The 72,089-nt window shown below is 36.6% G+C and overlaps 5 protein-coding genes across 5 annotated transcripts; 4 read left to right on the top strand and 1 right to left on the bottom strand.

Annotated features, from left to right (window-relative positions):
* Window positions 1–14,666: 14,666 nt before the first annotated feature.
* LOC104237244 (putative 1-phosphatidylinositol-3-phosphate 5-kinase FAB1C) lies at window positions 14,667–24,252 on the top strand. Its single transcript, XM_009791347.2, has 11 exons — window positions 14,667–16,602; window positions 17,478–18,272; window positions 18,396–18,549; window positions 18,632–18,976; window positions 19,713–20,423; window positions 20,521–20,855; window positions 20,986–21,112; window positions 21,236–21,400; window positions 21,554–23,086; window positions 23,217–23,483; window positions 23,720–24,252. The coding sequence occupies exons 1-11, from the start codon at window positions 16,085–16,087 to the stop codon at window positions 23,972–23,974; spliced, it is 5,205 nt and encodes a 1,734-aa protein (XP_009789649.1). The 5' UTR covers window positions 14,667–16,084; the 3' UTR covers window positions 23,975–24,252.
* Window positions 24,253–26,700: 2,448 nt separating this feature from the next.
* On the bottom strand, window positions 26,701–30,182 carry LOC104237245 (uncharacterized protein At1g66480-like). Its single transcript, XM_009791348.2, has 2 exons — window positions 29,344–30,182; window positions 26,701–26,941 (listed from the first exon to the last, which is right to left on the bottom strand). The coding sequence occupies exons 1-2, from the start codon at window positions 30,010–30,012 to the stop codon at window positions 26,882–26,884; spliced, it is 729 nt and encodes a 242-aa protein (XP_009789650.1). The 5' UTR covers window positions 30,013–30,182; the 3' UTR covers window positions 26,701–26,881.
* A 6,685-nt stretch (window positions 30,183–36,867) lies between these two features.
* On the top strand, window positions 36,868–37,344 carry LOC138880260 (uncharacterized mitochondrial protein AtMg00810-like). Its single transcript, XM_070159939.1, has one exon. The coding sequence runs from the start codon at window positions 36,868–36,870 to the stop codon at window positions 37,342–37,344; it is 477 nt and encodes a 158-aa protein (XP_070016040.1).
* Window positions 37,345–53,229: 15,885 nt separating this feature from the next.
* Window positions 53,230–55,772, top strand: LOC104237246 (uncharacterized protein At1g66480-like). The gene is made up of 2 exons (XM_009791349.2): window positions 53,230–54,027; window positions 55,396–55,772. Exons 1-2 carry the CDS (start codon window positions 53,392–53,394, stop codon window positions 55,456–55,458), a joined length of 699 nt encoding a protein of 232 aa, XP_009789651.1. The 5' UTR covers window positions 53,230–53,391; the 3' UTR covers window positions 55,459–55,772.
* Window positions 55,773–62,205: 6,433 nt separating this feature from the next.
* On the top strand, window positions 62,206–62,574 carry LOC138880259 (serine/threonine-protein phosphatase 7 long form homolog). The gene has a single exon (XM_070159938.1). The coding sequence runs from the start codon at window positions 62,206–62,208 to the stop codon at window positions 62,572–62,574; it is 369 nt and encodes a 122-aa protein (XP_070016039.1).
* The last annotated feature ends 9,515 nt before the right edge of the window (window positions 62,575–72,089 follow it).

The raw sequence follows: 72,089 nt of genomic DNA, 5'->3' as shown, positions 1-72,089 counted from the left end.
TTAACTCCTTACTAATTTCTTCGAAGGCTTCATCCTCATCATCATATTCTGATTCGTAATCACAACCTACTTCTTAAACTATCATTTCAGAATTAGATTGATTTTTAAGACTGGGCTGAGGATTCCTTATGCACGCCATGTCATTAAGACTAGTATAAAGAGAACTGTACAGAAAAAGAAAAGAAGAAAACAAAATTAAAATAAAATAAGGAGTGAAGAAGAAACTTTTTTATTTTATTGAATTACGGGATAACAAAGTTTCACACTTGATGAACACAACAAAAATAAAAGAAATCCGGACTACAACCCTGGAATAATCCAGAAAACAGGAAGGTAAATCAGAGCCAACTACCAAGACTCCTCCGAATGGGAAAAGGAGTAGCCATCCAATTGTTGATTTTTGCCTTTGGCCCCACAAACTGCACATCTGCCTTGCTGGACCCCTCCCCAACTTCTACCATGTTGATTTCGGTGAATATTCTTTCAAAGCCTTCATTTAAGTCTCCATCCACACCAATCAATAGCCCTGTAACCTTGGACAACAATTGTTTTTTGACGCTCGGCCTGACAAAAGATCTGGACAGGCGCGGGATTGGCTTGGGAAGGACCCACACTCTTTTCTTCAACTTGCGGGCCCATCTCACATCCGCCACTATGGGCTTGAACCCCAGCCCAAAGGTATCCAGATTTTTGGGCAAAGAAACCGATTGAACAATACCCTGAAGATCAGCCCCTAAACCTTTGCCTGGCACAAACCCGTTTTTCAACATTTCCGAGGCTACCATGACAGTTGCAGCTGCTATTTTGGGAAGTGGGATGCTTTTGCCCTCGGGAACTTTGTCCACTGAAACCGTATCGAAGACCTGGTAAACCTAGGGCCCCTTGTCATCGTCAACCTCTATGAAGGGTACGATGGCATCACTTACGGCGCTTGCATTGTCTTCCCCATGTACTACGATCTCTTGCCTATCCCACTCGAATTTGACCATCTGATGTAATGTAGAAGGCACTGCTTTGGCGGCGTGGATCCAGGGTCGCCCCAACAGAAGATTATATGACACTGGCACGTCCAACACTTGAAACTCCATGGTGAACTCGACCGGACCAATTGTTAATTCAAGTACGATGTCACCCACTGTATCTGTACCACCTCCATCAAACCCTCGAACATAGATGTTGTTCTTGTGAATTCTGTCACCATCGACCTTCAGTTTGTTCAACGTGGTCAAAGGACAGATATTGGCACTGGACCCATTATCAATCAGTACTCGAGTGACTACCAAGTCTTCACACTTCACGGTCAAATAGAGGGCTCTATTATGTTTTGTACCCTCCCCGGGCAACTCATCGTCCGAAAAAGTGACCCTGTTGCCCTCGAAAATCTTGTTTGCTATTTTCTCCAGGTGGTTCACAGAGATCTTATCCGGAATATGGGCTTCGTTCAGAATCTTCATCAATACCCGGCGGTGCTCATCCGAATAGATCAACAGGGATAACAATGAGATTTGTGTCGGGGTCTTCCTTAACTACTCCACAATGGAGTAATCTTGTGCCTTCATTTTTTTTAAAAATTCTTCCGCCTCTTCCTCGGTAACTGGATTCTTTGTTGCTACTGGATTGGCCCTTCTTAACTCTGCGGGAGCAAAATACCTTCCCGAACGAGTTAGACCTTGGGCTTCACACACTTCTCCTTTGACTTCTTTCCCTTTGTAAATCACCGTCACCGGTTCATAATTCCAAGGAATAGCCTTGCTGTTGATCACTGGAAACTGAGTTACCGGTTTTATAATAATAGGCTCTATGCGAGCACCCTTCACGACCACAACAGATTTACTTGCAACCCCTGGCACTACCACTTTAGCTTGTTCGGGTTTCACTGCAACAAGGCTCGACGACCCTCCCCCGGCTACCACAGATGGATTATCATCTACCCCTCTCAACTAGACCACTAATTTCCCACTGGTTACTTTTTCCTTTGAGCTGATTTTGCTGGAGCGGATCATCATTACCGTCTGTGAGGGATTCCTGGGCTCCCCCTCTTTGTGTATCAACTCAATCATGTGTGTCTCATGGTGAGATGGCAGTGGATTCTGATTAATATTTGGTGCTTATAGGTCTTGAACCTCGATCCGATGAGTATCGATAAGCTCTTGCACAGCTGTTTTCAGCTTCCAACATTTCTCTGTATCATGCCCTGGGGCCCCTGATTAGTACTCACAACTCACCGAGTGGTCAAGATTTCTAGGGGAGGGGTTTGGCATTTTAGGCTCAATTGGATTCAACATGCCCAACTACCTCAATCTGTGGAAAAGACTGGTATATGATTCCCCTAGTGGGGTGAAAGTCTTTTGCTTCTGTGACCTCTCGTTCTTAAGGGCTGGGTTTGGTCGGAAACCCATCCCGGGGGGATTTCTGTAGGCCCTTGGGTGTGGATATGTGTTTTGTGGAGCTGGGTATGGATTTTGTGGAGTCGGCGCACGCCATGGGGCGTGTGTCGGAGTTTGGGTATAGGTTTGTGCATGATGGATGGAAAAATGGGGATCTGACGGTAGATAGTAATGTTGTGGAGGGCTATATGGAGTATGGGGTAATTTTGGTGGTAGGGTCGTGGTCGGCCATAGTAGGGTGACGAGCCTCTAGATCCGAACCAGGCTCCAGATTCAACAGTCGTGACATCTTCTTTCTTCTTCTTCTTCCCAAGTACACCCCCAATGTCACTTTGGATGGCCTGAGTGGTCGCCTTGATCGCTAAATAGCTCATGATTTTGTTGGACTTAAGCCCCTCCTCGACCATGCCTCCCATTTTTACAACCTCGTTAAAAGACTTGCCAATTGCGGACACCAAATGACCAAAGTAAGTTGGCTCCAGAGTCTGCAAAAAGTAATCAACCATCTCGCTCTCTTTCATTGGGGGATCTACCCTTGCTGCTTGCTCCCTCCACCGGAAACCATATTCTCTAAAGCTTTCACTGTGCTTCTTTTCCAGTTTGGTCAAGGACAGTCGGTCCGGAATGATCTCAAGATTATATTGAAAGTGACAAGCGAATGCTTGGGCCAAATCGACCCATGAATACCATCTTCCATGATCTTGGTGGGTGTACCACTCCAACGCTGCTCCGCTCAAACTCTGACTGAAGTAAGCCATTAGCAATTCGTCCTTTCCTCAGGCTCCCCTCATCTTACTGCAAAAACCTCTCAAATAAGCCACCGGATCACCGTGTCCGTTGTACAAGTCGAATTTGGGCATTTTGAACCCTGCCGGTAGTTGTACATTTGGGAATAAACACAGATCTTTGTAAGCTACACTCACCTGACCTCCTAACCCTCTCATATCCCTAAAGGATTGTTCTATGCTTTTCTTTTTTCTGAACATCTCCTCCTGTTCAACACTTCTGGCCGATTTTTCTGCTTTCCCTGGTAGGTCAGAATGTGGATCATGTAGATAGGTTTCGGGCGTTTTGAAGGTGAGCTCCGGGGGATAATACTGGTTGTCCTGAGCTTGGAGCACAGGTTCACTCGGGGATTTATGGAGTGCAGTTGGTGGGGATTCCACAAAGAAAGGGGTGATTGGTGGTGGAGCTTGTGGCGTATGAGAAGTAGTGCCATGGTAGTGTTGATAAATGGGAAAACCTGGATCGGTGGCGGGATGATCCTGAGACTGAGCTAATGGTGGGGTAAAAGCCGGGTTGGCTGGGTAAGCTGGCGGTGATTACCCTTTGGACCAGGCCTGGTACATTTCGGTCATCTGTTGCTTAAGCTTGAGCATCTCCTCTTTCATTTTATAGACGTCCAACTCCTCTACCTCAACACTAGTGTCGACATCTGGGCTAGACATGATTTCCGGTATTGGTCCCTTTGATCTGGTTTGGTAATGGTAATGTGCAAGTATCCTCTAAATAAACTGACTGCTTGAATTCTCTAGAAATCAACAAACTTGTTAGTTTTTAGAGTTTAACACATATGCAATTGCACGTTGGGATGCAATGCACCTAGGCAAATAACCATGTCTATCATGCATTTGCTTCGGTTGCGTGCGTCATTCCGACCTCTCATAATTGTGCCCCTTTTTAAGCTTCCTTTATTCTATCCTTCTTTATTTATTTTTCATTTTCCCTTTTTTTCCTTTTTAGTGGTGGTCGAATCCTATAGAGATTGCCTACGTATCATGTCCCCGCATGAATCAGACCGTGCGTAGTTCTGGCCTATAAGTGCGAAAAGCAAAGAGATAATTTTTTGGAAATTTTCGATTTTTCATTAATAAACATTCTATTACAAACCAGACGCTTTTGGAAAGGAAAATAACAGACTCGAAACCAAACCAAGTAAGAACTCAATAACTACTGACAGACTCTGATGCGAAAGAAAGATAGACTCTAACAGACAACAGACTCCAAGAAAAAGAAAAATGCAGATTCGAACTACGAACACATTAAAATTTTAAATTTGGGTGCCCGTGGGGCGTCATTCGGCCTCGCCGTGGGTTTAGGGGCAAGGTCATTTTCCAGCTATTCCAATTCATACATGATTTGCTTCACAAATATCATCACCGCCGAGAAGAAAGTAGTGCGGGTCATGTTTTCACACACCCGACATTTCCCGGTAATAGCATGAGCAATAGTCAGAATCTTGTTCCTGGTTCGGTCTTTCTCTATGAGTAGGCATTCTATCTGATCCCCTCTAGCCTTCAAAATCCGAGAATCATGCAGATGTTGTTTCCGTAACTGCTGTATTTCATCTTCCATCGAGGCCATTAGATTATAGCAGTGTTTACTTTCAGTTTCAAAAGCCTTGGCTTGTTTAGCCGTCTTTCTCTCTAGGGTGGTCACCTTCCTGTTTAGACTGACAATGGTTTTTTCATAATCTTTCCTTGCTTGTTGTAAGTACTGTGTGCGCTCCTTTGTTCTTTTTGCCCATTGTGCCTGAAGTGATGCTATGGTACCCTCAAATTGCTTCAAATCATTCCGGCACTCACTAATTTCTTTTTTCAACCCTTTTATTAACCGCTCATCCGATCGACTCCTTTGTTGGTTGTCAGCATCTATCCTCATTTGTCGGATTTGGGCTTTCAGCGCCTCATTTTCTTGAGCCAATTTGTTCTTTTCTCCTTGATCGGCGTCAACTTGCAGACTATTTTCAAATCCCAGGTTTTTAATCTGTTGCTTCAGCTTGCCTATTTCTGCCCTGTAACTCTCTTCTTTAACCAACCAATCCCACTGTTCTTGCGACGCCTTGACGAACTCCTGGAGATGGGGTCTTTTGGCCGGTCTCCCAAACTCGATTTCTTTCCTAAACCAAGCAAGGTATCCCGACAAAACTTCACCCTTGGACCGATCACGCACACATGTATTTGCTGTTAAGTATTGACACTCGATCCAAATTTGTCGGACTGCTGCTTCAGGAAACTGTCTGTTGGGCCCGATCTCGACTACTTGGCCACTAAGATCTTCATCTTTCGGAACTATTTGGCATCTCCCCAACTGTCTCAATACTCGATACGGGGCATAGGGCTGAATACTCCTGAGTCCCATCAAAAGGAAATGGGGTCCAGTGGCTGGCATATATATGATTTCATCCATAGGCAACCATCCAAATGTCCATTCTATTTGGCTTGCAGTGACAGAATGGAAGTGCGTTGTCCACCCTGTGGCCCCTTCTGGTAAGCTGATTCCGTCGACCCTCGTAGGAAATTCTTCTATGCACGTTTTCTTCGTCGACCCATAACTCATAAATTGAGGACGATTACATAGGTGCTCGATCATCCACATCTACAGCAACGCGTTGCACCCCTCAAAAAAGTTTCCCCCGGTTTTGCAGGCTGTGAGAGTGTGATAGATTTCAACTACTATCATGGGTGCGAGGGTGTTGTTAGCCTGAGTAAGTAAAGTGCTGACAACCCCAGATACTCGTATGTCAACGTTCCCGTCTTTTCTAGGAAACACCAGGAGTCCCAAAAAGGCTACCATGAATGCAAAACACCTATGTTATTCCCACTTAAGGCGGTTTCCCTTGCTACAGATTTTGTTTTCCGGTTTGTTGAACCCCCCTATGTGGCCATATCTGTTGTATATAAATCGCAAAGTACAAAAACCAGCTGCCAAGTCTGGATTGTGGACCCCTCTGCTTATTTTCAAAGAGTCTAGGAACCTGTGTATGGCTACGGCCCTCGGAGCAATCAGGTACTAGTGTCTCAGAGGAACTTTGGGACCCTCGATGTATCCAGCTATTTCTTCCAATGTTGGGGTAAGTTCAAAATCCGAGAAGTGAAATACGTTGTGAGCCGGGTCCCAGAATGCGACCAAGGCCTTTATGACATCCCCCTAGGATTGATCTTCAGCAACCCAGTGAGGCCTCCCAGGTATAGATTGACTATGTCGCGCCCTGATTTGCCCAAGTCATCCCACCACATGTGCAACTCCAAAAAGATCTTGTTCACAATTGTTACGTGTAAATTCTGACTTGTGCTAATTCTGCACATTTATTAAGGTGGTTAAGCAAAAATCACGATTCAATTGACTCAAAGATAACCTGGACACTTTCCTTTTTTTCTTTTTTTCTTTTGAAAATAAAACCCGATTTTGCCAATACGGCCTTTCAGCACCTCGGGGTCGAAGATTTTAAGGTTGTGTCGTGTAGCTGGTGAAAGCCTAAAAAACTGACCACAGGCGGCTGTTCTTGCAAAAATAACCTTCTGGCGCCCTTTTAGGGACATTCAGCTACTTCTAGCAAAAATGGCATCACCCTAATTATTTTTAAATAAAATTTTGTTCTCTTGGCTAATTTCGCAAAAGTGAAGTTGGACCCGATGGGGGTTGCCTACGTATCTCACACCCTGTGAGAATCAAAATGGCGTAGTTTGGGCCGATAAAACAAACTTCTTTTGAAAACAAGACTCTTTTCATTGGCAAATAAAACTATTTTCTCAAAAATTCGGCACAGTTTCGACACTATTTGGACATTGTTTTCTTTTTCTTTTTCAAAACAGGCGATTAACTCTCTTTAACCCTCGTACCTCTATCTCTCTTTTCTCAAAATATTTAAAAACCGGTCAGCATGCAAGTCCGAAGCAAACAAATGCACAAATAGCAAGTAAGATGCATCAGGATGGTCTTTTGCCATTTTCGGTACACCTATCCTAGACAGACCCAACCCCTGTGTTGAGCCTCCAAAGTCAAATGCACGTGATGCAAACAAATGTTCCTACTAGGGATCTGGCATGAAGCTGAGTTATTCTAGGTTTATAACCTAGGTATTTGTTCTAAATTGTGTACCCGAGCGGACAACTCGAGTCGAGGAGGGGGCTACGTACCGGGAACCAAAAGGCCATCCGGCTTAGTAACTTGTCCGAACCTCTTTCTTATTTCAAGGTATGACACTAACAGAATAGGGAGTCTCGACCAGTGAGCACATCCCCGAAGGTGAGAAGAGAAGAGTTTCGTAGCAGTTTATATACAGTTCAGATAATATCAAAGCGGTAAAAGCAACATTTAGCACATTAGGCCCAAACATGTAAAATCAGATAATAGACAAAGTCAATTTTAACAATTATTCCAAGCTCGAATTCTCGAACCCTGAACCAGAAGTTCTGGGTTTGTCAATTCCCCAGCGGAGTCGCCAGAGCTGTCACACCTCCTTTTTCACATGCTCCCGCAGGGGCGTAGGGGGAGTTTTTCCAATTAAAGGACAATTAAAATGGGATTTATTATTTAATTCAGAGTCGCCACTTGGGAGATTTATGGTGTCCCAAGTCACCGGTTAAATCCAGAATCGAGGAAAAGATCGACTCTGTATTACAGTCCGCGAACCAGAAATCCGAGTAAGGAATTTTGTTAACCTGGGAGAAGGTGTTGGGCATTTACGAGTTCCGTGGTTCTAGCACGGTCACTCAACTGTCATATTCGGCTCATTTATCTGATTTTAATACATGTTGAACCTATGTGCAAATTTTAACTTTTTACCGCTTTATTATTATTTTAAAAGAGAATTGCAACGTCGTAAAAGTGCGTCTCGAACCACGTCACATCAATGTACCCGTGGTTGTTGACACATCTCGACTCCATTGAGAATTGGAATTGGGTCACATAAATGTGCACCCGAGTTTAGGGAGGTAGTGCTATTAAAATACGTGCCTAAAGAAACTAACACATTATTATTTTGGGGAAGGCCGTAATATTCACTAAACGGCCCGTACCGAATTCTAAATGTTTTATTTTACCCATTTATTGAGGGCCCCGCAAAGTTGCATTTTTATTTGGCGAGGCTCATCTCATTTTTATTCAAGGATATCCTAAAGTGACTATGATTTTCTATTTATTTGTCTCCAAAAATAAAGAAAAATCCTAATCAATTAGCATTAAAAGTTCGGGCTTCAAGTTCAAGTCCGGGTCCAAACAAAAGGAAACACCTTCTAGTTTGAACCCGCTACCTAACTTAATATCCACCGCCTGCCGTTGTAAATATTAACAAACCATCTACCATTTCGATCTAGTTCAACTTTATCTTTATTAGATGAATTGGACTATTGGAATTAACTATGTGTAATACAAAGCCATTTTTTGAACTCTTTTTACGATTTGTTAAAAAATGCATCAATGCTTAAAAACTGACATCAGGCTAACATTAATCACTAACATTTGAGAACTAACATTAGTTACTAACATTATTTACATTGCTATTTAAAATGATGTTATTTACTCAAATGAACTCGCAATTTCAGAATTAGACCTATTGAACCAACATGTTGATTTCCATAAACTATTTGAACCTGTTTTGTGACATAAACTATTTGAAACTATTTCACGACTACTGAAAAAGAATTAAACACAATATATTTCATAACTAGTAATCACCAACTAAGATTAATTACAATTGATATTTACATGTTTGTAGAAATAGATTCCATCAATCCAGTTTATGCATTCCAAAGTCATTCTAATACATACTATGAAATATCAAGTGAACTAATGCTTATACATTAAATTAAACACAAAGAAACAGGGGAAATTCAGAAATTCATTCCAACAACTCTTTACTTCCTTTCCATTAAATTTGAGAGCTTTAGAACGTGTACCTGGATAATGGAAATACAAGAAGATGAAGGAGCAGTCAGCAACAGTAATAACACAGCAACCCAACAACAACGATTCAAACCAAACTTGAAGCCTAGAAAGATTTGAAGAAAACCAAAAGGCTCGATAAAACAGCCCCAAAATAATACCAAACTCAAGTTTAAACACAAGGACTGAAATGCAAGCAACCAACTCTTCTTTTTAAGGTAACATTGACCTTTCCTCACTCTCCAAAATTAAAATGCTTGACGGCTTTTGAACTCTCTCTGAACTGATAAAAAATGCTCTTAAGAATTCTCAAAATGTTGTCTAAGAACTCTTCAGACTCTCTTTCAATGCTTTTAGAAATATTCCCCAAACTCTCAACACTCTGTTTTTGTATTCAAGCTTTTAATTCTTTTTTCTCTTCTGCCCGTTCCCCCTCCTTTTATGTCTCTACTCATCTCTATATTTAAACCCAAACTCTTCAACCCTTTTCAGCCCTCCTCCTTTCTTTATTACCCCTAAGTTTCTTTTGCTTTCCAGCATTTTAATATTCCTCCCCATGTGAACCCTTTTAGCTTTTTCATTATTATTCCCCTCTTTTTACTTTCCAGCCCCTTTTTCCTTTATTTACATCACTATGTTTTGTTCCCCACTACTCTTAGACAAATACAATAGTTTAATGATCCATTAGTACCTTACTGACAGCCATTCAAACTAAAGCATTTTTCAAGTTTTGACACCCCAAATTACCCCTGTGATGCCCTGAACAACTATTCTACCTTAAACTCCCGCGACCACATCAGCTATAACCAATTCTTAAATAAGAAACCTAATCACTGATTAACCTAAACTAATCCTTAATTAATGACTGAAAACAAATGAATTGACTCTAAACCAATAAACACATCAGCTATAACCACTTCAAACTTATCAGAATTAGTTAACGAATCAAGCTAGAAACTTAGTTTAGATCAAATATCATCAGAATGAAACCAATGATTCCGGGCAACATATATTGAACTATTAAGTTCAGATTGATTCACACAGATACAGTGAATAAGCTAACCAATTCTAACCTAAACAAGAACAAATGAACACTAAACGAAACAAACTGAACTCATATGAAAAAACATGGTGAATAACAATGAGAAAGGGAAATTGGAACAATTTGAAACAAATGATACCAACATGCTTATTTCAACACAAAATTGGAACAGAAAAGAAACAGGAGGATAAACCTACTGGAATGAACCAAAAATTAAACTATTATCATGCTAATCTAACATTCAAGCATTACAGACTAATCGACGACACTTATTCAATCGATTACACAAATTATAACATATAACAATCGACAACAAACAAAAACAATGATAAAATTGGACCAAATAAAAGGTCTGATGGAGAAAGAAAAGAGTAATTGATAAAAAAAAACGAATTTGAACTCATCTTAAACAAACAAACAACAAAACTTGAAAAACAAACAGAGAAACAGAAGAAATACCTTTGAACTCAGACCTATCTCTCACTCGCTCTGCTCGTAACTCCGACTTGAGCCTTTTGGGGTAAAAACGGACTTTAATAGAGTGAGAACACTCGACTAAAGTCGATTAGAACCCCCAATTTTTCCTCGGACTGCCTCTAGGTTTGGTGTTAGGGTTTGTTTGTTCGATTTGGGATTTGAATAGTTCTGATGAGATTCGAACGAAACTGGGGTGTGATTTGGGACCGGGGAGGTCTGGTGGTCAACGGGTGTAAGTTTGGGGGCGATTGGGTAAACTAGGTTTTTTGGTCGGATTTTTCGATCTAAGATTCGAAGAGCTCTGTCATGATTCGAGGTTAAAGGGGTATGGATTCGGAAAGAGGAAGGCATGGAGGTTCAACGGTGTTATTTGGGTGGCCGGCGGCATCGTTGCCGCCGGATTTCAGGCGATGGTGTGGGGTGGCGGTTCTAGGGTTTCGAGGGGTCGTTTGGTCTGTGGTTTGGGAGACGAATAAGAGAGGTCGGGAAATGAGGGGGGGTAAGGGATTTAGGAGTTTGGTATATTGAGATGGTGAGATTAATGTGGTCAGTTGGATCAATGAAGATTGACGGTCCAGATTAGATCGGGGGGGGGGAACTGGGCGGTGATTGAACCGGGTAAAGGGGTGAAATTTGGGCCTGGTTTTGGTCAAAATAAAACGGCCCAGTTCCGATTTCTTTGGATTTTTCATTTCTTCCTTTTCTTTTAACTTCTTTTTATTTCCTAATTACCAAAAATTAAATTCCAAAAAATCTTAAATTAAATTATAGAACTTAAATTAACTTGTTAAAAACACAAATTAACTTCTATTACAACTATTAGCACAATTAAACATCAATTACAAACAAAATCACACAATTGGACTAAAATACATATTTTTGTGATTTTCGTTCTTTTAAAAACCAAATATGGTTCAATTAATTTCTAATTGCAAAATTAAATCCTAAATGTGCATGCAACATATATTTTGTATTTTTCCTTTAATAAAATGAAAACAAACATGCACAGACAAATACAGATAATTAACAACATGCCACAAAAAAAAAACTCTCAAAATTTCGTATAAAGGAAAAATTATTTTATCTTGATTTCTTTTGGAGTAGTTCTTTGTGAAGCAAAAATCACGTACTCACAGTCGTTTTTTGCTGTCATCTCATCAATTTCATTGATATTTCATACTCAGTCACATTCATGCATTCATAACATATCTCTCTCAATTATTACTTATTGATACATCATATCATTATTCCGGGTCAGTTTTCATGACATTGTGAGCCCGTGGGAGAGACTGGAGAGATTGATGACTGAGTGAGGCCGAGAGTCTGATTATGAGCGACAATTATGGGATGGGGCTGCACGCCATAGATGTTATATTAATGATTATGATAGCGCTTGGGCTGTAGGAGCCCCTCCGAAGTCTGTAACACACCCCTAGTGAGCGCGGATGATATTATTGAGGGATGAATTTCCCTGGATATGGATTTGTAAGAAGCATTTGATATCTGGAGATGGATTTCTCCACAGGGCTGGATTGCCCTTTTTCCTCGGTACTGGGTGACTTATAGTCAGTGTTGTATATATTCTGGGATGGATTTCCCCGGACTGCATGGGACATATACAGTACCGAGTGATTGAGCATTTATATATTATCGAGGGATGGATTTCCCTGGATATGAATTTGTCCAAAGTACTTGATACATAGAGATGGATTTTTTCACAGGGTTGGATTGCCCTTTTTCCTCGGTACTAGGTGACTTATAGTCAGTGTTGTATATGTTCCGGAATGGATTTTTCTGGGTCATATGGGCTATATACAGTACCGAGTGGTTGAGTGTGATGAGTAAAAAGTGTGAGACAGTGAGATTGAGTACTCTAACAGTGTGAGTACATAATTCATCTCTGAGATGCATGGCATTGGCATGCATATATGACATACATGCATATAGAAACATTTTCCTCATGCTGTACGGTATCACGATGTTCATGATTTTTTTATACTCTTTGATATGTGGGCGTAGAGAGGTATTTCACACTTGCCATTTGAAAAAATGAAATAACTTATTTGTTTTGGAAAGGATTTTAGGGAAAATTTCAATTTTCAAACTATCTCGTATTTTTCGAAGATTTTGGTAAAGGATTGGGTTTTCACTGATATTCTTGAAAAGCAGAACTATTTTTCGGAAAAATTAGGAAAAGCTGGGCATTTTATCTCTAAGTTACTTCCTTATTTATATGCTCTATGTGGTTATGAATTGTTGTTGGCTTCTAGTACTGGACTCGACCATGTTCCAGCTTGTCACTTCTTTCAACCTAAGTTTAGGTTTGTTACTTATTGAGTACATGAGGTCGGTTGTACTCATACTACACTTCCTGCACATTGCGTGCAAATTTCGAATGCCGATGTTGCTGTGTTCAATGGGAGTTAAATTGGAAGATGTACTATGCATTCTGGTTGTGGCTGCCTCTTGTTCATGGTAGCCGTAGATTTATAAAACTCTGTTTATGTACTTTTCAAACATAAGATGTATTTACTTCATATCAACTTTGTAAACTTTATTCTTAGAAGCTCATGATTTGTACTACAAGTCCTTGGGAAATGTAAAATATTCAGAAAATTCCTTTGTTTAATTGTTTAATTATTATTATTGAAATTGAATAGTTAGTAGTTGTCTTACCTAGTAGGTTGGATTAGGTGCCATCACAGCTAGTAGATTTTGGATCGTGACAAATTCTCAGCAAGTTTGAAAAAGAAAAACAGTCATAAAGAAGTCATATTGAAAAGTATTTATAATATAACGAGCGAAGAAAATCCATGAAAATTAATGTAGGAGATTTATGGGTCTTTTCATGTAGAAGCGAGTTTTTGCACCTACAATTTGAAGAAAAAAATATGTTGGGATTAATTATGCTGAAATTAGTTATACTATGATTAGCTACGTTGAGATTAGTTATCATTGTATTATTTCTTATTGACTATTTGGTATGTTGTATTAATCCCGTAATTATCAATTTCACTGCTTTATCTAAGGATTACTATTCTACCATCTGATAGGTATAAGTTATCCCGATACTATTTTTATTTTTGAGATAACTTATCTCAGAATTAATACCCAAACAAAAAATAAGGCGGTACTGAGTTTTTATATCACAATTATTTTTACTTATCCATCGTACCAAATGACGCTTAGTTTCTGCGGTCTAAATATTCCCCGTAGATAATTCTCTTTATAAACCTTAGTTGTCATCGTGTAATTTTCAATACCATAATGGTATATTTATATCTTAATATTACTACTGTGAATGAAATTACCATATAATAGGTATTCTAGTATTGTGAGAGTGGTTGCAGCTTGTGAATTACTTACCATAAAAAAAGTTTATTAAAAAAACTTACCATAAGATAATCGAAAAAAAAAGAACAAAACAAAAGAATGAATAAAATAAAAGTCTTTCACCATCTTAATACTGTCGCTGACTAAGCTGCCAAAATACTTCATTCCATACGCTGTTGCTGACCAATAGTAGCTCAAGAACTTGAATACCCTTTAAAGAAAAGTTTCCAAATAAAAATAAAAATATCAGACAAACTAAATGATAAATAATAAATAATAAACAAACCCCTCCAATAATATTACTAAATCTTGTTCTGTAACAATCAAGTGATATTATTGTGGGTCTAGACACTCACATGTTTAAAACGCGTCACTAAAATTAAGTATTCTATCTAAAGTATGAGGTGTTACACATTCTAACTAACATCTATACACCTTTCACTCCATGTTTGGTGTTTTTTTTTTTGGAATCTTAATTAATTCAATTTTATATCACATAAACCCACTTAAAAAACCACCCGAACTATAAAAACTTTTTTTTATTTTTAGGTTGCGACTCCGAGATTTTAAGGACGAAGGAGTTCAATCCATCTTACCAAAATTATATGATAACGACTAGAGACTCTAACTACATACCAAACAAATCCAAATCAGAGTAACAATTAAATATACAAAAGCAATGTCAAAATCAAAAGCCCTCATGTTAATGACATGTAAGATAAAGTGCACAGTGATAAGAAAAAAGTAAAGTTGGAGAGAGAAATGAAAAAGAAATATGGATAAATACATGAACTAATCTTGTATAGTATTATATATTGGAGTATTAAGAAGAAGAAAAGGTTCTGTGTATTTGAAATCTTCAGCATAAATATGCAAATTATGGGTTATGTATTTTAATGGGAAGATGATTGTTTTAATGTTATTAAGTTAAGAGAAGTGAGAAATTAAAAGCAGCAAAAGCAATGCCGGGAAAAATGGGAAGGAGAGAGAAAATAATGTTTTTGCTGAAGAAACAGATGATGAATGTCATGTTCATGGAGATGAGAGCCACCACTTCCTCTGTACTCTTCCTTTTTCTCCTTTTCATTCTTATTCTCTTTGTTCTTTAATTCATCACCTCAACGAATCTCTGTCTTTTTTTTCTTTCAAGATTCAATTTTTCATAAACCTATTATTGTTATACTTGTGTTTTTCATCTGGGGTTCTCTTATTTCACACTGAAGTTCAAAAAGTTTCTTCCTTTTTAGGTGGGGTTGTTTATTTATCTCTAAATATTGCTCTCTGGGGTTTTGACAGGTTAATCAGCTCACAAATCTGTACTGAAAAAAGTTTCAATTTTTATACCCAAGAAATCTCTATACTTGTGTTTTCTTCATCTGGGGTTCTCTTATTTCACACTGAAGTTCCAAAAGTTTCTTCCTTTTTTAGGTGGGGTTGTTTATTTATCTCTAAATATTGCTCTCTGGGGTTTTGACAGGCTAAATTAATCAGCTCACAAATCTGTATTGTTAAAAAAGTTTCAATTTTTATACCCAAACAATCTTTATACTTGTGTTTCTTGATCTGGGGTTCTCTTAATTTCTCACTAAGTTCCAAAAGTTTCTTCCTTTTTTGGTGGGGTTTTTTATTTATCTCTAAATATTGTTATCTGGGGTTTAGAGGATTTAATTGCAGAATCTTATATGAGTCTTGTTCAGTAGTTATTTGGGTGCTGAGCTCTGGATCTGATCTTGATTTTAATGAAAAATTTGATCTTGGGATCAAATCTTGATGATTCTGGGATTGGTTGAGTTGGGTTTTTAGGGTTTGAGTCAACAGATTGGTCAAAGGTTCAGTCTTTTTGTTGTCATAAGTTTCAAGCTATTTTGGTTGTATATATCAAAATTCAGTGTGAAATAGATTGTTGTAATCTGTTCTCCCCTCAAGTATATTTAGTGATTTCTGGGGGAAAAGCTTACTGCTTTTTGTGTCATTTTTAAAGAAAAAAAACATTAAATATAACCCTGAATCCACCATTTTTATTGTGGATTATAGATTCCATTATATTTTGATAGAGTTTCTTCTTTTAACATCAAGAAATCAGATTACAAAATTTCTTAGATTAGGAGAAGAAGAGTTGTAGACAGGCTTATCTGACTGAGGCGAATTATCGGTATATTTGGTGGGTGATTTCTGGTCTATGGGAGTACCTGATAGTTCACTGCTGGATTTGATAGAGAAGGTTAGGACTTGGATATCGTGGGGTATGAGTGATCCAACTTTATTGGCTGGCGGACGCGATATGGATGTTAACAGTTGCAAAACCTGTTATGAATGCAAGATGAAGTTTACTGATTCTTGCCTCAAGTTCCATTGCTTAAGATGCAGTCGAGTATTCTGCAATGATTGTGTGCGCATTTTTGGCTCTTCGGATGTTGTTGCTTCTGGATCAGGAGAATCAGAAACCTTGGTGAGGGCTGTGGTTGATATCAAGACTTGCAAATTTTGTTCTGACTTGAGCAATTGTCATAAAAGCATGAGGAAGTTTAGTGACAAAGTTTATCCTTCTGAATCTCCGAGAGAAAGCCCAGAACCGCCGTCACCAGATTTTAGTAGTGACAGATTTGATGGTGATTCTCCACATGATGCAAGTAAGAGTAGTTTTACAGCCTTTTCAAGTCATCCATCTTCAGTGTCTTTGCGTCACTCGCCTAGCAGGTAACAAACTGGTTTAATATTTGTTAGATTTGTTTATTTCCTTGTAATTATTCCAGGGTGAAATCTTGTGTTTTCCATGTATGTTAATATACTAAAGGAAACATCAAATATGGCAGGATCAACCTGTTATCTAATTATTGATTTAGTTGTTTTAGTTTCCGTAATTGTGGGTATAAGAGCTTGGTTTTACTTTGTTTTCTCAAAAAGAGATTTGGATCTATCCCAAGATTTGGCTTGGCTAAAAGTAGCTGATGTTGCAAAAATCTTATGTGTAAAGGCTAGAGTCTTGTTCCAAGATATTCGGCACGTGATATTAACTTATATCTGTTTTTTCAGTTTTCTATTATCTTATTTGCAAGTAAAAAGATCATTTCGTTGCACCAAAATGGTGCCAAAAACTTCACATTCGTGTTGTATCACTAAATTTCCGACAAATCTATATAGCTTTCTGAACAAAAGGGATTGTTTTTTTTTGGACACAAAAAATTACAAGCACTAAAGAGCTTCTAATTCTCCATATGGGCTTCTTTACTCCTTGAAAAATCTCTATGTACTTTTTTTCCACATCATGTAGAACGTAACAATGGTGCGACCTTCCAAATATCGTTTCCCCATCCCAAATCTTTTCATCCTGCAAGTTGACTGGGCACCTGCCACCGTACTCGCTAGCACTCAAGCTACATTGAACAAAGAGTAGACGAACTTCATATATGTTAATTTGACTAGCGAGTAAAACTTACTGGTTTTATGGAAAAAAATAACCCATCAAACAGAAGCTACTTAGATTTTATGAGATTGCAAACATATGTTCAACTTGTGTTTTCAAAGCTGCTTCCTTGAACTAAGAAATCTTCCCTTTTTGCTTATAATTGTAGGAGTGATGAAGATGAAGGAGGGGACTTCATGGATCATTCTTTTAGCGCATCAAGTGACTATTGTCATGATACTTCTGATATAGAATCAAGTAGTGTTAGTACTAGACATGAATTTTACCGTTTCAGATCAGTTGGATCTAGTCCTTCAAAAAGCCCCTCTAGGATTCGTTTTATTTCCAATAGAGTTGGGCATTCTGTACAGCACCAACAAGAGACCCCAATGTCTCGGAATGATGGTCCCCTTGATCATGAAGCGTCAACTGTTTTAGGAAGGCTTGAGAAAGGAAATGAGGATCCAGAGACTGCTGACGACTGTGTTGACAATTTGTCCATTTACCAAGACCAGTTTGAGAAGCAGCAAAAACCATTGGATTTTGAAAACAATGGTCGTCTATGGTTTCCTCCTCCACCTGATGATGAAGATGACGAGGCACAAAATAATTTCTTTACATATGATGACGAGGATGATGAAATTGGAGAGAGTTCTGCAGCATTTTCTTCCAGTGGGAGCCTTGCCAGCATTTTCCCTGCAAAGGAGAAACAGCAAGCGGATCACAAGGAACCATTACGAGCTGTTGTACACGGTCATTTCAGGGCTCTTGTCTTGCAGCTATTGCAAGGTGAAGGTATAAATTCAGGGAAGGAAGGCAGCACTGATGACTGGATTGACATAGTTACATCAATAGCATGGCAAGCTGCAAATTATGTGAAGCCAGATACTAGTAAAGGAGGCAGCATGGATCCAGGTGATTATGTAAAGGTCAAGTGCATAGCTTCAGGAAGCCAAAGTGAAAGGTAAATTTTTCTCTTCTTACCACATGAACATTAAAATTTTCCATTTTTTTCTGATCATGTGAAACCTGGTGAGTTCAGGTTTGTTTTTTGTTAGATTCATGATTGAGTTTTGGTTCAATGCAGCACCCTCGTTAAAGGAGTAGTTTGTACTAAGAATATCAAACACAAGCGCATGACTTCACAGTACAAAAATGCCCGATTACTTATTTTACGAGGAGCACTTGAGTACCAAAGAGCTGCCAATCAGTTGGCATCTTTTGACACCTTATTGCAACAGGTTTTTAGTTGATCTTTTATCTGTTAATGGATGAGATAAGAGCAAATAGAGACAAGATTAAAATGTTCTGTTCTCCTTACAGGAAAAGGAGCACCTGAAGATGATCGTTTCAAGAATAGAGGCTCACCATCCTAATGTGCTGCTTGTGGAGAAAAGCGTCTCTTCATATGCTCAGGAGCTTCTACTGGCAAAAGAGATCTCTTTGGTGTTAAATGTTAAGGGGCCACTGCTAGAGAGGATAGCCAGGTGCACTGGTGCTCTTGTAACCCCATCCATTGATAACATAGCCACAACAAGATTGGGACATTGCGAACTCTTCCACTTAGAAAAAGTTTCTGAAGAGCATGAACATGCCAACCAGTTAAACAAGAAGCCATCAAAAACTTTGATGTTTTTTGATGGTTGTCCTAGGCGTTTAGGTTGCACGGTATTTTCCCCTACCTTGAATCTATTATTGGTTTACTGAAATTCGAATTATTTGAAGTTCTAAATATGATTTAAGTAATGCATACCTGTTGGTATACTCGTCTTTTTTACTTCCTTGAGCATGCAAAGTTCCTCTAAACTACTACTTATATCATGCATCTATTTAACTTTGACCACCTTGCTCTGAGTATATGTTTATACAAGTGGTTTCCCTTATGGTTATGCTCATGTTATGGTATTTATGATGATTTCTTCTGTGCCATTTGTACTTCTCCCTTCTAGTCACCAATTTCAAGTAGAAACCAAAAATTTCATCTTTACATCTGATTAAGAAATTTAAATTTTTATTTGAACTTAATTAAGATGTTTCACTTCATATATTTAACTTAATAGCCCTTTTTTTTTCAATTCTAACTCCACGCAGATTTTGTTTACACGGGGCTTTAGTTGTGCTTTGAGCTTGAAGCCCATGAAGCATATGATGCTTTTATAAGCATTCCGCTTTTAATAGCATTGTGAACATTAGTTTAAATTTGATGTGAAACTTCAATGTGGTTTCCTCGTCGCTAAATGTGTAGCTCTCGTGTTTTTTTTTCTTCTGCCAGTATGGGGTTTGCGAGTTTCAACTCAAGCTTATGTGCAAAGTTGACAAGTTATTGTCTTGTACCTTTATTTGTATATTAAATGTTGAAGTAAGATACAGAGGGTTACTTATCCATTCATTTGACAATATGTAGGTCTTGCTAAGGGGCTCATGTCGTGAAGAGCTGAAGAAGCTGAAGAAGGTCATTCAGTATGCTGTATTTGCTGCATATCATCTGTCTCTTGAGACATCGTTCCTTGCTGATGAGGGTGCTAGTCTACCTAAAGCGTCTGCAGCACTCGAGAGTACATCTGCTGATAATGCTATCTCAGCGATTTCTCATTCTGCTGTGGCTGCAAGAGCGCAGACAGTTGCAAATGACCCACATGTTCAACTAGGATCTGCCAATTGCAGTGTGAAGGTAGTTTTACCAGAGTCATTGTTGGAGCATCATTACCCTCAATGCGGCGATCAATCTAACCTAGATGACTGTGGAGCAAGAGATGTTCTCTCTACTGCAGGTCTTGAAAATCTAGCACCGTTTCTTGCGCATGATACAAGAACTGTTGATTTTGTTGAAATCAAAGATCAAACTGATGAAGGATCGCTAGAAACTTTAGGTCAAGAAGAGAGTCAGCCCGGAGAACTTGGGGAGCTGGCAAAGCTTGAAAAGTCAGATGAAAACAAAGCCCCCAATGAATTCTATTCAGCTGCTGACAGTCGTCAAAGCATATTAGTTTCCTTCTCTAGTCGATGTGTTTTAAATGGAAGTGTGTGTGAACGTTCTCGGCTCCTTCGCATCAAGTTCTATAGCTCTTTTGATAAACCACTTGGGCGATATCTTCAGGATGATCTTTTTGGTCAGGTAGAAATCATCGTTTTGTCTCTAAGTTCTATAATACATGATATTCCCTTACCCATATAATTTCATGCTATTTTTGTATTTCACTTCATGATGTCAGATGTCTTCCTGTCAATCATGCAAGGAGCCAGCTGAGGCTCATGTCATCTGCTATACACACCAACAGGGGAATCTTACCATAAATGTTAGACGCCTTCCCTCGGTGAGTTCGCTTCCTGGTGAACGGGACAAAAAGATTTGGATGTGGCATCGATGTCTTAAGTGTGCACAAATAGAGGGAGTTCCACCAGCGACTCGCAGAGTAATAATGTCAGATGCTGCTTGGGGACTCTCGTTTGGGAAGTTCTTGGAACTTAGTTTTTCAAATCATGCAACTGCTAACCGTGTTGCTAGCTGTGGTCATTCTCTGCAAAGAGACTGCCTCCGATATTATGGGTCCGTACTGTGTAGTACTTTCCTTAAGAATAGGGTTGGCTTCTCCAACAGTTTGAAAATCACTGTGATTATTCAGTCATTGCTTCACCATCTTGCTGTGTAGAGAATAAAATAGACTTTGCTTTTGCAGGTGTGGAAGTATGGTTGCGTTCTTCCGCTATTCTCCTATTGACATTCTGTCAGTTCGTCTGCCCCCATTAACTCTTGAATTTAGTGGCTACACAGAACAAGAATGGCTAAGGAAAGAAGCAGCTGAGGTGCCAGAATTTATAAATACTTTTCCTGGCTATCTTGAAATGATTCTGAGTTTTTGTAATATCTTTGGTTGTTTTGTTTTTGCTTAGAATAGCTCTATGTGACATGTCTTGTCTTTCCTGCAGTTACTATGTAAAGCCAAAGCTTTGTACGCGGAAATATCAAGTGCCTTTCGCAGGATTGAAGAGAAAAGTTCCTCTTTAGAATGTGAGCTATCAGATACAACTCAGTTGAATGACTGCATCATGGAGTTAAAGGAGCTGCTTATGAAAGAAAAGAATGATTACTATGTAAGACAACACCACAACGGGTCATTAATCTTTAATACTTGTACAGTTTCCTTTTATGAGTTTAATTATGCATTTTTGCTGCTGATTATGAGCATGCATGACAAGTGCTGTCTTTCTCCTTACTGCTTTGCCTTCTGTTTGCCTGTACTATAGGACTTTCTTCAACCGGATGATGAAGAAACTTTTGACCCAAGGCAGGCTGCAATAGACATTCTTGAGCTGAATCGCTTGAGGCACTCCCTCGTGATTGCTTCGCATGTTTGGGATCGTCGGCTTTTGTCCGTGAAGTCTTTTCTTGAAAAGAGTTCTAGTTCAGTGGGTTCAGAGGATTCTGGATCTTGTAATGAGCTGATAGATTGGAGGAGGGACATGTTTCTGAAGAATGACACTCTTGAACATGTTTATGAAGAATCTGTGCCCGAGTTCTCAGACTTAGAAGAATATACCGAGAAAGCTTTGCAGTCCGAACAGGAGGAAACTCGCGTATCACCTTATGGTTCTGTTAAGATCGAAAGCTCCATGTTAACCTCATCTGAGAGTGAGAGAACGCAGGAAATGCAGATGGAAGGAGAGAATGTGGTTACTGAAACATCCTTGGCACGAGCTCCTTCAGCTGCATCAGCCCTTTCTGATCAGATAGATTCTGCTTGGACTGGCACAGATCGATCTCCCAAAAAAGGTCAGTTGTTTCTGATGCTACAAGGAGAAGGATCTGAAGCTGCTTCTTTCAGACCACCAAGTCAACTTGATTTCCCTCCTTTTAGAAAGCTACGGTCACCCGCAAGAGTTCACTCCTTTGACTCTGCTCTGAGACTTCAGGAAAGAATCAGGAAGGGACTGCCGCCTTCTTCATTACATTTATCAACAATTAGGTCTTTTCATGCTTCTGGTGACTACAGGAATATGATCAGAGACCCTGTTTCCAGTGTTCAGAGAAGTTATTCTCAGATGTCACCTAGTGAAGCTCATAAGTTTAATCTTCTTATGGGTTCATCACCCTCGTTTATTTCTTATGCATCTCTTATACCTGACGGAGCTAGGTTGATGGTTTCACAGGGAGATGTTGTGGTAGCTGTTTATGACAACGAACCTACTAGCATAATATCTTATGCACTTTGTTCTAAAGTGTATAATGATTGCATCACTGATAAGTCAAGCGTGTCTGGACGGGGTTGGAACACAAGTGACATCAATAAGGAGGCTGGAGTGGCTCCTCGCCTCTCGGCATGGCAGTCTTTTGGCTCCCTTGACATGGATTATATGCATTATGGTAGCTATGGTTCTGAAGATGCTTCCAGTACAATTACTTCCCTATTTGCAGATTCAAAAAGTTCTCCTCACCTAAGGGTCTCTTTTGATGACGAATCTTCGAGTGCTGGGGGAAAGGTCAAATTTTCTGTCACTTGTTACTTTGCAAAGCAGTTTGATGCTCTTAGGAGGAAGTGCTGTCCTGATGAACTGGATTTTGTACGTTCCTTAAGCCGTTGCAAAAGATGGAGTGCTCAAGGGGGAAAGAGCAATGTTTATTTTGCCAAGTCATTGGATGAAAGATTCATAATAAAACAAGTTCAGAAAACTGAGTTGGACTCTTTTGAAGAATTTGCACCAGAGTATTTTAAATATATAACAGATTCTATTAACTCACGGAGTCCAACTTGCCTTGCAAAAGTTCTCGGAATATTCCAGGTTCGACTTCCTTTTCATGTTTTCTCCTATAAACATCCTTTTTATGACTGACAAATGGCGTGCCTTTAATTTTCAAACTAGTTTTTAGTTGTTGCACAAGTCTTATTCCTATTCATATCCCATGTTTTAGGTTTCGGTCAAACACTTGAAAGGCGGCAGGGAAACAAAAATGGATTTAATTGTGATGGAGAATCTCTTTTTTGAAAGAAAGATCTCGAGGGTCTATGATCTCAAGGGTTCTTTACGATCTCGCTACAATGCAGATACAACTGGGGCAAACAAAGTGTTGCTAGATATGAATCTTTTAGAAACATTGCATACCAAACCTATATTTCTTGGAAGCAAAGCAAAAAGAAGCCTGGAGCGAGCTGTTTGGAATGATACATCCTTTTTGGCAGTAAGCTAATTTTGCTTCCTATCTTTCTCGATATTGTGATATAGATATCTAAGTTAAAAGAGATTTTGCAATTTCATAAATGCAATAATGGAGCATAGCCAGGACTCAGGTTTACTGAGCACTTTATGATAAACAACTTGAGGGAGCGTGACCGGTGAATCTATTTTGCTGTTATTTTTTCCTTTCTTAAGTGTCTAAATTTCAACCTGATCGAATAAAGTTTTCGTTTTTGACAGTCTGTTGATGTGATGGACTACTCTTTGCTGGTTGGAGTTGACGAAGAGCGAAAGGAGTTAGTCTTGGGCATCATAGACTTCATGAGACAATATACTTGGGACAAGCACTTAGAGACATGGGTGAAGGCATCCGGCATACTTGGAGGACTGAAGAATGAATCCCCGACTATTGTTTCTCCACTACAATACAAGAAAAGATTCAGAAAAGCGATGACAACCTATTTTCTCACGGTACCAGATCAATGGTCATCTTGAAAATCTTGAATTTATTATATTCTTTCTTTGAGCCTTCTGCCAATAAGCAAACTTTCCTAATTGCACAAAATTGCAGATGGAGGAAGGTTAGATATTTTTCAGTTGGTTCATATTTGTTTTGCCATCTGGGGTTAAAATTCCCCTTGGAAAAGTGTATGAGAAGTAGGGACTGTCATCTTTATTATGAAATATGGCAAAGTGTACATTTGACCATCTGTACATTTATACAAAGCCTCATTGAGTAAATGAAATCAAATGTATCTTATTGGAGTTGAGAAGATTTTTCTTTTTTCTTCTCAAGAAGAGATAGTAATTGGTCCTTATGGTTATCGATTGATTTATTTTCTATCGCGACAACTCTTGTTCCCCACCATTTAGCGTTCTGGGGTCGTACTATGTATTAAAATTAGAGTACCCTTTCTTCCACCTCCGAAGGATGGAGGAGGTATACATCGAAAAAAGCGTCAATTGGTTGTCTCTATATTATGATGGGACATTGCGTCAAAATGGAGGTCTAAGAATGTTTTTGTGCCATGTTAGAGGATTTATGTTATATGCACCGATGGTGTGAAGTTTTTCCCCCATTGTTAGTGTATTTTAACCTTGTCTCCTTGGGATCTATAAGTCGCGAGTTCCAACCGTGGAAGCAGCTACTAATGCTTGCATTAGGATAAATTGTCTATATTACTCCCTTTGGGGTGCAGCCCTTTTTCGGATCTTGCATGAATGCGGAATACTCTATGCATCAGACTGCCTTTTTTAAAGTGTATTTTAACCTATGATAACATGTTAGTTACCACACCTTGGCAGGTTAACAGTTAATAAAAATTTAGTTGTAAATTATTGCATTATTGGTCTAGTAACTTTTGTTCATGAGCGGAGCCACAGTGTCGGATTTGGGTTCGGCTGAATCCATTAACTTTTGTTCAAACTCTATATTTCTTATAAAAATTTATTGAATATGTACAAATTATTAATTTAGAACCCGCTAACTTAAAATAACTATAATTCTGAATCCATAAACTTCAAATCTTGGATCCGCATCTGAGTTCATATTCCACTTTTTTTCACATGCATCAACTTTCTTACCATTCAAGAAAGAGCTGAACCCTACTTTATTCCTGTAACTTCTCTTGTAATGGAGAAAAGGGAAATTCTTTAATAAATAAATAAATAAAAAGAAATAGACCCTTGTGGAAACATAATAGAATTGACTTTATGACTTTATGATACAACATTTTTGGTGTGGAGATTTTGTCTGCCATGTGAAAAAGATTAAAAACAATCCTCCAACATTGTTATTCTTATTATATATAATGCCTCCCATTCTCTTGTCTGGTACATGTGATCGTACCGAATATTGAGGCAACATATAATCAGCAAATAATTTTTTTTATCGTGAAGATCGGATTATTTTACGCGCATCTCGACTAATTTTACAAAATATATACTGAGTTTGCCGAAGTATCTTCAACCAACATAGGTACCGAGTAATTCAAAATATCTGCTGAGTTGCTCTATCGATATTAATTCAAGTAAACTCTAGATGAATTCGACAATAATTGGGATATGTTAAATTTAAGACCAATTAAAGAGAGGAAGAATAATTTAAGACCAATTAAATTTTGGCCTAAGATAGACTCTTTGACTTTTGTTTATCTATTTTAAACCTTATGAATTTTGAACACTTCTCTTTAATCGCCTAAGTTTTGAAAATTTCAACATCCAAAATGTATCTCAATTTGTTCTTTGCTTTCTTTTGGTTGTTTGACATACTAAGGAACGTTTCAAAATTAAAAATAAAAAATAAAAAATGGATACAAAAATATATTATGCGCACAAGCTAGACCAGACACTAAAGGTCGTTTTGTATGAGATATAAGAGTGGTATAAAAATTTAATACCACCTTAATACTACGTTTGGTTAGCAAACCGGATATAAGTTATCCCGGTGTTAATTTTAACACTGGAATAACTTATACCTTATAGAGGGTAGGGTAATTAGCACCTGTATAACTTATACCTTCTTCTTAGAAATTATGCAATTGTCATTCTTAATACAACATACCATACATTGAATAAACAATAATCCCAGCATAACTTATCCCAACATAAGTTATATTAGGGGTGTTCAAATCGAACCGGAAAACCGCACCAAACCGAAAAACCAAACCAAACTGATTAAAAAACCTGACTAGGTTTGGTTTGACTTGGTTTGGTATTCAGTAAAAAAAACCCGAACCAAACCGACATATAAATATATAAATTTTATTTATATTTTTAAGACTTTATAGTAAATTTTCTTTAGAAAACGTAGAAATATTTGGGATCCTCTCATGTATTAACCGAAAGCGTAAATTAACGAAAAATTATTGTTAGACGACTAAGAAAATAACTATCACGTATTACTAAAAATATTCTCCCATTAGAATATTTAAATAGATCATATGTTTGTCAATTTTTTTTCATATTTACTAAACATATATTCACTTATCAAAGCTTTATCTATAATTTTAACAAAGTAAGATTGAAATAATATTCATGTAACAAAAAAAACCCGAAAACCAGAAAAATCCGACAAAACCGAACTAATCCAAACCGATATAGTTAGTTTGATTTGGTTTTGATAAAAACTGAACCAACCCGGTCCATGTACACCCCTAGTTATACCGGCATATTCTGTATTCCAACCAAAAAAACAGTAATACTATATTGTAAGCAGTCTCTCACATAATTCACCAAGAGCATATAATTCTCAGCTTCTTGATTCTACGTACTATACATAAATGAGAAATACATGATAATAATACTAAATAACTGAGAAAATTTGCCAGGGAATTCGGAGAGGAGTACTTTTACACTACAAAAGACATATAATAAATGGATTTTTTTCTCCTCTTTAATTTGTTAAGAAGCTACTGCTAATTGAATCTCCCCTTCTGTAATTGGCAAGAATCCTACACGTTTCTGCAATCCATTGAACAAAAAGAAAAAAATAATTAATAAATATGAGATTATATACATGAATATTTTCAAGATTATCTGTAACAGCTTGTTGGGTTGGTAAAAATGAAACCCAATATTAATTAAAAAAAAACAATAGTAATTATCGACTAGTTTTTCCTTTCAAAAATGCCTAAACTTTTTCCTATTGTTATCATGCCTAAATATCATAGAAAAGAAAAGTTGCATTGGTCATGGAAATTGGAAAATACCTTCCACTACGAAGAATTAATCCAATCTAAAGTCTATGAACATAATTTATTAAAAATAGTCAAACTATTAACTATATTTGCCAAGTCAATAACAGGTAAAATTCAATTTGGCAAACCAAACTTTTTTTCACTTGATATATAACATACACATACATAAAATATCTCGAGTTCGGTATTGTACCTTTACTTCAAATTAAGTCCAGTTACTTTTTATAAAGTTTCAATCAGAATTAGATGTCGACACGATATTTATTTATAATTTTTTGAGTCAGTAATCGTACAACCAAACTTGACATCATGTTAGTTATAATGAATCAATATAGTAATAAAGTGAAGAGCTAAATAATTTATTAAATATTTGGGAATCTATTACGTTAGCTAGGCAGTCAAATTAAAGCCAGACACATGTCTCTGGGCACTAGAAATTTGGTTTAGTTTGGTGTATAAACAATTCTGTTTGTTACACTCTCCACACTGCTTATTTTTACTGACTCGACTAATTTAAATTTATATTAAGTAGATTGTATTCGTCGAAAATAGCTTCGACGGTTTTTTTTATATGTACATTTTATAAAAAACGTCCGTTAGAAATTCAATTATTTTTAATAATAATTTTTCTTTTGGGAATTATTCTTGATATAATCCGCAAACTCATGTAAATCTTATTCATAAAAGAAAAATGATGTATAATGCTCAGATGATAGTTGACAAAAAATTAAATAGATTTTTAAAAACTAATATTGGTAGCCGTTAGGTAATGAATTAGTTGATAAGGCACTTAACAATTCAACTTCAATCTCTTTCATTTATTTTCTTTTAATTGGTCTTAAAAATCTAGTTACTAATATTTTCTAGCATTACGTACATATACGTATACATTATCTTATCACATATGGAAACAAAATTTCCTTTTCCAGTAACCAGTTTCTTGTTTTTTATATAGGTAAAAGGACTGAATTTATATTTTTATTCTCTATATGCATACAAAAATTTTAATATAAAGAAGAAAACGTTGAAGTCATCAAAGTTTGACTTTGGTCGATGATTGAAATAAAATTTAGAATTTCAGAATGAAGCAGTCATTCTTGAAATTAAATTCAATAAAGGGAAAGCTTTTCACACTCATATAATTTAACAAAATTGATTTGACCATGCAGTTTCTGAAATATAAGCAAAAGACAACACTAGTTGAGGAAATGAGAAGTCAAATTTGAGAAACTAGAAAAGTCTCCATATACCTATTTTTTTACTAAAATTTGCCTTAATTTTTTTCTCACTAAAAATATATCACAGAATACAAGAATTATTTTACCAAAAAACTCATTCAAACGAGGTCCATGCACAAAACCATGTTAATATATCATGTTTAAGTGATAATTTCTTTTGATTGTATATTACACTCCCCGGTTCACAATAAGTGACTAATTTATTTTTTTATTTAGATTCAAAATAAGCGTCCATTTATATAATCAGGAAAAAATTCAATTTGTTTTTCCCAAAATTACCCTTAGATACGTATCCCTACAAAGTCTCTTACTCCTCACATTAAATTATGCTGCAACATTTAATTAAGGGTAATTTAGTCACACTAACTATTTTTGTCTAGAATTTAGTATTTCCTTAATCGATGTGCCCAAGGTAAATTGATCACTTATTGTGGACCGGTGAGAGTAACTGTGATCAAATGACATGTAAAAGTTACGTAAAAGACATATATCATTCATCACTTATTAATTTGATGTATGCATCATGTTCGAGTAAATTTTTTTTGAATATAACTTGATTATATCAAGATCTCTATAGGATCATGTAATAGTCTGCAAATTTAAGTTATTCTTTTACTAAAAAAACGTAAATTATTTTAACTCAAACTACATTTATTATATGCTAATGCATTTAATTTTATTTTAGAGTTTAACCTATATACTGAATGTAATTTCTTTTTATAATATCAAATCTTCTAGGGATAAATCTTGATAAATATTACAATAATACGTGGCTTGATAGTGTAATTATTTTTAAAACCATCGATGAATATTAGTAACTCTTTTTTTTTAAGTTTAGAATCATGATAAGAACATGGACGAAAAATAAAAATGTAAAACAAAAATAACATGAAAAGTGGATCGATGTCCATAATGAAGAGAACATTACCTCTCGAGATCTGATTCCCTTCTTAATTATTCCTCCATTATTATTCTTCCAATTACTTTGTTCTTCTAGCAACGGACCACTTCTATTCTGAAACATGTCAGCTCCACCACCACCACCACCATTGTTGACCAAGCAAAGTCGCATGATTTTCTCGGCAACATCTCCTTCATCTTTACTCTGCGTCATCAGCTTCTCCACCTCGGCCCTAGGCAACCTCAACTTTACCCTAACGGGCCCACCACCGTTCTCCATCTTATTATTCAAGAGTGTGCCTGAAGCAAAGTTATTATGATACGACGACTCTTCTGTCATAATACTGGCAGGCTTCATGATTGACAAGTCAGACACCGATCTCCGTGCTAACATTAGGGTTTCGAGCCGATCTTTCGCGCTCATTTGAATCCCTGAACGGACTCTCCTCGGAGTTTTCTGTTCAGGGTATTTAGGTAACTCAACTAGGAAATAGAGCCTTTTGGATTTCAACTCTTGTTGTGGTTCCAATGGCTTTGCTCTGACCCCAAAATGCTTCACTGCTTCTGATTCTAATAATACCATAGTAGGATAATTTCTTAGAACCTCGTTTGCATATATTGGTGTCTTGAATTTCATGGTTTGTCCATCAATTTTCATCACTTTTGTTGTCTTTTTTCCTCCTAGAGTATTCCCCATTTTTGCCTTTTGTTTTGTGTTTTGTCTTTGTGGTTTGTTGTAGGCTTCGGTTTCTGTTTCTTCCTATTGTATATATAATCAGATCTAACAACCAAATAATTAGAAACAATATTTTTATAGTAAATAAGGCTCGTTTTGGGGTTTTGTTTTTTTTAATTGTGGATATGTTTCTTGGAACCCTCTTGAAATCTTGGCACGAGTTTAGCATAAATGGCAACATGGGTATTAAATAAGGAGTAGTAGTAGTTGTTTGTTGTTTGCTTGGAGTTTGTATTTATGGGTCAAATAATGAGTGCAGGTTTCAAAATGGCGACTCTTTTTTTTTTTTTTTTTAATTCTTTTTCCTGTGTTGTGAGTTGTGATTTTCTTTTGTTTTTCTAATCAAATATATCGTTTTAAATTCTGAACACCCTTAGCAAAATTCATATTTTCGCTATTGTTTTTGTCCATTTAGTGCGTGAACGAATATTCTAATGATTAAGTTTATTATATTAATTTGAATATAAGGACATAATTTACAAAGCTTGTCACGCATGTGATTTCTAATTTTCAAGGAAAATCTTCTAAAGTTTGGATAATTTAAAATGCGCGCTCGTCGTCTCGATCTCGTTCATATTCTTTCACAAATAAATAAAAGAAAATAAGTTTAAAAAAAAGAAAGAAAGAAGAGATAGCAAGCCCGTGAATAGTGGGAAATATGAGTATAAGAGTAATTTGGTACGGCGATAATTTCAAATTAACGTAATCTCATTGGTTAATTAATTATAATTAAATAAGATTGGGGTAATGATAACACGTACGCAAATTATTGTGTGGATAAGAGGTGGACCTATGCTATACCGAGAGGGGTTACCGGCATCCGTAAAGTTCGGCAAAAATTCTATATATACACGAATATGTTTTTAGAAAATAGTAATATATTAGTAGTGGACACCTAAATATAAAGTAAATTTTGGTTGAATCTAAAAGTGCATCCGGATCTTTAAATCTTGGGTTCGCCTCCGATGTGGATCCGTGAAGTGGTGACAAATCCCATTTTTGTCTTCTATCTCATGTGCTTTTTTGACTGTTTTCATGTAAGTGAAATGATCAAAACTTCACCAAACGTGGACTTGTTCTCATTTGCAAAGTCTGCAAATTGGATATGGCAACCTATAAAATATTATTCTTTGTAATACACGTAAAATCATGAATGCATGTAAATCTTTTATTATATAATCATTATACTAGGTAAAGGTAAATTGTGGTAGACTGATAATTTTTGTTTACGTTATAAACAAATAAATTTTTGAATATGACTTTAATTACTACCTACGGTCTAACTTGATGGTCTAATTATGAAATTGTAAAAATTTCTAGATCTCCTCGAGGTTATGTTCCTATGTAACTTTTAAAATGTTTCATCACACAGTTTTTACAATACCATTTAAATAAGAAATTTTCAATAGTTTATAGATATAATATAATTATTGCTTTATTTTAATATTATATTATTAGAGTTTAAATAATGATAAATTATACTTTTTAAGATACCGAAAACAAAGATCTTGATAGTGCTTGATCGATGTAAAGAGAACATTTTATAATAAAATATATATTTAAATTCATATTGTAGAAATAAATAGTTGTACAATTAGTTATTTCTCTTGTACTCTTTAAAAGGATAATTAGTTAGAAGGCTAGTTGCTTAGCTGTCATAATGTTAATTAGTGAAGACATTGCTTGTAATAGATATATAGGTGCACAATACACTTTACGGTTAATGAGATTGAAAGAATTCATCTCCATTCTCTCTCCACAACCTTCTTCTCGTTTCCCTCTCTGTTCTCTCTTCTTTATTCTCTTTTCTTATCCAAATCTGTAACTCCATTAATGGCAGACCTAGAGCTTGATTTTAACATGGTATCAGAGCTCGGTCAATTGCGATTTAGAGTTCTAGGAATCTGTTCCTCAATTCAGCTTCTTCTATTTCCGTCGAATCCCTAAATTCCTCTTTGTTATCCTACCTTTTAATTTCTAATTTTTTCTCATAATGGAGATCGATACGCCAGAAAATGTGACCGGATCTTCCCATGCAACTGCTCAACAGATTAATTACAATGATCCAATGTATGTTTTTCCATCGGATACACAAGGTATTTCACTCGTTCTTCAACTGTTAATAGGGACTGAAAATTACTCGGAGTGGAGTAGTCTATAGTAATGACATTACTTGTGAAGAACAAATTAGGTTTTGTGGATGTTTCATGTACCAGAGATCAATTTGAAAAGGATATCTACAAATTACGTCAGTGGGATAAGTGTAATGCAATTGTACAATCATGGATTCTGAGTTCAGTTGCACTAGAACTCAGATGGGGAATTTTATACTTAACCTATGCGGAGAAGGCGTGGAAATCTATGAAGGAAAGATTTGATAAAATAAATGCCACTACAATTTATCATATGAATCGAGAGATTAGCTGTTTGACACAAGGAATCTCGAGTGTTTCTGTGTATTTCTCGAGACTCAATGACTTATGGAATGAATTTGAGTCAATCATTCTCTTTCATGGTTGTGACTGTGAAAGGTCCAAACTTTTTGTGACATTTTTATCAGCAAAAACTTATGAAATTTCTAATGGGGCTAAATGACACCTATGCACCACAAATGAGTCAAATTTTGATGATGCATCCAACACCTACTCTTGATCTGGCCGATGATTGTGCAAGAGGAAAGCTAGAGGATGAATGTTGGCACATTAGATGCTGGAATTTTAGGTAGTGACTTATGCTGTGTGTGTTCGAACTTTGAAAGAGAAGAGTATATGTATTTATAGTTTTGAAAACGAGTAAAGAATAAGGTAACAAGTATAGTTTTAACACAAATATGGGCATGATCACAATCAGAATCAATTAACACAAGACTTCCCTTTAATCAAGGGATTATTGTTCAAACGGATACTAACAGGATCAAAAATAAGGAAAGAAAATCAGTCTGTAAGCAGAATGGTTGTTGCCATAAAAGGAGCAGTAAAATCATACAATAGGTATTTAAGTCCAAGTACAAGATTGTACTTATTTTTGGAAAGGGTTTAGTAAGGCCAAACCAAGAAAGAGAATCAATTAACCCTTAACAGGCGAGTAAGAGGGAAAAGTTTTGAGATCAGTTATGAGTTTGAAAATCAATCACAGAAAGGACTCAGTATATAAAGGAATGCACAAGTAATAGACATGTGAGGCCAAGCTATGGCAAAAGAAATAACATACAATAGTAGCCTAGAGCAAACATTCGAAGCAAGATAGTCAGGTTTCAGTGGTTTAGTAATAGAGAAAAGGATCAGAGGCATGCAAAGAGTCGAGTGAAAATCATAGTCGAGTTTCACAGGTAGCAAAAACTCAGAACCAAAAGAGTCACATAAAGAAAAAAGAGAGTTGAAGCAAAGGAATCACATTGAGCAATTTCAACAGACGAAGAACTTCAGGAACTCAAATAGACCCCCAAAGAATAGGGTTTTCAAAATCAGTCAGGTTTAGAGGCGATAAACAAGTGAAACAAACAAACAAATTTAGAATCTCGAATAAACCCCAAAAATTAGGGTTTCCAACATGCTAACTCAAATAGAAAAACAAGGTAAACGAATGTTAACAAACAGACTAAGAAACTCAAACAAAATCTCAAGAATTAGAGTTTTAAACATGCTAACTCAGATAGAAAACAACACAAGCAAAACACAGTAAAACATGGTGAGAATCAAAGAAGAGATTCGAAATACCTTAACATAAAACCCTAATTAAAGAATAAAGAGTTTTGAAAGCAAAAAATTAAAGAAACTTTGAGAAAGATGCTTAGAAAGTTCAAACACACATAGATCCGGGGCAGATCTGAAATAAAATCGAAGGAACCTTAGAGATTAGGATTTCGTAAGAAACCCAGGCGATGAGAAATGCTTTGAAAACCATCGATCTAAGCAGGAAAGTCGAAGATCGAACTCGAATAGCCATGGCTGGCTTGGACAAAGGTTGAAGACGACCGGAGAACAGTCATCAAGCAAAGTCTTGGTCGAAACCCCTTCAAGATCTGGTAATAGGACCTCAAAGACGAGCACATAGAGGCCATGAGAGGCTGGTACAGGTCTCCGATGAGCCTGGGAAGCCATGGATTAGGGTTTCAGTGAGAGGCGACGACCAGAGTTTGAAGTGGGTTGAGAGAGAGTTGAGAGAAAGAAGGGATTCAAAGGCGGCGTTTCAGAAGGAATGGGGTAGGTTTAGGGGTCGTTTGAAATTAAAAAGGAAAGAATCAATGGTGGCCGTTGATCTAAGTGATCAACGGCCGAGATTGAACGGGGTTATGGGCTGGGTCGGTTGAGTAGGTGCTGGGTCAGGTTAAAGGTAATTGGGCTGGGTAGTTTGGGCTCGAATTTGGGGCTGATTTGGGTTAATTAGGGGTGCCAAATTGGCTGAAATTGAAATACAATTGAGGCTAGATTTTAAATAGCTACTTTTTCCATTTTGTTTTATAAAAAATAGAAATAACGATTTTAAGAACAAATTAAAAGTGCCGGGTAAACAAATATCATATAAATATTAATTAAAAAATGATGGGGTTAATTTTATAATTATAAGATGCTATCAATTACAAAATAGGCTATAATTGCAATTATATGCAATTTAACTTTTAAAAATGCCAAACGAATTTGTAAAAATGTGCAAAAATCATATTAATTGTATTTTGGTGTAAATATGAGGATAAAATAAGTTATTCACCAAAAATAATAATTTTGAGAATAATTATTGGATTTATGATATTAAAATAGGCAATAACTTGGTTTTAAAAATCATTAAAAATACCAAAACTCTTGGGTGTGCTGATATATGCACATATATGCTATTTTGGACATGTTTTGGGTATAAAATTACCTAGGAAAAAATTGGGTATCAACAGTACTTTCTTACCGTGGTTGATGATTGTACCAGAATGAGTTGGATATTTTTATTGAGATTAAAAGGTAATGTATATGTTGTGTTGACTAATTTTCTTCACCTGGTAAATAATCAATTTTCCACAACTAGTTAAAACCTTCAAATCAGATACTGGTTTTGAATTCTTTCAACTAGTTAAAACCTTCAAATCAGATACTGGTTTTGAATTCTTTGACACCTTATGTTCTAATCTCTTCAAAACTAGGGGAGTTATTCATCAAAGCAGTTGTGTGCAAACTCCACAACAGAATAAAGTTATGAAAAGAAAGCATAGACACCTTCTAGATGTAGCTAGAACTTTAAGGTCTCAAGCAAATATTCCTTTAAGATTCTGGGGGGACTGCATCCTTACAGAAACATACATTATCAACAGATTACCTAGTTCCATCCTAAATAAAAAATCTCCCTATGAGATATTTTATGAAAAGCCACCATTTTTTGATCATATCAAAACCTTGGGATGTCTTTGCTATGCCACAAAACCAGACTTTCATGATAATTTTACTTCTAAATCAATTCCTGCCGTGTTTATGGGTTATGCACCTACACAGAAGGGTTACAAAATCTATGATATTGAAGCCAACTAGTTTCTGGTTAGTAGGGATGTTGTCTTCAAAGAAGATTTTTTTTAAGTATCCCAAAAGCAAGTTTCTTGCTTGTCCCGATTATACTCCTAAATGTCCTACTTCTGACATTTTCCTATCTATGATGTGCAACCAATTGTTCCACCATCTTCTAGTATTGATCATTCTATTTTACCAGATGATTCTTCCTTCCCTTAGGATTCACCACCTCATCCTTCTTCTTCTACACCTACTTCCTCACATCCTCCCTCTTCAACTAATCCTGCTGCACCTACACCACCATCTTTCTTTGTCAATTCACCTCCCTTATCAGACCAACCATCCCTACAACCTTTGTAGCCCAGGAAGTCCACTAGAACATCTAAACCTTCAATTTGGCTAGCTGAATTTGTTCACCCTCCTTTGCCTTCCACTTCTTCTTCACCTTATCCTATTCAGAAATTTGTGTCCTATTCTTATCTTCCTTCCCACTTTCAATCCTTCATTGCTTGTTTTTACTCAAACGCTAAGTCTTTCACTTATTATTAAGCCATCAAAGATGATAGGTGGGTTCAAGCAATGTAGCTTGAAATAAAAGCACTAGAACAGAACAACACTTGGGAAGTGGTTACCCTGCCACCTGGAAAAATACCCATTGGCTGTAGGTGGATATATAAAATCAAACATAATGTTGATGGATTTGTTGAGAGGTTCAAAGCAAGGTTAGTAGCAAATGGATATACCCAGCAAGAGGAAATTGACTTTCATGATACACTTTCCCTTGTAGCTAAGATGACTACTGTGAGAACTGTCATAGCTATTGCAGCTCTTAAGCATTGACCTCTTTTTCAGATGGATATACATAATGCCTTCCTGAGTGGTGATCTTTTTGAGGAGGTTTATATGACACTGTCCTAGGGATTTGGTGGCTAGGGGGAGAACAAGGTTTGTAGACTCCTCAAATCCCTATATGGCCTGAAACAAGCCTCTAGACAATGGAACTTAAAACTAACACAAGCTCTACTAACATCTTGTTTCAAACAGAGCAAACATGAATATTCATTATTCGCCAAGACTACTAATGGTAAATACGTACTCATACTTGTCTATGTAGATGATTTACTTATTACTGGTAATGATTTGGCAGAGATACAATCGGCCAAAGATGCTCTACACCAAAACTTTACTGAAAGGCCTTGGAGAACTAAGATACTTTCTAGGAATTGAGTTTGGTGGATCAAGTGAGGACATTCTGATGTCATAAAGGAAGTACACCTTGGAGATGATTTCTGAAGTAGGTCTCTGAGGTTCAAAGCCTAAAGAAACTATAATGGAACAGAATCTAAAGCTCACTAGTACAGAATTTGGTGAACTAGTAAAAACTAGTGGCTTTGATAAGCTTTTGGAAGATAGGGACAATTTTCAGAGGCTAGTTGGGAAGTTGTTGTATTTAACAATAACCAAACCAGACATTGCAAATCTAGTACAATGCTTGAGTCATTTTATACATGCACCAAAAAGGTCACATTATGAAACAACCTTACATGTGGTGAAGTATGTCAAGAATCAGCCTGTACTTGGACTTTTTATATCAAGCACTAGTGCAGAAGAAATTGTGGCTTACTATGATTCGGATTGGGCTTCATGCCCCGTGACTAGGAAATCAGTTACTGGTTTCTGTATCAAGCTGGGAGCATCACTTATCTCCTGGAAAGCAAAGAAGCAAAGCACTATATCTAGAAGTCTAGCAGAAGCTGAATATAGAAGCATGACACATGCAATAGCAGAACTGATATGGTCGAAATGACTATTAAAGGAGTTGCAAGTGAATGTGAAGATGCATATGGAGTTATACTGTGATAACAAGGCAGCTTTGCAAATAACAACTAATCCGGTCAAGATATTGACTGCCACTTTATAAGGGAACGAATACAAAAAGGTTTAATCAAAATATACCCGGTCAAGAACAACCTGCAGACTTCTTGACAAAGGCTTTAGGCCATCAACAACATTCAACGTTACTTTCCCATTTGGGAATGAAAAATATTTTTCATTCTCAACTTGAGGGGAGTGTAGAAATAAATGATTGTACAGTCAGTTATTTATCTTGTACTATTTTAGAATGATAATTAGTTAGAAGGTTAGTTGCTTAGCTGTCATAATGTTAATTAGTGGAGACATTACTTGTAATAAATATATAGGTGTACAATACACTTTGCGTTAATGAGATTGAAAGAATTCAGCTCCATTCTCTCTCCAAAACCTTCCTCTCATTTCCCCTCTTTGTTCTCCCTTCTTCTCCAATTCTGTAACTCCATTAATGGCAGACCTAGAGTTTGGTTTTAACACATACATTTTAATTTTTATATAAACAAATGAAGCCTAAGTGTAGAGGAGTCTTCCATAAAAATTAGCCTTGGGAATATTCACTATTCAAGTGAAAACTTTTTAGACTAATAGGATGACTTCCGGGAGACAAATACCAAAATTGGTAGTTAAAATTTGAAATCAACATATTTGCTAATTAATCGAAAAGTCAGCCTCATTTGACGAATTAAGGAGTGATCTATTTTCTTTTGTGGGTTTTTAGTTGGTAGAGAAATTGTCAACATTTTTACAAAAACACATGTTATTCCTAAAACTATGGATAAAAAACACATGATTGCTGAAATTTAATATGTTCAGTTATTTTTCTTCATGCCGACTTAAATTATTTTCATACTCGAGAATTAACATTAACTTTATATAAATGTGGTAGGTACTGCTAAATGAAGTAATTCCATAATTATTAGAGAAACCTTAATTAAAAAGACACAGTGCTATAAGCTCCCTTATGTAAAAGTATTCATATAACACGTTATTGGGTCCTTATAAAGGAGTTTTCTAGGATACATTTACATCTTTGACGAACTTAGGTGTTATATATTTCAAGATAGAGTATAATTGCTGATATAAAGATGTCCTAAATTTTGTAATATGTTGATTTAAAGGGCAGAGCGATGCACAAAATATCACGCGTTCAGGCAGAAATCGAAAAAGGGCCGCACCTCAAAGGGTATTATATAAACAACCTACCCTAATATAAGCTTGTAACATTAAACCATTCTGGACAATTGAGCCTGATGCACTAGGGATTGCCTAATGCGGTTTACATCAATTGTGTGGTTTGCAAGCTATTACACACGGGGATCGGAGATTTATCCAGTGCACACAAAGTGCTCACCTGAAGGGTAAAGGTTGTTGCAGAGGTTGTAGCGTCTGGGAGTTTCCCTCTCTTGCCAAAAAATAATAATCTTACATTGACTTTTGATTTCTAAAGGCACAATCTTCGCTTAAGGAGAATCGAACTTAAGATTTATTACCAACAAAGAAGAAAACTGTTATAGTTCTTCTCAAAAAGTAATTATACTCTATAATTTCTACTGAAAATCAATAATATTCTATATAATATACTATTACATACACCTGCTTGTTTGAAATTTCATTGGAAATTTTGTCAAACTATCAACCTCAATGTCTAGGCGTTCCATGTGCTACATATTTGTCGTTTCAGCAAAAACCAACTCTCGTGAAAGCATAGAAAACTTCTTGCTTGCTTTTGAATTTATTCCAATATTGCCAAGTGAAAAGCTTGCCTTTTAGTTTCTCATCGGGTGTCCAGTATTCGCGCTGAAAGAAAGTCTTGAAGCAATAATAAAATTATATCCGTGTAACATATGTATTACGTGTTCGAGTCGTAGAAGCAACCAGTACTAATGCTTGCTTTAGGGCAAAATGTCTATATCACACCCCTTGGGCACGGAACCCTATACATCAGGTTAATTGTCCTGCCCTTTTTGTTTGGTGTTAGCATTGAGGCCAACTAAACTCGAATTTGCACCGAAAAGTCGCACACTGGGGTGAAATACTCCCTAACAAATACGACTCCATATAAAAGAACTCGAACCAACAATAATAATTAGTATTAAGTATTTTTTCATCCTTAACCACTTTATCGTAATATAAAAGTCCATAGTACCAAAATTGGGAATTAAGTTTGGACCATTCACTTGGTTATGAGTCATTACTCTTTAAATTCAACCTTGAGAATAAGTATGTCCACAAAACGTATCTTTAGAGGAAAAATCAAGAATTACGTCCATTAATCTAATGTGAACCCTTTGCCATTTGAATTATTCTCCATCACATATATTCCATTTTAAATATTACATGCTGAAAGGACATTTATTTTGAATTTCGATAACCAAGTTGAGATTGAAAGATAATTACCTAACGTTTTCTTCTTGGATGAAGACATTGTTTTTGTCATTACACAAAAGAGAAAAAAAATGGCTAGTTTTGTAAATGAAAATAAATCTTTTAGAGAGACAGATAATCAACCTACCCTCAAATTAAATTTTGTAACATAAAATAAGTGTGATCACTAGAATTATAGGTAGGGTAAGTTAGTGAAAGGTCTAGCAAATACTAGTACTAATAAGTTGGAAATTGGATGGACCTAATTTTCCAATGTTGTAAACTCAAGAAGTGACCTTTTGATATTTATATTGACCTTTTACCTCAATTGTATTTTTAGGGGTAATCAATATATGAATATATACCTTTGCTATGGAGTAAATTCCTCCTCCAAACACCCCCCCCCCCCACCCACACACACAAAATAAAAAATAAAAAAACCAACTTTAGCAGAAAGTTGTGAGAAAAGTTGGTCATACATGCAACATGGATAAGTCCATGCGGCTGCTTCAATGAAGGGAGGGAGGTAGAGCGTTAGCTACGGGTTCGGACAACTCTTTAGTTTTTACTTAAATTTTATATTTGTATTACAAAAAATTATTAAGTATGTACATATGAATATTTATTTGCGAAACTAATAATTGAGACGAGACATAAGTTCGATAACAAATCAAAATTCTGGCTCCGCGTCTACTTTAATCATGTGCACCAGTGCTACAACTTGTTACTCCTCTCTACTGCGATGCCAACGAAGGACAATTCGTAGTTTCGTACTTTCCTAGAAACACAAATGGCTGCCAATAGATTAGCATATGACAAACTAAAGAATTTTATTTGTGGAAATTTCGATTGGACTGCCGTCTTGAAAAAATTCATTTGACAAGTTGTCATAATGAGATTGAGTTAAAATTATAGCGGCCAGAAAATAGCTTAATATTTTTGATTTTTTATTTTCTTCACTCTTTAATTACCAAAAAAAAAAACAGAAGTCAAGATCATCTCTTGGGTTTTTCTTTAGCACACAGTATAATCTTGCAAATCAACTGAAACAGATAACAATCAAATTAAAAAGCATCATTTAAAGCTCAATAAAGTAGCACAAATCAAAATTTAAAAATGTAGCCCTACATACAGAGCAGCAACAACAACAACAACAACAACACAGTGTAATCCCACAAGTGGAGTCTGGGGAGGGTAATATGTACGCAGACCTTACCTCTACCCCGAGGGGCAGAGAGGCTGTTTCCAGGAGACCCTCGGCTCAAAGAGGCAACAAGAAACACTATATTAGTACTATCAATAGACTCATAATAAAACAACATAAAATACCATAAAATCCATAACATAACATAAATACCATAAAAACAAAATAACAACAATATAAGAGATATAGAAAATACAAGAATATATAAAGTATTAATACACAGAAGATAAAGCCCATCAGATGATATACATACAGAGCAAACGCACATGATATATATGCATGCATACTTTTGGGTCAACGAATAACTAAGTGGGGTCCACACAAAGCAAAGACATTTACTAACTAAAAGTAATTAAGATTAAGAATCGTATTCTGAAACTATCATCTAGAAAAGAATTTGGGAGTTAAAAGAGAAAAAGAATAACTACAAATTTTTATATATTTATTTATGAACATATACACGTTAAGTTTGAATCGTGATAATATGCTAGATTTACATGTAATTTGATGTATTTTACCCCGACTTTAGAGTGTTTTAAGCGTTTAATGGTGTAATCTTATTGTGTATATTCATTGGTGATAGACGAAATGATTTAAATTGAGTTTGAGCTAAAAAATGGAAGATCCGAATTTGAGTATTTTCTCACATATTTCCCACGTGGCAGCTCCATGGCACAACGGCTTAATTTTTCGCGATTTAAAATATTAGGTATTTTTTTCCAGGCAAAATTATAGACATATAAAAGGGTTTTTATTTATTGTTAAAGCAAATTTGAGCTCGAAAGATCAACAAGTCCATCCCATAAGACGAATCGAAGATGTTTTCTCTACTTATCTATTTTTGCTATTGAATATTATTTTGACAGTAGCTTATGTGTTTTCAGTACAATTTGAGTACCTAAACTTCTCATTTAGGATTACGATGGAATCACTTATATATTGGGCGGACTCTTTCACAATATTTTTAAATAATTGAACCGTTTTAATTAGAGTCTGTTGGTTCAACTATATTTTGTTGTAAGGACTTTCTATAAATTGTACCGTTATATCTTATTTTGCTTGGGAAATATATATATATCCGTCACTTTTGAGTAATCAAAATTGCAAGAATTTAAAAATGAGTTTAGATATTATAAAGCTTTGTGCGATCTTTATGAGTCGTTTAATTTGTTAGCTGGAGTTAGTACTAGAGAATAATTTTAGGAAATTAGAATCTAGAATTTTCAGAATATGGGTGCACCACTAAAGAAAGAAGAAGAAGAAGAAGAAGAAAGCATTACATGGATATCAATCCTTGTTTCTTTGGGTAAATAACTTAGTATTTAACGAAGTGCATCATTCAACCTTTTTGGGTTATGTATGATGACCCAAAAGGTCATCTTATGTTTTAGAACTCGATTCCGTATTCCAAGGCCTTTAAAACCTCATTTTATTTCTCCTCGATTTGCGTGCGCAGTCCGAACGTATTTTCGGAAAGCTTTTATGTTAAAAGTTGATAAAAATAAGGAATTTTGCTTAAAAACGAGTTGAGTTTTCAATATTGTTGGTAAACGCACCCGAATTATATTTTGACAGTCCCGGTGGATCCGTATCGAAATATGAAACCTGAGCGTATGCCCGGAATCGAATTCCGAGGTCCCTAGCTCGAGATATGAATTTTTATTGAAAATTGAAAGACTGAAAATATAATGGTTTTAAGAATTTGGTTAATGTTTGAACTTGTTAGTATCGGGCCCGTATTTTGGTTCCGGAGTCCGGTACTGGTTTATTATGATATTTAAGACTTGTCTGTAAAATTTGGTGAGAAACGGAGTTGCTTTGACGTGATTCGGATGTCCGGTTGTGAAAATAGAAATTTCAAAGTGTTCTTGAGGATTTCATTTGATTTGATGCTAAATTCGTGGTTTTAAGTATAATTTTAGCAATTTGATTGAAAGAGCAAGCTCGTATGATGTTTTAAGACTTGTGTGCATGTTTAGTTTGGAGCCCCGAGGGATCGGGTAAGTTTGAGATGGGCTACAGAGCATTTGAACTTAGAAAAACCAGCAGTTGATGCACCAGATCTGCTGGCTTCGCAATTGCGAGGTCTGGCTCGCAAATGCGAGCCTCGCATTTGCGAAGAATCATCGCATTTGCGAGTAGTGAGACTGGAAGGGGACCTTCACATTTGCAAAGTTCAGAATCACAATTGCGATCACTTCAGTTCGCATTTGCGAGCAATAGTTCGCATTTGCGAAGACAACAGAGTGCGAGGAGTTCACATTTGCGAAGCTTTTCTCACATTTGCGGGCGTCGCAAGGTCGCAAATGCGACATCTGCAGCTGATGAAAAGAGACCTAGACGAGATTTTTCTCCCATTCTTCAAAATTTTAAATCCTAGAACCCTAGAAGCGATTCTTCCAAGACGAATTCTTCCCCAAAACTTTGATACGTGATCCTAACCCACTTTCTTTCAATTTCCCATCACATTTCATGAATTTCCAACCTAAAAATCTAAGATTTTCATGGTAGAAGGGTTTTTGTGTAGAGACTAGAGATTTGGAAAATTGGGGATTTAGACCTCGAATTGAGGTCGGATTCCAAAACCAATTATATATCCGGGCTCGGGGGTGAATGAGTAAATGACTTTTGGTCTGAACCTCGGGTTTTGACCAAGCGGGCCCGAGGTCGATTTTTGACTTTTTGGGAGAAAGTTTGGGAAATCTAAATTTATGCATTGTAGTTAATTCCTTTAGCGATAATTGATGTTATTGAGTTAACTGTGACTAGATACGAGTGGTTTGGAGGTGGATACTAGAAGAAGGGCGGTAATTGAGCATTGAGTGGCCCGTGGAGCGAGGTAAGTGTCGTGTCTAACTTTGACTCGAGGGATTAGGAACCCTTGGCTTATTTTCTATATGAAATCCATGCGAGCGGCGTATAAGTGAGGTGACGAGTACCTATGTGCCGCCGATTTATCTGTTTTGCCTGTGTCCTTCCCGTTCTTCTTATATAGTCTTTTCCTGCCTTAACTGCTACATGTTTTACTTGTATTTCTATACCTAATTGCTACTTGTTAGACATTGTTTCTCTTTGTTGAAAGTATTAGTTCTTTCGTAGTTTCGTTGTCTCCTATTATTTGCTTAAGTTGTTGTTGGTACTTTCAAGGCATATTTTCTATATTGGTCTTGATGTGTAGTATTATTCGTGTAGATTCTATATTGATTGAGGTTTCCTTTTCTTGGTTCAGTTTGGTAATTATTTATCGTAAAGACCTTGTGATTTAGCCTGTTGATTTTGTACATTGAGTGTTTGGTTCTGATATGGTGGGATCGGGCCTCACACACACACACACACACACACACACATATATATATATATATATATATATATATATATATATATATACACACATATACGGTGGGATCGGGTTGCACACTGCAATATGTGTAATAAGGGTAGATTGATATGGTGAAATAAAAGTGAAATTACGATATTGATATTGATATATAGTGGGATCGGGTTGCGCGCCACAACAACCCATATGTTTCCATTTCTTGAGCTGTGTTCTTTTTACGATATTTTGTTTGAACTGGTAAGATTGGTAATTCTGGACGACACTGGTTTATTTTTGAGGCTGGAGTTATCATTTCCTGTTGGCTGTTTAATTTTGTACTGTATTTCAATTATTATGTCATTATTATATACTCCGTACATATTTTAGTGTATGTGACCCGCCTTAGCCTCGTCACTACTTCCTCGAGGTTAGACTCGATACTTATCAGCACGTGGGGTCGGTTGTATTGATACTACACTCTGCACACTGTGCAAATTTTGGAGATGGTCCCGGCGGCGGTTATTAGCGAGCTCGGATCATACATTTGCGGAGAATTAAGGTACGGATATTCAGCGTCCGCAGCTCCTGGAGTCCCCATCCATTTCTTTTTAGCTGTATGACTTCCTTCAAATAGCTTGTTACTTATTTCAGACCCTTATGTGTATTACTCTAATAGTTCGTGCACTCGTGACACCAGATTCAGGGAATTGTAATAGATATTTGGCTAGTTCAGATTCCGCATTTTTACTTTAAATTTATTCAGTTATCTCAGTTCTTCTTTGATATCTAATTTAATTGTTAAAAGAAGTAGATTGTTCTAACGTTGGCTTGTCTATCATGTGGAATGTTAGGCGCCATCACGATCCCTGATGAGAATTCCGGATCGTGACATTATGGGTGCCAGCAGATAATTTTAGATCAATTCTAAAAAATACATACATAAAGTACCTAGTTTATCTTAGAGATCATGTGCTCACGTGCCCCATAATCTACCATATAAATTCGCCCGTCATGGAGAATATTCCAAGAGAATATTGTGAACACGTTAGACATGCATCCCAATAATTAGGGAAATCACCATCCTAAGCTTTTTACTCATGAATATACCTTATTCTCTTCAGTTGATAATCTTATTGCTTTAGTATTTGTTAATTAAGTACTTTAAAATAAAAAAATTATTTTATAACTCGAAAAATGTTTGAACCTATTTTCTGAGTGATAGTGAATAATTATAGCTCAACGTTAATTATCTCTTGTATCTAACTCTGAATTCTTTAGCCGATTATATTTTGCAACGATCGTTTATTCTTTTTAGGACGCGAGTTGAACATGATCAATCCTGTTAGGCGCTATCCAATAAAAAGTAGTCAAAAACACTTGCAGAAGTTCTTCAAAATACAATAGATCTTTGACTCTTGAAAATTTATTAGCCTACACATCTTTGCCTTTTTTTTTTCTTTCTTTCCATTTCTTTGTTTTGGTAAGTTCATGTATTATTGATTTTGATTGGAATTGCAATCAAATTTTGTTGCCTCAAACTAGGAAAGTGGTGTTATGCTACTATGAAATCAAATTAATTTCTAACTTCCTCAAACCATGGTAAATAAATTACTTGCCAATCATTTCAAACTTATTTCAGATTACAATCCTTAAATTGAAATGATCCTCAAAACTATATATAGCAAGAAAGGGGATATGTATTTGTACGAGTTTACAACTCAGAAGAAATTTATTACACACATTTCAACATGGCAATGAAGAAAGCATCCATCACTTTGCTCTACTTTGTTTGTTTGATGCTTATCACAATAGGTATTACTCCCTCTTTTACTCTCTCATTCAAATAAAATCCTAGTTTATGATATGATTGTATGCCTATAAATTTTTTTTGGTTTTCACCCGGTGTCCGGTACTCATATTAGGACCCGACTAAATTTGAATTCGCGCCGGAAAGTCCCACATTGGGGTAAAGCGTTTCCTAACAAAGACGACTCCATAACCAGGGACTTGAACCCAAGACCTCTGGTTAAGGATGAAAGAGTATTTACTACTCCACCGTAACCCTTGTTGGTATTCCAATAAAATTATACTATTGTCTAGTGACATTTTATTTTACATGAGATTGGTACTTTTGTGTTACCTTATTCAAAAAAAAAATTGTACTTTTGTGTTACCTTATTCAAAAAAAAATTATAATACCTTATAATTTTTTTTATAGGCTTGTCGAGTGTGAAAGGTTCAGATGAACCGTGCAAAACATGGAAGGATTGTTGGTATCAATGTCGTGATGCTATTCCCTTTTGTGTGAATGGAAAATGCAATTGTGGGATTCAGGAGGATGTTATTAACAATAATCCAGTTGGTGCTATTAGAAAATTTTTACAACATAATTAGGAGTTTGTGATTATATACAAGAACAATTGTTTTGTCGAAATTTTCTTTAGTTGGTGGAAATAATAATATTTCAAATAATGATTAAAAAATTATTTTACGGTTCATGTATTTTAATAGCTAAAACGCTAGTTACTTTATTTATCTTTTGTTGTTAAATTATTCTGCTTATAGCTGATCAATGTGAATGTCAATTTTAACAATGAATTAAAATAAAGTAAAACATTTTTTTAAAAAAAATTACCCGACCCGGCCAGGCCCATCTAAAACCCTCAACTGTCACGACCCAACTTTCCCTCCGTTTGGGTATCGTGATGGCACCTAGTCTCAGGGACTAGGTAAGCCTAACTCATACTGAAATAATACAACAATAATAAATAAAATTTAACTGTCGCGAAGCAAAAAACTCTACAAAATTTATAATTCCCGAAACCCCGGTGGTACAAGTCATAAGCTCTACAAAGTTCGCTACAACTTCTAAATACAAATGTTTGGAAACAAATACAACAGTATGAGTACAAAATAGGAAGGTGATTCCGAAGTCTGCGAATGCAGCAACAAGTTTACCTTGAGTCTCCTCGGCAAGAATCCGCTCAGGCACTAACGATCAATACCTGGATTTGTACAAAAAAAAATGTACAGAAGTGTAGTATGAGCACACCACGGCGGTGCCCAGTAAGTATCAAGACTAACCTCGGTGGAGTAGTGACGAGGAACAGTCAAGGCACCTACTGATCTAATAAGCAGAACACGTATAAGTATAGAAACAACATAGCATGATATCTATATAAAGACTACGCGATATGGCTAACAATACAGTAATTGTAATAAAGAAAGAAAACAACAAGTAACAGCGGAACACCATAATAACACAGAAAAGTGAACGGAAACACAACTCAAATCCGAAATCACAATACAGTAAAGACAAGTCGTAACCCAACAACTACGATAACTTTCACATTAGGTCTTAACCAACAAAATTCAATCAATTTGAAAAGGATTTTCAGAGCTTACTACTAGTTGCCAAAATGATGCAAAGCAAAATGCGAATAGGATAGGCCAAAGATAAGGCGATAAAGTGAAAAGAAGTTGGTCGCAAAGACCAAATGATGAATGGGTCTAGATCCCAAGAGGACCAAATTTCCAAGGGAAGTTGGAGAAAAACAGGAAAACAACAGTTGAGAAAATTGTGGACCTAATTCCAAGAGGGCCCCCAGCAGATCATCGAGATGTAGGAGCATCCCCGACAGATTTTCGACCAAGTTCCAAGAGGGTCGGACAACACAGAGTGGGGAAGGAAGAAAAGGAAAATTCATCCCCAGCAAAATAATCCCCAGCAAGTTTTGATAGCGTAATGAAACACAAAGCGGGGAAGGGAGAAAGGGAAAAACCATCCCCAGCAGGAGTAGCACGACCACTCACCATGTTTTAAAACTAACAAATTTTCTTTGATTTGAAGCAGGAAAAGGAAATCTTATTAATGGCGAAAAAACATGCCACAAGGAAAAGCACCAAAACTGGGACAGAAAATTTTCTGCCATTGTCGAAAATTTTCTCGGAGGAACGAGGAAATCAATTCAAGTTTTAAGAGATAGCAAGACAACACGATTTTAAGAAAAACAGTCGGAGGTAAGATAATTTCAAGTTTTGAAGCCGGGAGCCCGCCCAGCCGAATATGACAGTTGAGCTACCGTGCTAGAACCACGGAACTCGGGAATGCCTAATACCTTCTCCCGGGTTAACAGAATTCCTTATCCGGATTTCTGGTTTGCGGACTGTAATACAGAATCATTCTTTTCCTCGATTCGGGATTAAATTGGTGACTTGGGACACCCTAAATCTCCCAAGTGACGACTCTGAAATAAATAAACAAATCCCGTTTCGATTGTCCTTTAATTGGAAAAACTCCTTCACCCCTCGCGGGGGCAGAAAAAGGAGGTGTGACAATCACCACAACGAATACAACAACAACAATGATAATAATACAAGTACGACGAGTGAATCAACTCAAGAACTCTAAATCACAAGGAAACGATAGAGCTCATTCACAAGGAATAACCACGGTAAAGAATTCTAGGTGTAAAGAGAGCAGCTCAACAAGGCATGAACTAATGTGCCACAACGATTCCAAAATGTACAGTTCGGCAACAAGAAAAATCTAACACGAGTCAAATAGTTCCAAATAAGGGCAAGTCAACTAAATATGGGATATCTAGACTTCTTATAAGGTTTGGGCAATTACGAAGAATATTTAACAATTCAATTAAAGATAGACAGCGCAAAGGTAATCATAACCTCAATTAAGGCTAAACAATTATATGAGGAGATGATGATAATTTCGAATAAAAATAATCAGTTGTGAAGAGATAACATGGCAATAGAAGAGGTAAAATCTTCAGTTAAGTCAAATAAGAGTTAAATAGGCAATAAGAGTGAATCCTAAAGCAATTAATTCTAATTTAAGCATGTAGACGTAAAACTAGTAAATAGGAACTCAGTCATATCAAGAATAACTTCATATACAGTAAATATAAGGACCTAAGAACCCTGAAAGTCCAACTATCCACAAATAAGTCTGAGCACGCACTCGTCACCTCGCGTACATGGATTACAATCAACATAGAAGACTCAAATCCTAAAGGGAAGTGCCCCACACAAGGTTAGGCAAGATACTTACCTCGAAGACGACAACCGATACTCTAAAATAAACTTCTCGGGTGAAAAGACTTCCGGACGGCTCAAATCTAACGAAAGTAACTTCAAAGCACAAATAAAACTCATAAGAAACTATTCCGGATCATAAAGTCTCAATCTTTAACAAGATCCAAATATCGGTCCAAAGGCCGACCCCCCAGCCCGCATCTCAGAACCCGACAAATTTTACAAAATCGAATACCCATTCTGATACGAGTTTGACCATACAAAAATTATCAAATTCCGATACCATTTGGTCCCTCAAATCATGATTTTTCATTTTAGAAATTTTCTTCAAAAACCAATATTTTTCCTCAACCCAAAACACAAATTAAATGATAAAAATGAAGATAAAATCATGGAATATGTTAGATTCTAGGTGAAGAATATTTTTACCCAATCGATTTTCTTGAAAAAACCCCAAAAAGAAGCTCCCAAATTCGAAGTCCAAAGCTTAAAATATGAAGAAAATGGCCAAACCCTCGATATAAATGATTCTGCCCAGCACATCCGCATCTGCGAACACCTAAGCGCATTTGCGGGCAGGCGTTTGCATTTGCGAACTTGACTTACAGGCCAAGGAGCGGTGCCGCAGATGCGATAGACTAATCGCAGAAGCGGTTTCGCATCTGCGTTCCAGCATTCACAGAAGCGAGCTAGCTTCCAGGCCTCAAAGATCGCAGACGCGATCAGGCTCACGCAGAAGTGGAGCCGCACCTGTGCTCCAAGGTCGCAGGTGCGAAAACACCAGAAAGCAGACATGTTCCAAAACCATGTAAAACATCTGAAACTCGTTCGAAACACTCCCGAGTCCCCCTGGGACCCTATCTGCACACACAAACAAGTTCTATAACCTAACAAGTACTCGTTCGAGTTCTCAAATCATATCAAACAACGCCGAAAATGCAAATCGTGCCATGAATCTAACTATAAACTTCCAAATCTTCCAACTCTAAAAACTCGTGCCGAAACCAATCAAACTAACCCGGAATGACGCCAAATTTTGCAGACAAGTACCAAATGACAAGATGGAGCTGTTTCAATCTCGGAGTCGCATTCCACTCCCGATATCACAAAAGTCAACTATGGGTCAAACTTCTCCATTTTTCAAACTTCAACTTTTCCAACTTTCGCCGAAATGCCTCAAATTACCCTACGGATCTCCAAATCCGAATCCGGACGCGCCTGAGTCCCAAATCACCATATGAAGTTGTTAAGATCATCTAAAACCCATTTTAGAGCCATTTACTCAAAAGTCCATATCCGGTCAAATTCTCACTGCTTAACCTTCCAAAACTAGAATTCTTCTTCCAATTCGATTCTGAATCCTCCGGTAATTGAATTCAATCATGCACGCAAGTCGATACATATATTATGAAGCTGTTCAAGATCTTACGCTGCCGAACGGAGCTTAGATTCTCAGAACGACCGGCTAGGTCGTTACACCAACCCGACCCATCAAAGGGAAGATTGGCTCGGCCCGGAACCGATCCCAAAACATCAAATTACAAAGCGACAAACTCAGAAGTCATCTTTATAACGTAGACAAAAATTCTCAGTCCATTACACTTTACCTTTACATGGTATGATTATATAAATAATTAGTGTTTGTTTACATGCATTCATAGATCTACGTGCATTGGAATGGTAAATAATAATATGTTGCCTTAGCCTCTTTGCATACATTCCATGGGGACAAGTTATAGAAATTAGAACAAGTCCAAATTTGCCGCAAGTTATGGTCATTTCTAACACATAAAAACATATGGTCAAAATTGATTGTGATAGAATAATAAGTATTTTTTCATTCTTTAAATTTCGGATTTTAGTTCTTAGTATAAAGTCGCGTTTGTTAAAAAATATTTTTTAAGTTCTTAGTATGAAGTCACATTTGTTTTGAAACATTTTATTGCATAATGTGGGACTTTTCGAATATGAATTCAAATTTAATCGGCGAAAAAAAATACTAAAAAACAATACAAGAACATAAGGTCAAAAAAGCACATGATGATGAAACGGGATCTCTCACTAATTCGTGGATCCACACCGCAATTTACGTATATGTCTTTTCCTTAAGCAACCGTAATAGTTATTTTAATTAACCAATGAGAATACACTTCATTAATTAATTTTAATGATAGCCAAATTACGCTATACTAACTATAATCGTTCCCCACCATTCACGGGCTTGTTTTTCTTTTTCTTTTTTAGTTATTTTTCTTATTTTGAAATAGAATATGAATGAGAAGAAGACTAGAAGAGTATTGAAATGAGAGTATTTTGATATCACATTCGTTTACTAACAGCTTGTTTGGATGGCTATTGCTTATTGAGTTCTACTATATTGTTATTTTAAATATAATATTTATTTTTATTATTACTTACTTATTGTATCATATTATTAAATCCGTCATTATATAACGAAGAAAAGCGCCATTTTATGTAACGATCAATTTGGTGTGGTCGCATCGTTACTATATATTTTTCTCTCAGCTTACCCATTTGTTATTACTATATAATCCAATTTTATCCTCTATCCTTTACCCCTTATCCTACTCTTTTGTTGTTGTAATATTATAAGTTTATTCTTCAGATTGCTAGTGCATTGGCATTAGGGTTGTTCAAACCGAACCGGAAAATCGCACCAAACTGAAAAACCAAACCATACCGATTAAAAAACCCGACTAGGTTTGGTTTGACTTGGTTTGGTATTGAATAAAAAAACCCGAACCAAACCGACATATAAATATATAAATTTTATTTATATTTTTAAGATTTTATAGTGAATTTTCTTTAGAAAACGTAGAAATATTTGGGATCCTCTCATGTATTAACCTTGAAAGCGTAAATTAACGAAAAATTATTGTTGGACGACTAAGAAAATAACTATCACGTATTACTAAAAATATTCTCCCATTAGAATATTTAAATAGATCATATGTTTGTTAATTTTTTCCATATTTACTAAACATATATTCACTTATCAAAACTTTATCTATAATTTTAACAAAGTAAGATTGAAATAATATTCATGTAAAAAAAATCCGAAAACCCGAAAAATCCGACAAAACCGAACCAATCCAAACCGATATAGTTGGTTTGATTTGGTTTTAATAAAAATCGAACCAACCCGGTCTATGTACCCCCTAATTGGTATCATGAAATGACTAAAAACGATACAATTTATCTAAATATTTTATTTATTAATATAATATAATATAATATAATATATAATGATGACCAACAAAATGACCAACCAAAATGTAAAAAGATGAACTTTTGATAGGCTCCAAAATCCGATTTCTTCGCATTAAAATGTGGGAACATGGTTATTTCGTTAGCATGCAAATGAGCAACGCTATCCACATTCTTTTATTAGATTTTAAAAGCAAAGAAAGACCTCAAGTTCACAACTCTCGAGACAGTGTATTAAACAATGAACGAAACAAAATAAAAACTTTTTACAACTATATATTACTACCTCTACCTCTGCCTCATGATCCATGCTAAATGATAATTTTATCTTTGGCACACTTATTAAAGAAATATGAACTCCTAAAGAAAAAATATATATTCAATAAATTAGTTATTATCTTAACACAGTGTAGTATATAAATAAGGACAAATTTTAGAAAAATAATAATAATTCTTTCTTGATTAAATAAATAAACACTTATTTTGAATAAAAATAAAAAGATAAAATAATCATTTATTTTGAACGGAACAGTGCTCGTAATGTGTTTGTATATTGCCAAAAGTGTGGCCAATTTTCAAATTTGCACTTTTTCCTTGTCCAATTAACAAACAACTAGGAGTACTTTTATACCCCCTTGTCCCCATTTCTAATCCTTCCAACATCCTTATCTTTCACCCACTTTTCCATTTGTTCTCTTCTTGTGCCAAGATTCTAAAAGATTTATAAATAAAACCCAAATCAAGCCTTTTTCACCATAAATATTCTTCTTCTTATTTTTGGTTGTTAGATTTGAAATAGGAAACAAAAGTGGGAAACAATGGGGAATACTCTAGGAGGAAAAAAGACAACAAAAGTGATGAAAATTGATGGACAAACCATGAAATTCAAGACACCAATTTATGCAAACGAGGTTCTAAAAAATTATCCTACTATGGTATTATTAGAATCAGAAGCAGTGAAGCATTTTGGGGTCAGAGCTAAGCCATTGGAACCACAACAAGAGTTGAAACCTAAAAGGCTCTATTTCCTAGTTGAGTTACCTAAATACCCTGAACAGAAAACCCCGAGGAGGGTCCGTTCAGGGATCCAAATGAGCGCGAAAGATCGGCTCGAAACCCTAATGCTAGCACGGAGATCTGTGTCTGACTTGTCAATCTTGAAGCCTGCCAGTATTACGACAGAAGAGTCGTCGTACCATAATAACTCTGCTTCAGGCTCACTCGTTAATAATTCATCGCCATGTAAGACGGAGAATGGTGGGCCCGTTAGGGTAAAGTTGAGGTTGCCTAAAGCTGAGGTGGAGAAACTGATGACGCAGTGCAAAGATGAGAATGAAGTTGCTGAGAAAATTATGCAACTTTGCATGAGCAACAATGGTGGAAGTGGTCCATTGATGGAAGAACAAAGTCATAATAATGGAGGAATAATTAAGAAAGGACTCAAATCAAGAGAGGTATTGTTCTCTTCCTTATGGACATGGATCCACTTTAATTTCATGTCGTATTTATTTTTTCTTCCCCTTTTTAATGATATCTTCTTATGATTCTAACTTTATAATTTAAAATAATACTTGAGTAGTAAATCGAGCATTCCGTTTTAAGTTAATGAGTTCTAAATTAATAATTTGTGTACATTTTATAAATTTTTTAAAACACATAAAATGTTCGAATCAAAATTATTGGGTTCGACTGAGCCCGCTCCCGACACTATCTCCTTCCTTGTTTGTAAAGATAGTAAAGTAAAAACTATTGAGTTACATTAGTTTACATTTTTTTATTGGAATATTAACTCAATTCGTAGAACCATAGGATTACATGCTCCTAAAGATTAAATTAATTAACAAATTGTATCGTCAATTCGGTTTTAGGAAAATTACATGAAACGTGACACACTTTCATTTTCTGGAAATTCTATTTTCAAGAATGACTGCTTCTGTCTTACTAGGCGTTTTCAATCAACAATTTCTGCTAGTTCTAACAAAAGGTGCAAATTCTATCCACAAACAACACCTAAGTCAAACTTTGATAACTTCCACTATTTGTCCTTTATTTTAGTTTTTTTTTTTTTTTTTTTTTTTTACATATTATACCTATAGGCAAATCCACTACGTATTTATATTTTATGGGTTGAAATACGTAATTTTACCATATCCCATTAAATTTAATGGATTCAAAATTTATTATATATATATATATATTAATGATATTTTGTGCAAAAATAGTAGAAACGACAGCAAGAAGCTATTTTAGAGGATTTTATTTACGAATTAGTCAGTGTATCCTAAATTTTAGTTTTTCAATTCAATTTTTCAGGACAAAAGTTCTGAATTGTCCTGAAATTCAGATTTTTAGTTTAAAATTTCAGGACAAAATAAGTATTGACTAATATTTAAATAGCATCCTTGAGAATTACTATCTGTATATTTGCCCTGCAAAAATATAGGGTACGAGCAAAACCTATGAGTTTGAACCCATAGCCTCTACACTAGATACGCCGTATATCTATATTATATATATTGATAGATATAGGAGGGGAGGGTGGGGAGAGGGGGGGGAGGAGAAGGAAAATTATTGGTTAATAACTGAACACGTATGCCTACCATACTGAACACGTAGTGGATTACGTAGATATAGAAAATATAGAAAACTAAAATTCGTTGAAACAGATTATTCAGCCCATGATGTCAACTTTGGTTACACCACTAATAGAAATGAATCGGAAAAAGAAAAAATAACTGGAAAAGATGTTAAAAATTATCTTGAAAATATTTATTTTGTATAATCTTCCTTCGGTTAACTTTTTTCTTTTTGGTGTAATACAGAAACGTGTAGGGTTCTTGCCGATAACAGAAGGGGAGATTCAATTAGCAATGGCAGCTTCTTAAAAAGAAATGGGAACAAAATAGACTATTTTAAATAGTAATTCGTTCTATAGCTTCTCTAGTTTATTTTGTATGATGATGACATGAGTCGAGCACTCGAACATAAATGGAAAAGTGAAAATTTATGTAGCCGATCCTGATTTATGTGAGGCTGAGGCATAGTTATTATTGTTGTATAGCTTAATTCTCTAGTCATGTAGTGGTCTCCGAATTTACTGGCATCTCAGCTACTTAATTAGTACTAATCATGTATTAGTCATTTTGTATAATAAAATTAAGAATCTGAAAATGAGATTATTTGCCCTGTTGTGATTTTATGTGAGATGGTTTGAAGATATACTTGTAGCATTTAAGGACTAATTATTTATTTCTTCATTCTTATCTGACCTTGAATATTGCAATTTGCATGCTATTTCTTTTACGGGATTTGACTGGACTTATTTTTAAAAAAAAAAGTTTACTGAGTGTGCAAAAAGTGTAGAGATTTCTGAAATATAAAGAGATTAAGGGGAAAAAAAGTTGACTTGGACAAATTAAGAAAGGTAAATAAAAATTTTATATGTTATCTAATAAAAGAGTAAAAAGTTAAATTATCAAATCAATTTAAATTGAAATGTTGAGAAAACTATCCATCAATCCATTTTTAATTAAGTCAAATGGTTACTTTATTTATATACCTAAGAAGTTTTTGTTTCTTTTATATGAAAAATTATACTTTTGTATTAAAAGTATTAAATATTATTATTTTTAAATACTTTTATTTTTAAATACTTATATTTCTAAAAAATGGGAACCCCCAAATTTGGGGGTTTTATCTCCTATCTAGTTGTAGATGCAATGCGTGTTCTTGCCATCTGCGACAGAACAAGAATGGAAGGATTCAATCATCAATGATAGAATAAAAATCGCACGACAGAGTAAGAAAGAAGTGATATTTTTCCTAAATTTCATAGCTTCTGGAAGATAAGTACAGACGTGTCTGTAACGATCCTCCAGACTCTACTAAGTTTGCTCATGACTCGTGAGACCTAAGTAACCTAGTACTCTGATACCAATTTGTCACGACCCAAAATTCCCACCTTCGGGATTGTGATGGCGCCTAACATTTCACTTGCTAGGCAAGCCAAAGTTAGAATTGTTTTTAAGCCATTTTAAACAAATCAAATTAACTGATGCCAATTAAATTGAGTTTATGAAAATACACTGATATAAAGTGCGAATGATCATAATTACCAAAATATCTAAATACAACCCTGGTCTGGTGTCACAAGTGCACGAACTACTAGAATAATACAGATAAAGGTCTGAATGAAAATAAAGTTGTATGAAAGATAATACACATCTAAGATAAAGTAGAAAGAGACTTTAGGGCTGCGAACGCCGAGCATCTGTACCTCAAGTGTCCGTCTGATAGTCAACCCGATCAATCTACTGACCGCCGCTAGGACCGACTTCAAAGTCTACACAAAAAGTGCAGAGTGTAGTATGAATACAACCGACCCTATGTACTCAAGTGTCGAGCCTAACCTCGACGAAGTAGTGACGAGGCTAAGGCGGGCCACTTATATTAACATGTACGCAATAATAATAATAATAATAATAATAATAATAATAATAATAATAATAATAATAATAATAATAATAATAATAATAATAATAATAATACAGAATAGACATGAATATAAGCAAGTAACTCATATCAACGAAACTCAAATCAACCAGCAGAGAGTCCCGAATAACCAGCCATATAACTCCTCTCAACAACCGAGACCAAACCGACAGTCACAAACAATATTACTTTTATAAATATGTTGCGGCGTGCAACCTGATCCCACAATATAAATTTTAAATAAATTCGTTGCGGCGCGCAACCCGACCGCTCTATATAATCATCTATCATAATCCATCCTTATTTCGACCTTTTTAATTCATTTCTTTTTAATTTCCAATGCGGCGTGTAACCCGCTCTCCAAACAATATCATTTAACTATAGTAACTCAATAACTAAGATTTACAAGAAATCATACATTAAGAGAACAAATGTACGGGAAATAGAGAATAACATGATAATCAAGAGCTCGAACTACTCGGATGTCTCAACTTTACCAACTCAACGGTGTCTACTTTTAACAATACGTACAAGTGATACTACTCCAATAAAAGTAACAATTAATATGAAACTATAAGGCAACAAGGCATAATACAATTTAGATATATGAGGGGAACAAATGGAGACAAGTAGTAATTAAGTGCGGAATCAGGGAGGGGATGAACAATTTAAGACAAGAAATGTTAAATGACAAGTAGTAATTATGGCATGGAAGTCAAATAAGCATGTAGCAATTAAGGCATGAAAACGGGACATAATGTTAAGCAATGAAGATAGGGAAAACAAGTAATGTAACGGCTAAGTCATGAAATAAAGTAATTAATGAAATACGGAAAATATGGAAACAAGTAATTTGACGGCGTATATACACTCGTCATTCGCATATACACTGCTACACATGTAATTCACATAGCACATAGCTTAAGAGTTCCTAATTTCCTCAAATCTAGGCTAGACCCAACACTTACCTAACTCTGCAATCAACTCAAAGTTCAACCACGGCCCTGCATTTCGAACAAGCCTCCACTAACCAAATCTAGCAGATTTTAACCAAACGATTCAAAATAAGCCTTAGAAACTACCCATGAATGAAAGAGGTTCAATTTAGATCATCATTGAAAAAGTCAAGAAAAGTCAACCCACGCCCGCTTGGTCAAAACCCGAGATTCGGATCATAACCCGATTATCCATTCACCCCCGAGCCCGGTTATGTAATTAGTTTCTAAATCCGACCTCAATTCGAGGTCTAAATCCCAAATTTACAAAAATTTCTAATTCTACTCAAATCACTAATTTCTATGATAGTCCGAGATTTAATATTGAAAACTTATGAAATGTAATAGGTAATTGAAAGAAAGTAGATTAAAGTCAGTTACCAATGAATTTAGGAAAAAAATCTCTTGAAAAAATCGTATCTAGAGTATTTAAGGTTGAGAGTTTGAAAGAAATAAGCAAAATCCCCTTTTTTTCTCTTTTACCCAGCTGCAGTTATCGCAATTGCGATGATTGCAAAAATGATCAACCCCTCGCAAATGCGAAGAAGTCCCTGAGCCCGTTGTCGTCACAAATGCTATAATTTGTTTGCAATTGCGCACTTTTACTTTGCAAATGCTAAGCATGCTCTAACAGTGCTGAGTCGCAATTGCGACTCTTGGATTGCAAATGCGATCACTGCAACTCCGCAAATGCAAATTTTTCCTCGCAAATGCGAACTTTTCCTTACAATTAGGATTTCTACCCAGCCAACCCATGCTCGCAAATGCGAAGTATCCTTCAGAAAAGTGATGCTCGTATTTGCGAGCGAGACCTCGCAAATGCGAGATCTGTAGTCCAGCATGAGATGTAAACATGCACCAGCTATGCTTCTAAGTTAAAAACCACTCCTAGGCCTATCCGAAACTCGCCTGAGCCCCTCAGGCTCCAAACCAAACATGCACACAAGTGTAATAACATCATACGAATTTGCTCGCACGATCAAAGCATCAAAATAACACCTTAAACTATGAATCAGATACCAAAACAAATAATATTTTCAAAGAAACATAAGAACTTTTAATTTTTCAACTGGACGTTCGAATCACGTCAAATCAACTCCGTTTTGCACTAAATTTTTATAGACAAGTCATAAATACTGAAATGAACCTATGTCAAGTTCCGACACCATAATCCGAATCCGATAGCAACAAAGTCAACCGATGATCAAACTTAGGAATTCTTTTAACTTTAAATTTCTAGTTTTCAACAAATTGCGTTAGATCAAGCTGTGGACTTCCGAATTCGATTTTGGGCATATGTCCAAGTCCCAAATCCCGATACAGACCACCGGGATCGTCAAAATACTGTTCGAAATCCATTTGCTTAAAACGTTGACCGAAGTCAACTCAAATGAGTTTTAAGGCACGATTTCATATTTTCGTCAATTTCTTATAAAAATCTTCCGAAAAAAGAACACGGACTATGCACGCAAAACGAGAAAGGTTAAATGGAGTTAATCGAGATCTACACAGAAATGAAGGTTAAAACTATAAATGACCTATCGGGTCATCATACATTTGATGGCGATTTTGGATATCGAAATGTCGATAATTGGCAACATGCAAACCTCTTTTAGTGGCGATTGTAGCATTCATCACAGAAAGTTGGCTGTGAAAATGTTGGTCGAAATCAGCGACAAACCACTTTAATGGTGACTTCTACTGTCGCCACAAAAAGGCTGTCAGATTTATTTTTATTTAATTAAATAAATGATAAACTCTCTTAGTTTCTTTACGTATTTATTTTTTAAATTTTTGAATTCCTTAATGAAAATGTTGCCTTCGATGCCTAAGAGGCCGTTTGGATTAGCTGATTGTAAATAGCTAATAAGCTTGCTGAAACTAATTTTTTAAGCATTTACATTTTTGGATAAATGTACTAAAACTGATAATAAGTAGTTGATGTGTTTTTTAGAAAAGTGATGATAAACTATTCTTTTATTAAAATGACTAAAACACTCTTAAAACTTTACAAAACATTATAAATTAAAACAATTCTTTGCAAAGAAAAGGATGAATAACAAATATATTATGAAGAAAAAGTTAGAAAATTTATTTTGTGAAAAATATTTTGTGAATTCAAAAATATTATTAAGGATAATTTAATAAAAGCCTTGGTCAAATTAAAAATGCTTATAAATTGAAAAGCCATAAATTGGTGGTGACCAACTTATGACTTATGACTTTAGCTAAAATATACTTATAAGCCAATTTGACTTTGTTATAAGTTTAGTCAAACACCGTCTAAACCCCCTTCCGCCCAGAGTCCGAAACTTTTTTGATGCTTTTTTGGACAAAAAACACGTTTCTAATGTTAAAAAAAAGGTTACATAATTACGTAAAACGCAGTACTATATTGCGTTTTACTTTAACGGAAAGTTGGCCGTTAAAGTAAAACGCAGTATAGTACTGCGTATTATTTAAAATTATTTTTTTTACTAATTCGTAGTACTATACTGCGTTTTACTTAAAAAAAAGAAGAAGAGACTTTATTTTATTAAAGCAATTCGCAGTATTATACTGCGTTTTAACTAAAATGCAGTATAATACTGCGAATTGCTTTAATAAAATAAAGCCCTCCTTGGACCACAGAACCGACGAACCCCCATTAAAAAATTTCGGATTCTGCTGGTCCCCCCCCCGGCGTAAAATTAAAAAAATATTTGGGCCCCACCCGTCACCTAAAGAGCAAGTAGTGTAGGTCCCACACACAAGACAAGCTTTGGATTCCTTCTTTCGGGTGCAAAAATTCAATTTCAATCAAATTCAAAAAACTTAAATCGAGGTATTTCGATTTTGTTTATGTCGAAATTCGTATAGTACATGCATATTTGTATTGTTTAATGTGTTTCCATGTTAATTTGTGTTATGTTTGTGTTTAAATTTGTATCTTATACCTGGATTGATTTATTAGCTTTGGTACAAAAAATGTTAAAATTTGATAAATTATTTGTATTGTTCAAAAATTAATATTATTTATTTTGTGTGTTGTTCATATTTATATTTTATGTTAGTTGTTTTTATATGTAATAGTGACCTTTTAGCGTAGTAAAATAAATAGTCTTTTAGCGTAGTAAAATGTAGAGCCTTTTAGTGTAGTAAAATATAGCCTTTTAGTGTAGTAAAATATAGAGCCTTTTAGTGTAGTAAATTATTGAGCCTTTTAGCGTAGTAAAATATATAGCCTTTTAGCGTAGTAAAATGTAGAACCTTTTAGCGGTAGAGTCTATGTAGTTTAAATATGTAGTAACTGAAAACTCTATCCAATTACACTTTATAAAATTAATTATTTAATTTATAACAATAAATTTACAAAAGAAACAAATTAATATATGTTGTAAAATTAACTCCAATATCGAGTCTGGAACCCATACATAATTATTCAGTCCAATATTAAATATATTATTATTTAATTTATTAAGCTAACAAAATTCTAAAAAAGTTGAAATTGACACGCATAATAATTAAGGATAACTTGGTGCTGCCGGGCCTTAAATATCGAGCCTAGAACCCATACATAATTATTCAGTCCAATATTAAACATAATTAATTATTTAATCACGCATAATAATTAAGGATAACTTGGTGCTACCATGCCTCAAATATCGAGCCTGGAACCCATACATAATTATTCAGTCCAATTCAATAATTTTTAATTTAATTCATTAAACTAGCAAAATTCTAAAAATGTTGAAATTGACAAGCATAATAATTAAGGATAACTTGGTGTTACCGGGCCTCAAATATCGAGCCTGGAACCCATACATAATTATTCTGTCCAATATTAAACATAATTAATTATTTAATTCCTTAAACTAGCAAAATTCTAAAAATGTTGAAATTGACACGCATAATAATTAAGGATAACTTGGTGCTACCGGGCCTCAAATATCGAGCATGGAACCCATACATAATTATTCAGTCCAATATTAAATATAATTAATTATTTAATCACGCATAATAATTAAGGATAACTTGGTGCTGTCGGGCCTCAAATATCGAGTCTGGAACCCATACATAATTATTCAATCCAATATTAAATATAATTAATTATTTAATTCCTTAAACTAACACACAATTAATTTTGTTTAAATTATAGTAGACGACATGGACTTTTCTCCGCCTGCGCATCCTGGACCTGCCGAGGATCAGCTACTAGTATTGCAAGGCGACCATAGGTCCTCCTTTGTATGGGAGAGACAGCTATCGATGCAGGCTCTCCGCCCTAGGAGACCTGACGATTTGTGGGAGTTCATCGTGGAGCATCCTTTCCATGCCCGCGTAGTCGCGCGCCTACAGGCTACGGGCTTCTATACGATTTTTGAGCTTGGACGGATGCAACTTGATTGGTCTCTCATCACGGCCTTGGTAGAGCGGTGGCAACCGGAGACGCACACTTTTCCCTTGCCCACTGGAGAGGCCACCATCACGCTGGAGGATGTTCAGGTTTTAAACGGGCTTCACGTAGATGGATAGGCCGTGGCACTGCCCCAGTACATTAGATCCATGATGCGTGCACAATTTTTGGATATGATGGGGCATTTTACTAGTTATAGACCTCAGGGTAACACTGGGGGCAGTCGCGTTGCTTTGTCAGCCATCAGAGATCATATGGTTGTTTTGCACCCAGACACTATCAATGGGATGGAGGATCTCCATATTGAGAGGTACACGCGGTTGGCACTGCTCCTGTTTTTCGGCTGTGTCTTGTTCCCGAACACTTTGGGGAGTCTCGTGAGTATGCGCTTTCTCCATCATCTTCAGTAGCTTGATGCTTTACCCCAGTATAGCTGGGGTGTTGCTGTTCTCGCATACCTGTATAGGAGCATGTGCCGGTCGAGCATGGGCCCAACGGTGGACATATGTGGTTTTCTGCCCCTCCTACAGGTGACAACATTTTCGAATGCTCTGTTCATTATTTCGAATTCTATATGGTCGAAATGACTCATAAATTTTACGTCAACCTTTTATCTTAGGTTTGGGCCTGTCAGCGGATCATGCCGTTGCAGCTACCTCTACCACCACTTGCGCCCGGTGAGGCTTATCCGTTTCTCCCTCTAGCTTCTGGGTGGATTCTCCGGCGTGGGAACTACCGAGGGACCGATGCTCATCATAATCTCCCCTTTATCAGGGATGTGCTAGATATGCTGGTAGACGGACAGGTAAATATGTACCTACACTTACTTATTTTAAATTGAGTTGTGTTGCGCATACTCACTTTTATGTTATTATTTGGCAGTTCATCTGGACGCCATATAACGACGAGTTGCTAGCTCAACTGCCCGTTTAATGCTCAGTCGATCGACTACTTTGGAGCACCTCCGTCCTGATGATCTTCTTCGATATGGTTGAATATCATGCCACAGAGCATGTGCTTTGCCAGTTTCACCGTCCCCAGCCGATACCGGGGGAGCCTGGATGGGTGGCTACACACTATCAGCGGGATGACCGTGCCAGGCTGGATGATATATATATGGGATGGTTAGAGCAGCATGTCCATATTTGGGAGGAGCAACGAGCTGACCGTATTCCGCCAGCACCTACATTTACCCAGGAGGCCACTATTCATCTGTATGCGTCATGGTACCGCCGTCACACCCGACTGATTATCGGAAACCCCATTCATGTACTTGGCGAGCGCTACAGACCATACACCGGGAGGCACGAGGCACTGGTATGTTTTTTGGCTTATTAATATCGTATAATTGTGATATAGCGTTATTTAATTAATATTTTAAATGTTTCACAGGCTATTGGGCATCATCACCTCTACCCGTTGGGACAGGAGATGCAGCAGCATACCGATATCCCTGCAGTCGTTGACTATGGCCGGCGGGTGGCACAATTGGCTCGTCGGACCCTGTTTCAGGCGAGAGATGCCGCGAGGTTGGACCACGAGGCTCAGTATGCGGTAGGGCACGAGAGAGGGGTAGGGCACGAGAGAGGGGTTCCCCACGAGGTAGGGGTGCCCCACGGGGTCGCGGGGGTCGGGGGGACGGCGAGGAGGTGGTCCCCAGCAAGGGGGCGTTGAGGCACCTGTCGACCCACCTGTTGAGGGACATGATGAGGACTTTGGAGTTGAGGCGCTTGGAGATGATCAGCCGGGTTATATACCTCGGGTAGATGAGCCTTCCAGCAGCATGCCTTCGTACAACCTTCAGCTATCTCTGCCAGCATCACAGGTCACCCCGTCAGGAGCATTGTCGATCACGGGTACATTCGACGGGGATGTAGACCAGTACTTTGCATGCCCATCTACCTCAGCTGAGGATCAGTCCATCCGAGACGTGGATGGCGGGCGCAGGTTGAGTTATGCCTCATCCTCGGCGGTTGATGCGGATCTACCACAGGCGCAGGTATGTTTGTATTACTTTAAAATTTCAATTTGTTTTCTTTTCCTTAATGAGTTGACATTAATTAATTTTTAACTTTCTTATGTATGTTTTGTCCCAGCCCATCTTTGAGGCCACTACATGCTTTGATGAGGACACCACATATGTATATACTCAGGCGGCCATTCAACAACAGTCCCGGGGTTAAAGTATTTTAGTGCGGCCATGTACCTGGGCAGATTTGAAAAAGACTTATCCCAGTGGCCATAAATAAGTTCAAAGACATGTTTGTGACCGAGATATGCCTTTCTTTTGGTTATAGTACAACCATACTCCTGGTGGACGGCTGTAATACACTCTTTAATCTTGAACCTAATGGACACTTCCAAATATGGAATCAAGACAAGAGAAATCAAGTCCATATCCAAGTTGAAGTGATTCTCATTGTATGTGTCCATTTCACATCTGTGCTCGCTAATAAATTTACCCACTTTCCACAAACCTGATTTCTTCTTGGTGGCACGCAATATCCTGTGACAACCCATAAAGTCTCTACGGCATACAACCTTGTATTTCTCCGTAGTTGACTCACTTACCGTCATCTCACGACACTCTCTTATAATGTAGATTTTTACAGCCCTAATTAGGCGAGCTTTATCGGGGAAATACATGCCCTTTGTCAGAACAGCTGGTCTACACTCATCCCACATCGCTGACCGAATTCATCATCATCCCTTGTAAGGGCATCCACGTTCGGCATGCTTGGCAAATTATCAAAGTAGGGAATATTCCGCTCATGAAATGGCACGTGGGACTCGTACACTCTTGGTTTAGCGGGAGGTGGAGGAACATGCTCCCTCGTCAGCTCAGATTCAACATTCACTTCCTCCTCATCATCACCCTCATCATGGAAGGGTGTGTCATCCCCAAACTCATCCGCATTGTTGTCATAATCACTATCATTTTCCTAACTCTGCGCATCTGCCAAATCAAGAGTAAATACGTCGTCTATGGGCAACTGTGTGAGGTCAGGAGCTTCAAGAAGCTCATTTTCACTGCACAAAAAGAACAAAATGATAAGTTACCCAACTAGATAAATACTTTAGATATAGTTATATCACTTTACTTACAAGTTGTACTGTCTTGACGTTTCATGATGGATATTTTCTTGTTGGTGATGACTCCCAGATGGACCACCGTGGTCCAATACTCCAGAACTACGCATATTCCAACTAGGGGCGGGGTCATAACTTGTAAAATTCATATCCGGACGGTACCCCCTATGAAAAATATGAGTGTTAATACAAATCCAATTAAAACATAAAATAAACATCGCTAAAGCGTAGTAAAATTGAAGTTTACCAGTCGTCTTGTTGATTATATAAAGTCGAAAAATTATTTTGTGGCTGCTCATTCGTCGGTGGTGACAAGTTTAAATCAAGGCAAGCTCTTTCATCAGCAATCTGTCCGGCAAAAACTGCTCCAGAATAAGCACTCGATGATTGGGGGTTATCCCTACTATGCACGCCCTAATTATTGGGAACGTCTTCCACCTTGACGTACATTTCCAATAATTTTATTACAATAAATTCCCTGTATTCATCCAGAATCCGCAAAAATCTCTAAGAGTTTCATCATCCTCGATGTTAAACTTAGAATAATAAGCAAACCCCTGCGGAGTCACTGAATACGGAAATCTACCGGTTAACGCCTCCTGTCACTCATTTTTGTACGTAACAACGATACCAATTTATCGTACTCTATAGTAAACGGCAATTTAACATGACACTGTGGAGGTGAGCTATACCTCACAGAGTTATTCTCCAGTACAACCTCACCCCCCTCCCCCCCCAATATAGTGAAACCCTTATTTTTGGCACTTTAGACATTGTAAAAAAATGATTGATAAGAAGAGAGAAGTATGAACATAAGGTTGAAGTAAAGTATTGAATGGACATAAAATTGAAACGCCTTTAAATAAGGCAAGTCCGAGCTTGGAGTGTAGAATTTTTCTATGTAAAACGCAATACAATACTATGTTTTATGTATTTAAATTATTGTTATGTTAGTTAATTGGTGGGGCCAAAAATCAGAGTAAAACGCAGTATAGTAGTACGTTTCAGGTAAAACGCATTATTATACTGCGTTTTACAAAAAAAATAAATGTGTTGTACTGCTTATAAGTAAAACGCAGTATAGTACTACGAATTAGTAAAAAAACATTTTTAAAAATAATACGCAGTACTATACTGCGTTTTACTTTAACAGCAACTTTTCGTTAAAATAAAACGTAGTATAATACTGCGTTTTACGTAATTACGTAACCTTTTTTTTAGCATTACAAACGTATTTTTTATCCAAAAAAGTATTAAAAAAGTTTCGGACTCCTCCCGCCCAACCTTTTGGTTGAAGCCGCCGCATGGACTAATCAAGTTGCATGGCCAAACAACCTTCGGCTGCCATTCTACTAAAGTTAGATAAGGAGAGGGAAAAAAGTAAAAAAGAACTAAATGATACATGCTTTAATTCTGCAGCCCTGCTATAAAGAAGATAATATCAACTTTTCACCATAGAAAAGATGAATTCTTGAATTAGTTTTTACTTTTTCATTATTTGGTGAATGTTTGGTGCTTTGTGGTCAAACGAGGAGACACATGAGATCAACATCAAAAATAGTGTAAAGTAAGAGATTCACAGAAATATTAGAGGTCACATCTAATTAAAGATCTCAGCATTGGAAAGTTATTAGGTGGCTCCAATTTCTAAATTATTGGGTTTTCAACTTAACTAGTATGAGTAGTACGGATTAATTGACTCTTTCTTCAACTTATCCTACTAATTAATAAGTGTTCACACTTCACACCTCTTTTATTATTTTTAAAATTCTTTGGGTTTTCAATCAAATGCTACAAAATAACTTAAAGGAATTAGATTTTCCTTTTGTCGACATCCAAGGGAAAAAGGTTAACAAACTGTCTTTTAATCTCTTCTTGTTTACCCCAATTTCAAAATAAATGTCCTCCAATCAGCATGTACATATCATGTATGTTATATGAGAATAATTCAACGTCGAAGGGTTCACACATGATGTTCAAGTTTCCTAATTTGAAACTAAGCTTTGTGGACTTATATTTTCTCAATTTTGAAACTAAAATGATTGACAAAAATTACTTTCTAGGAGTATTCTCTTATCATAACTTTTTCTTGAAACTCACAAGCCAGCACAATGTTATGATCCGCCATATTATCATGCCACGTAGGTGCCACTTGATGTATATTTTTACCATATGCAAAGCTTACATAGGAAAGATGCTAGAACTTGTAGGAAAGTTCTAGAGAAATATAGAGGTTACCTAGGAAGACCCTAGAACCCTATGGATTTGCTAGGAAAGTCTTTGGAAGATTCTAGCTATATAGAGAATTTTAGAGAGGGGTCTTACTTGTAAATAATAAGGGACTTACACTAGCCCCTACGAGACTAGTATATAAAGGGGCCATTCATTTGTAAAATCATCAAGCAAAACAATCAAGTTCTCTTTAATAAAAAGCTTTCTTTGACAGTTCTCTTGTGTTCTAACATCCCCTTAGCGATCTTGAGTATAATAAGATTAATATGGCATAGCAAGAATATGAGCAAGTTTTGCAAGATCGTGAGCGAGTTGTCAAGTGTCGCACGTGTACTTAGTTAAATATTAAGAACGTGACAACATGGTATCAACGAAAATATTATGACTAAAGGAATGTTAGAAAGAATACAAGAGATTGCTAGAAGGAAGCTTTGTAGGGAACCATGGTTGGAATTACCAAGGGCATGGTACTCGCAAAAGGGACCAATGTGGAGGTCCCTAAGTGAAAGCAGTATGGCGGTGCACGGGACGCACGCGGGTTGGAAAATTATTTTGGAGGATGGACAAGTATTTTGAGCTAGTCAAGGGGGATGGAAAAGTTGTTTAGGTACGCAACGCCTCAATATATTTGACCGAGGTTGCTGCGTTATGGTGGCGTCGAAAGTGTGCTGACATGGAGAAGGGGCTATGAAAGATTGAGATGTGGGAGCAGTTCAAGAAGGAGTTGAAGCAATTCTACCCGATAAATGTGGTGTACGAGGCTTAGCGGAAGCTAAGGAAGCTCCGATAGACGGCCACAATTCGTGAGTATGTTCGCGATTCACTACCTTTATCATGACCCAAAACTAACCCATTTTGATGGTGCCTAATATGGTACTAGGCAAGCCGACATCCCAAACATTTGCCATCACTTTGAATGAACAATATACTGAAGCCGAATTAAATAATTAAAGCTCTCATAAACTGGATAAAAGACCATAACCAAATGTGGAAAAATACCAAAACCTGGATGTCACCGAGTACATGAGTATCTATATATAACAACATAGTTTGGTACACTATTTGGAAAGCGGGACTAAATATATAAGAACTGAAAGATATGGAAAGGAGGATCAAGGTCTGCGAACTTCAAACAACTACCTCGATGATCTCCGAACAGGTAGACTCCACGATCAACAACCGCGGTGCCCGAAAATGTCTGGATCTGCACACGAGGTGCAAGATGTAGTGTGAGTATAACTAACTCAATAAGTATCGCAAATAAACAAGGCAAGGTAAGAGAAGCTTAATTTGTTGCGGTCACTAGTTAATTCAGTGCAATTCTATCCTTTTGGATTAACATAGTATAAAATTTAAAGCTAGCACATATGGCTTTATGGTACAAATATCTAGGTGTTCCTGTACACTGGTTCTCAAATACCTTGCTCAACAGAATTATAGCATGTAGAGGAAAGAAATACGTAAATCAGATAAATGGTCAAGAAAATACAAGTTCCACACACTGCACAGAAAACTCACGTGCTGTATGGACAACTCATATGCTAACAATATAATCTGCATGGACAACCCACGTGCTAACAATAAAATCTGAACGGACAACTCATGCGCAACATGGGCAACTTACGTGTCAATAATATCGATATATGGATCTGCACGGACAACTCACGTGTCAATAATATCAATATATGGATCCACACGAACAACACACATGCTGCACGGACAACTCACGTGCCAATAACATAATCCGCCTGGCATAGTCACATGCCCAAGTCCAAAATATCATACATGAGAAATAAAGCAAGTATACATGTATATAATGGATGGAATACGATTCTCCTATCCCTGGACTGGTGTAACTAATATGCTAAAGTGTAGGAATGTGCAAATTGTGCTATCGTAGATCAAACCAGTAATTTCATCAATGAAAAACATTATCAAGTTCGTTCAGGGATTTAAACCTCTAAGTAGACTCATCATGGCTCAATTAGATCACATAAGTTGTTACCACATGTTAGATATTGAAGCTCGAAGCTTAACAATCATTTCTGGGCTTATAGGAGACCGAGCACAATCAAAACGTGAATATACAATCACGGTGCCCGCATACGGAATCATCCCCATGCATGTGCACACCCAAAAGCACGTGGCTAGCACAACAATTCAGGTAACTAGTGCCTCAACTGCGTTTAAATACGATACTTACCTCAAGCAACTCGAATCACTCTGCTAGCAAGTCCTTGCCTCGCGAATCAGCCTCCAAACATCTCGAATCTAGCCATAAACAATTCGATACAATCAACACGAGTTAAAGGAATAAATTCCATAAGAAAATACTAAGTTCTTAATCAAAAGTAAAGAGAAAGTCAACTCAAAAGCCGCCCCCACGCCCATGTCTCGGAATCCAATAAAAATCTTAAAATCCGAAAGCCCATTTAACCACGAGTCCAACCATATTAAATTTATCAAAATCCAATACCAAATCGACACCTAAACCCCACATTTAAGCTCTACAAATCCCTAGCCTCAAACTCCCAAAATTACACCTTAAAACCATACAATCTAGGTGGGAAATTCAATGGGGAAACATAATTAATGAATAAATTTAACCACAAGTGATTTACCTCAAGAAACCCCTCAAAAATCCTCTCAAAAATTGCTTAATCACGAGCTTGAAATGTTCAAAATGATGAAAATCACGGAACCCTCATTTTTAATACACTGCCCAGGCCTTTTCGCACCTAGGACAACTTACCCGCTTCTGCAGTTTCACAGAAGCAATAATTATCCTGGTTCTGCGATTTTTCCAGGACTCCATTGTCTCCGCTTCTGCGATCCCCCACACGTAGGTGCGTGCCTGCACCTGCGAAAATTCTTCTGTTCTATGCTCTAGAGCCCCCAATCCAAATTCTGCTTCTGTGCTCCAGTCGCCGCATATGCGGCCATGCAGGTGCGAAAATTCTCTCGCACCTGCGACCACTACACACTCCCCTCAAAATCGCACCTGCATTTCCCCGCTCGCACCAGTTAAAAGGAACAAGGCAAGATTAGTGGTTCAAGGATATAGTCAAGAGGAGGGCATAAACTATGATGAAACCTTTGCTCTAGTTGGAAGATTGGAAGCAATTAGACTTCTTATAGCCTTTGCTGCTTACATGAAATTCACTCTTCATAAGATGGTTGTCAAGAGTGCCTTCCTTAATGACTATCTAAAGGAACAAGTGTTTGTTAATCAACCTCCGAGCTTTGAAAGCAAGGAATGTCCTGATCATGTGTACAAGCTTGACAAGACACTATGGGCTCAAGCAAGCTCCAAGAGCCTAGTGTGAAAGATTGTCAAAATTCTTGCTTGAGAATGGCTATAAGAGAGGTAAAATTAGTAATAGGTGAGCTTAATTTCTTTTTAGGATTACAAATTAAACAAAATTTAAATGGAACTATACTCCATCAGCAGAAGTATGTGAAAGAGTTGCTTAAAAGGGTTAAAATGGAATACTCTAAAGAAATTGACACTCCTATAGCAACAACCACAAAATTGGATATAGATTAACCCGGTTCATCTGTTGATCAGAAGATGTATATGGGAATGATTGGTTCTTTTTTATATCTCATTGCTAGTAGAACTAACATTATTTTCAGTGTAGGGCTTTGTGCTAGATTTCAAAAAATCCAAAGAAGTCTCACTTGACTGCTATCAAGAGGATCTTGAGATACCTAAAAGGCACCACTGGCCTCTGTCTATGGTATCTAAAAGGTAGTAGTTGCAACTTAGTGAGATATGCTGATGCTGATTATGCAGGTGTTCGTATAGATAGAAAGAGCATCTCAGGTATGACACACTTTCTTGGCTCATGTCTCGTATCTTGGGCTACCAAAAAGCAAAAATTCCGTGGCTTTGTCTACTACTAAAGGTGACTATGTGGTTGCTGCCTCATGTTGTGCTCAACTGCTGTGGATCAAACAACAATTAATGGACTTTGGAATTGATGTTGGTTGTATCCTCATCTTTTGTGACAACACCAGTGCAATTAGTATGACCGAAAACCCGGTTCATCACAAAAGAACTAAGCACATAGATGTTAGGCATCACTTTTGAGGGACAACTCTGAAAAGGGTTTGGTCATTGTGGAATTTGGTGCTACTGACAAGCAAATAGTTGACATCTTCACAAAAGCTCTAAGTAGAGATCACTTTGAAAGGAACAACTTAGAAGTAGGAATGATTAATATCACCTAAAAGAAACTAATTCTAACTCAATAATTGGTTAGATAATTTGTGAATTTTGTACATAGTTAGATTTGATATTGCTTAGTCT

Source organism: Nicotiana sylvestris, chromosome 10, assembly GCF_000393655.2.
Source record: "Nicotiana sylvestris chromosome 10, ASM39365v2, whole genome shotgun sequence".
Taxonomy (NCBI): Eukaryota; Viridiplantae; Streptophyta; class Magnoliopsida; order Solanales; family Solanaceae; genus Nicotiana; species Nicotiana sylvestris.
Note: the sequence above shows the minus strand (reverse complement) of the source record. Positions and strands in the feature narration are given on the sequence as shown.

Coding starts and splice junctions, on each gene's coding strand:
- LOC104237245 (XM_009791348.2), bottom strand. CDS start 30,012: ATGGGGAATACTCTAGGAGGAAAAAAGACAACAAAAGTGATGAAAATT. Junction 26,942..29,343: donor AGGGAATCAGATCTCGAGAG/GTAATGTTCTCT, acceptor AATGGATTGCAG/AAACGTGTAGGATTCTTGCC.
- LOC138880259 (XM_070159938.1), top strand. CDS start 62,206: ATGGACTTTTCTCCGCCTGCGCATCCTGGACCTGCCGAGGATCAGCTA.
- LOC138880260 (XM_070159939.1), top strand. CDS start 36,868: ATGGAACAGAATCTAAAGCTCACTAGTACAGAATTTGGTGAACTAGTA.
- LOC104237244 (XM_009791347.2), top strand. CDS start 16,085: ATGGGAGTACCTGATAGTTCACTGCTGGATTTGATAGAGAAGGTTAGG. Junction 18,273..18,395: donor TCAGGAAGCCAAAGTGAAAG/GTAAATTTTTCT, acceptor GGTTCAATGCAG/CACCCTCGTTAAAGGAGTAG. Junction 18,550..18,631: donor TTGACACCTTATTGCAACAG/GTTTTTAGTTGA, acceptor TTCTCCTTACAG/GAAAAGGAGCACCTGAAGAT.
- LOC104237246 (XM_009791349.2), top strand. CDS start 53,392: ATGGGGAATACTCTAGGAGGAAAAAAGACAACAAAAGTGATGAAAATT. Junction 54,028..55,395: donor AAGGACTCAAATCAAGAGAG/GTATTGTTCTCT, acceptor GGTGTAATACAG/AAACGTGTAGGGTTCTTGCC.